Source organism: Lolium rigidum, chromosome 6 (assembly GCF_022539505.1).
Source record: "Lolium rigidum isolate FL_2022 chromosome 6, APGP_CSIRO_Lrig_0.1, whole genome shotgun sequence".
Lineage (NCBI taxonomy): Eukaryota > Viridiplantae > Streptophyta > Magnoliopsida > Poales > Poaceae > Lolium > Lolium rigidum.
Window position 1 is genome coordinate 211,791,451 of NC_061513.1, and position 69,998 is coordinate 211,861,448.

General features: G+C 43.5%; 1 protein-coding gene across 1 annotated transcript; it reads left to right on the forward strand.

Moving 5' to 3' along the window:
- The first annotated feature begins 30,350 nt into the window (after positions 1 to 30,350).
- On the forward strand, positions 30,351 to 34,653 carry LOC124660526 (CBL-interacting protein kinase 1-like). Its single transcript, XM_047198346.1, has 13 exons — positions 30,351 to 30,674; positions 30,777 to 30,839; positions 32,245 to 32,316; positions 32,415 to 32,522; positions 32,668 to 32,748; positions 32,847 to 32,900; positions 32,976 to 33,101; positions 33,209 to 33,421; positions 33,510 to 33,611; positions 33,885 to 34,001; positions 34,090 to 34,158; positions 34,241 to 34,315; positions 34,403 to 34,653. Exons 1-13 carry the CDS (start codon positions 30,486 to 30,488, stop codon positions 34,511 to 34,513), a joined length of 1,380 nt encoding a protein of 459 aa, XP_047054302.1. The 5' UTR covers positions 30,351 to 30,485; the 3' UTR covers positions 34,514 to 34,653.
- The last annotated feature ends 35,345 nt before the right edge of the window (positions 34,654 to 69,998 follow it).

Here is a 69,998-nt window from a genome sequence, read left to right on the forward strand (position 1 = left end):
ATATGAACATTGAATTGTGGAGCTTGTTAACTCCGGCATTGAGGGTTCGTGTAATCCTACGCAATGTGTTCATCATCCAACAAGAGAGTGTAGAGTATGCATTTATCTATTCTGTTATGTGATCAATGTTGAGAGTGTCCACTAGTGAAAGTCTAATCCCTAGGCCTTGTTCCTAAATACTGCTATAGCTGCTTGTTTACCTGTTTCTACTGCGTTACTACTGCATGCGTTACTACTGCTTGTTTACTCGTCCTGGGCAAAGCACTTTTCTGGTGCCGTTGCTACTACTTATTCATACCACCTGTATTTCACTATCTCTTCGCCGAACTAGTGCACCTATTAGGTGTGTTGGGGACACAAGAGACTTCTTGCTTTGTGGTTGCGGGGTTGCTTGAGAGGGATATCTTTGACCTCTTCCTCCCCGAGTTCGATAAACCTTGGGTGATCCACTTAAGGGAAACTTGCTGCTGTTCTACAAACCTCTCGCTCTTGGAGGCCCAACACTGTCTACAAGAATAGAAGCTCCCGTAGACATCAAGCACTTTTCTGGCGCCGTTGCCGGGGAGGAAAGGTAAAAAGACACTCATACTTCGGTTCCAGGTAACAGTACTTTTCTCGCGCCATTGTGTTTGTGCTCGAAGCTATTTCCTTTAGATCCTGCAATTGCATCTTTTTGTTTCTTGTTTACACTAGTTTGGCATAATGGACAACAATGAGCTTCTTATTCTATTTCCTGATTTAAAACATGGATTGTTTGATGCGAAAATTAAAAAACCTATGGAATCTTATTTGCATGTCTGGTAGTAATATTAGTATGAACGCTTTGAACACCATTGTTGATAATAATGTAGAAAGTTCTAAGCTTGGGGAAGCTGGTTTTCATGATCTTTTTAGTCCCCCAAGCATTGAGGAGAAAATTTTCTTTGATGATACTTTGCCTCCTATTTATGATGATTATAATAGTGGTCTTTTGGTACAACCTACTATGGAGAGTAAATTTTATTGTGATTATACTATGCCTCCTACACTTGATGAGAATAATAATGATAGCTACTTTGTTGAATTTGCTCCCACTATTACTAATAAAATTGACTATGCCTATGTGGAGAGTAATAATTTTATGCATGAGACTCATGATAAGAATGCTTTATGTGATAGTTATATTGTTGAGTTTGCTCATGATGCTACTGAAAGTTGTTATGAGAGAGGAAAATATGGTTGTAGAAATTTTCATGTTACTAAAATGCCTCTCTATGTGCTGAAATTTTTGAAGCTACACTTGTTTTATCTTCCTATGCTTGTTACTTTGCTCTTCATGAACTTGTTTATTTACAAGATTCCTATGCATAGGAAGCATGTTAGACTTAAATGTGTTTTGAATTTGCCTCTTGATGCTCTCTTTTGCTTCAAATACTATTTCTTGCGAGTGCATCATTAAAACTGCTGAGCCCATCTTAACGGCTATAAAGAAAGAACTTCTTGGGAGATAACCCATGTGTTATTTTGCTACAGTACTTTGTTTTATATTTGTGTCTTGGAAGTTGTTTACTACTGTAGCAACCTCTCCTTATCTTAGTTTTGAGTTTTGTTGTGCCAAGTAAAGTCTTTGATAGTAAAGTAAGTACTAGATTTGGATTACTGCGCAGTTCCAGATTTCTTTGCTGTCACGAATCTGGGTCTACCTCCCTGTAGGTAGCTCAGAAAATTAAGCCAATTTACGTGCATGATCCTCAGATAAGTACGCAACTTTCATTCAATTTGGGCATTTTAATTTGAGCAAGTCTGGTGGCCTAATAAAATCCATCTTTACGGACTGTTCTGTTTTGACAGATTCTGCCTTTTATTTCGCATTGCCTCTTTTGCTATGTTGGATGAATTTCTTTGATCCATTAATGTCCAGTAGCTTTATGCAATGTCCAGAAGTGTTAAGAATGATTGTTTCAGCTCTAAACATGTTAATTTTTATTGTGCACTAACCCTCTAATAAGTTGTTTCGAGTTTGTTGTGGAGGAAGTTTTCAAGGATCAAGAGAGGAGTATGATGCAATATGATCAAGGAGAGTGAAAGCTCTAAGCTTGGGGATGCCCCGGTGGTTCACCCCTGCATATTCTAAGAAGACTCAAGCGTCTAGCTAGGGGATGCCCAAGGCATCCCCTTCTTCATCGACAACATTATCGAGTTCCTCCCTCGAAACTATATTTTTATTCCGTCACATCTTATGCACTTTGCTTGGAGCGTCGATTTGTTTTTGTTTTTGTTTTGTTTGAATAAAATGGATCCTAGCATTCACTTTGTGGGAGAGAGACACGCTCCGCTGTAGCATATGGACAAGTATGTCCTTAGGCTCTACTCATAGTATTCATGGCGAAGTTTCTTCTTCGTTAAATTGTTATATGGTTGGAATTGGAAAATACTACATGTAGTAATTCTAAAATGTCTTGGATAATTTGATACTTGGCAATTGTTGTGCTCATGTTTAAGCTCTTGCATCATATGCTTTGCACCCATTAATGAAGAAACACTTAGAGCTTGCTAATTTGGTTTGCATAATTGGTTTCTCTAGAGTCTAGATAACATCTAGTATTGAGTTTTGAACAACAAGGAAGACGGTGTAGAGTCTTATAATGTTTACAATATGTCTTTTATGTGAGTTTTGATGTACCGTTCATCCTTGTGTTTGTTTCAAATAACCTTGCTAGCCTAAACCTTGTATCGAGAGGGAATACTTCTCATGCATCCCAAATCCTTGAGCCAACCACTATGCCATTTGTGTCCACCATACCTACCTACTACATGGTATTTATCCGCCATTCCAAAGTAAATTGCTTGAGTGCTACCTTTAAAATTCCATCATTCAACTTTGCAATATATAGCTCATTGGACAAATAGCTTAAAAACTATTGTGGTATTGAATATGTACTTATGCACTTTATCTCTTATTAAGTTGCTTGTTGTGCGATAACCATGCTTCTGGGGACGCCATCAACTATTCTTTGTTGAATATCATGTGAGTTGCTATGCATGTCCGTCTTGTCCGAAGTAAGAGAGATCTACCACCTTTATGGTTGGAGCATGCATATTGTTAGAGAAGAACATTGGGCCGCTAACTAAAGCCATGATTCATGGTGGAAGTTTCAGTTTTGGACACATATCCTCAATCTCATATGAGAATAATAATTGTTGCCACATGCTTATGCATTAAAGAGGAGTCCATTATCTGTTGTCCATGTTGTCCCGGTATGGATGTCTAAGTTGAGAATAATCAAAAGCGAGAAATCCAAAATGCGAGCTTTCTCCTTAGACCTTTGTACAGAGCGGCATGGAGGTACCCCATTGTGACACTTGGTTAAAACATGTGCATTGCAAAGATCCGGTAGTCCAAGCTAATTAGGACAAGGTGCGGGCACTATTAGTATACTATGCATGAGGCTTGCAACTTGTAAGATATAATTTACATAACTCATATGCTTTATTACTACCGTTGACAAAAATTGTTTCATGTTTTCAAAATAAAAGCTCTAGCACAAATATAGCAATCGATGCTTTCCTCTTTGAAGGACCATTCTTTTTACTTTTATGTTGAGTCAGTTCACCTATTTCTCTCCACCTCAAGAAGCAAACACTTGTGTGAACTGTGCATTGATTCCTACATACTTGCATATTGCACTTGTTATATTACTCTATGTTGACAATTATCCATGAGATATACATGTTACAAGTTGAAAGCAACCGCTGAAACTTAATCTTCCTTTGTGTTGCTTCAATACCTTTACTTTGATTTATTGCTTTATGAGTTAACTCTTATGCAAGACTTATTGATGCTTGTCTTGAAGTACTATTCATGAAAAGTCTTTGCTTTATGATTCACTTGTTTACTCATGTCATTACCATTGTTTTGATCGCTGCATTCATTACATATGTTTACAAATAGTATGATCAAGGTTATGATGGCATGTCACTTCAGAAATTATCTTTGTTATCGTTTTACCTCGCTCGGGACGAGCAGTAACTAAGCTTGGGGATGCTGATACGTCTCCGACGTATCGATAATTTCTTATGTTCTATGCCATATTATTGATGATACCTACATGTTTTATGCACACTTTATGTCATATTCGTGCATTTTCTGGAACTAACCTATTAACAAGATGCCGAAGTGCCAGTTCCTGTTTTCTGCTGTTTTTGGTTTCAGAAATCCTAGTAATGAAATATTCTCGGAATCGGACGAAATCAAGACCCAGGTTCCTATTTTTCCCGGAACCATCCAGAACACCCGAGAGCCGCCAGAGGGAAGCCCTGGGGGGCCACACCACACCCGGCGCGGCCGGAGGGTGGGCCGCGCCGCCCTATGGTGTGGTGGCCCCGGGCCCCCTCCGAGGCTGCCCTTCCGCCTACTTAAAGCCTCCGTCGCGAAAACCCCGATACGAAGAACCACGATACGGAAAACCTTCCGGAGCCGCCGCCATCGCGAAGCCAAGATCCGGGGGACAGGAGTCTCGTTCCGGCACCCTGCCGGAGCGGGGAAGTGCCCCGGAAGGCTTCTCCATCGACACCGCTGCCATCTCCACCGCCATCTTCATCACCGCTGCTGCTCCCATGAGGAGGGAGTAGTTCTCCATCGAGGCTCGGGCTGTACCGGTAGCTATGTGGTTCATCTCTCTCCTATGTACTTCAATACAATAATCTCATGAGCTGCCTTACATGATTGAGATTCATATGATGATGCTTGTAATCTAGATGTCACTATGCTAGTCAAGTGAGTTTTACTTATGTGATCTCCGGAGACTCCTTGTCCCACGTGTGTAAAGGTGACAAGTGTGTGCACCGTGTGGGTCTCTTAGGCTATATTTCACGAATACTTACTCACCGTTATGAATGGCGTAGTGAAGTGCTTATTTATATCTCTTTATGATTGCAATGTGTTTTGTATCACAATTTATCTATGTGCTACTCTAGTGATGTTATTAAAGTAGTTTATTCCTCCCGCACGGTGTAATGGTGACAGTGTGTGCATCCGTGTTAGTACTTGGCGTATGCTATGATCATGATCTCTTGTAGATTGTGAAGTTAACTATTGCTATGATAGTATTGATGTGATCTATTCCTCCTACATAGTGTGAAGGTGACAAGTGTGCATGCTTGTGTTAGTACTTGGTTTAGTCGTGTTGATCTTTCTTGCACTCTAAGGTTATTTAAATATGAACATTGAATTGTGGAGCTTGTTAACTCCGGCATTGAGGGTTCGTGTAATCCTACGCAATGTGTTCATCATCCAACAAGAGAGTGTAGAGTATGCATTTATCTATTCTGTTATGTGATCAATGTTGAGAGTGTCCACTAGTGAAAGTCTAATCCCTAGGCCTTGTTCCTAAATACTGCTATAGCTGCTTGTTTACTGTTTTACTGCGTTACTACTGCTGCGTTACTACTGCTTGTTTACTGTCCTGGGCAAAGCACTTTTCTGGTGCCGTTGCTACTACTTATTCATACCACCTGTATTTCACTATCTCTTCGCCGAACTAGTGCACCTATTAGGTGTGTTGGGGACACAAGAGACTTCTTGCTTTGTGGTTGCAGAGTTGCTTGAGAGGGATATCTTTGACCTCTTCCTCCCTGAGTTCGATAAACCTTGGGTGATCCACTTAAGGGAAACTTGCTGCTGTTCTACAAACCTCTGCTCTTGGAGGCCCAACACTGTCTACAAGAATAGAAGCTCCCGTAGACATCAAGCACTTTTCTGACACCATTCATTGTGTAGGGCTACAAAAGCACACCTCAAGCCGGAGTAAACAAGCTCCACAACTCCATAAAGGAATCACACACGATGCGCACACTGTCACCGTCACACCGTGGAGAGTGAATCCGGAGTTCATATTAAAGTAACCTCTAGAGTGCATAATAGACCGTTGCAATTTAGACCGAGTACTAACATAGCATACACACTGTCACCAATAGCTATGAAAGGGGGAATAGATCACATCAATACTATCATAGTAATAGTTAACTTCATAATCTACAAGAGATTACAATCATAACCTACGCCAAGTACTACATGATGCACACACTTGTCACCTTTACATCATGGAGGAGGAATAGACTACTTTAATAACATCACTAGAGTAGCACATAGATTAATAGTGATACAAAGCTCATGATCACATAAAGATCACACCATGGGAGAGAGAGATGAACCACATAGCTACCGGTAGAGCCCTCAGCCTCGGGGGAGAACTACTCCCTCCTCATCATGGGAGACAGCAACGGCGATGAAGATGGCGGTGGTGTCGATGGAGATGACTCCGGGGGCAATTCCCCGGCCCGGCGGCGTACCGGAACAGAGATTCTGTACCCCGAAACTTGTCTTCGCGGTGGCAGCGGCTACGGAACTCTTCGTGGAATATCGTCGGGTGTTATAGGGTTTTCGTAAACGGAGCTTTATATAGGCGAAAGGGCGGCGCGAGGGGAGCCAGGGGTGGCCACACCACATGGCGGCGCGTCCAGGGCTGGCCCCGCGCCCCCTATGGTGTGGGCCCCCTGCTGGCCGCCTCCGACTCTCCTTCGATGTTCTGGAAGCCTCCGTGGAAAATAAGACCGTGGGCTTTTGTTTCGTCCAATTCCGAGAATATTTCCTGTGTAGGATTTCTGAAACCAAAAACAGCAGAAAACAGAACTGGCGCTTCGGCATCTTGTTAATAGGTTAGTGCCGGAAAATGCATCAAAACGATATAAAGTATGAATAAAACATGTAGGTATTGTCATAAAACTAGCATGGAACATAAGAAATTATAGATACGTTTGAGACGTATCAGCTTCCAAGTGAGGCAACTTGCAAAAGGCACCTTCATCTCTCAAGAAAAGTATGTGAAGGACATGCTCAAGAAATTCAACATGACCAATGCAAGCCCAATGAAGACACCCATGCCCGTAAAGGGGCAACTTGGCTCATGTGACGGTGAGAAGGATGTGGATATAAAGGTATACCGTTCCATGATAAGATCCTTGCTCTACCTTTGTGCCTCTAGGCCGGATATCATGCTAAGTGTAGGGATGTGTGCTCGTTTTCAATCTGCTCCTAAGGAGATCCATTTAATGGCGGTCAAACGGATTCTAATATACCTTGTTCTCACTCCTACTCTCGGGCTATGGTATCCAAAGGGGTCAACCTTTGAACTCATTGGCTATTCGGATTCCGATTGGGCCGGTGATAAGGTTGACCGGAAGTCTACCTCCGGGGCTTGCCAATTTATTGGCCGGTCATTGGTGAGTTGGTCATCCAAGAAACAAAACTCCACCGCTTTATCCACCGCCGAAGCCGAATATATATCCGCGGCATCTTGTTGCACTCAATTGTTATGGATGAAGCAAACCTTGAAAGACTATGGTGTGTCTCTTGGTACGGTGCCTCTTCTTTGTGACAATGAAAGTGCAATAAAGATCGCCAATAACCCGGTTCAACATTGTCACACCAAACATATTGACATTCGCCATCACTTCCTACGTGACCATGTTGCCAATAAGGACTTTGATCTCACTCATGTGGGGACAACATACCAATTGGCGGATATTTTCACTAAGCCTTTGGATGAAGCCCGGTTTGTTAACTTGAGAGGAGAACTTGGTATTCTTGATCCTAAAAACTTAGATTGAATAACTTCTTGCACTATATTCTTGCATTTATCTTACTATCTAGCTTAGAGGCACAACACATATGGGGATAGTCATCTTACCATGTCTTGGTATGATGCATACGTATGTGTGCAACATAAATAGACCCAATGTCATTATATCGACCCAAGCATGTCTCTTCGAGGTCTCATGACATGTGCGCTTTGACATAGGGGGAGTATTCCCCCGCCCCTCATTAAGCCTCAATTGCAACTTGATTTGACTATATAAGGCTAAATGATCTTATTGCAAAAATCACTTCAAAATGACTTATGATTCTTGATATATATTTCGAATCATGCCCATTGTTGCTATTTACATCTTGTTTGGAGTTCACTCCAATGGGTATGCCTAGAGAACTTTGTGTTTCCAGCCCCATGTCTATGCTCATCTCATCATCGTCTATCTATCTATATGTACATCTCATCATCTGAGCATTCATACACATTTACCCAAAGATTAGGGGCAAAGCGAGGCAAAACAAGACAAAACTGGGCAGAATAACTCTGGCCGGTCTCTGGCCCGGTTGGACCGGCCTCTACGCTGGACCAGCCGGCGCCTGGCCGGGTCAACCGGGCGGCAAACCGGCCATGCGGCTGGTTAAGTGGGAGGAGGTTACCCCTTGGGGGATCTTCTTCCTCACTTCCCCCTTCCACCATACACACCATTGCCGCCGCCCAATTCATCCCCACCTCTTCCTAGGGCCTTCCCACCACTAGAAACCTCTCAAACTTCACCAAATCATAGATCGGGACCCTTGCATCATCTTCACCAAGGGATTTTGTCCCTCTCAGGCTACTTTGGGAGATCTTGGGGATTTGGCTCTCAAGCCCTACCTAGGTGTTCTTCTTGTTCCCTTGAGCAAGGAGGACCATGTCTTCGGGTAAATTGTTCTCCCTTTCCCTCTTTCTCTAAGTCCTCCTCACACATTGCATTTTTCTTGGGGAAAAGTTGAGAAACCTAGGGTTAGGGTTAGGGTTTGTAAGTCCTCATGCCATTAGAGTGTCTCACACCACTATGCACCTATTCCACTCTATTTCTATAGTCTATGTTCAAGTTTAAGAGTTTTTGCATGATTTTGTGGTGGAATTTCTGGGCAACATCTCACAATTCGACAGTACCCGGTCTCTGGCCCGGTCCACCGGCCGCTCAACCGGCCGGTCCGGCGCGTGGCCTGGTCGACCGGATGGGAAACCGGACAGCCCGGTCTCTCGTCCGGTTTGACCGGACCATACGCCGGGTCGCCCAGTTTTCGCACAACTCCGTCAAAACACTTGAATATATACTATGCTTTTTGGCTTCCCTATTTACCGATGACATGTACACTTACCCCACTTCTATCCTCGCTCTATTTGCTCATTCACAGATGATTGGAGTGGTGAAGACCGTGGCAATCTTGCCAAGAGAGGGAGGCCTACGGTGCCTCCAGGACGCCGTTCTAGCGGCCGCGTGCCTTCTAAAGCACCTCAGACTACTGGCACTGGCAGCTCCACTCAGGGAACAAGCAAGACAGTTGTCACTAAGAGGAAAGACAAACACGCAGCCCAAGATGATGATGTAATAGTGCCAGACTACAATGTGGGCGCAACACATCTTGGTGATTGGAAAAGTGTGAGGGAGGAAAATCCGTATCGCTTTGTGCAACGGACTTACACAGGTGGGGACAGGTTCTTCTGGACCAAGACTCAAGCAAGCCTATGGGAAGATTTCTACAACACTAGAGAGTGTATGAAGAATGGTGCTATTGTGATGCCCAAGGCCATCAACACGGAAGAGCTTGCCTTGTATGAAGCCACCAAGTACCGCTTTGTGGTTGATACCTTGAGAAGTTTGGGACTGTATGATCTTGTGTGCCTGAAGCCGATGATGACCAAAGAGAAGGCACCTATTGTCCCCTTCTTGTCCGTCAATTCCATTGCACCGTATTCTTCCATAATGATGATGATCGCACTATGACTTGGATGACTGGCAAAGAGAAGTACTCATGCACCTATACTCAGTTCTGTGAGGCCTTGGGTTTTGGTGGTGGCCGTGCTCATGGGTTCAGGATTCATTCTCGGCCTAGGCTCGTTAAAGGTGACATTTCCTTTTGCTATCCCTCGAACCCTACAGCTGGTCCTCCCACTATCTCTGGGATGTATTAATCCTATCTTGTACTTGCCAAGATGTTCCGTGAGAGTCTCATCAGCAAGTCAGGCGACTCCAGTGAAGTCAGGAACTACCACCTGAATCTGATGTACTATTGCCATCCTGACAACATAAGGCAAATTGATGGATGTGATCTCCTTTACTGTGAACTGAAGTGTTTTGTTCTGGGCCGCATGACTCCCAACTATGCTCAGTACGTTCAGCGGCTCATCAACAAGATGGTACCTCCTCCCAACAGCACGCTAGATCAAAGAATTAAGATGGAACCATTCAAGTTCCCCACTCAGGACAATCGTCCGGAAGTCCCTGACATGATGCCCTCTGAGCGCCGTTCCAAGGAACGACATGATCATGCAGCTAGCTCCAGCTACTCTAGGCGCCCCAAGCGCGGTGCCTCTCGCTTCTTCTCCAGCTTGTGGCAAATGTGCAATCAAAATCTTGCTTTGAACCAGGAGACCCGGAGGCGACAGAATGAGTTCATGGCTGCAATGCCCCTGTTCCCCCTTCTGGACCTGAGATGGAGCCTGTGGTTGCACCTGCTTGGGAGATGCCTCCCATTACTGATGAGATGTTCCAGAACTTCGACCTCTCCATGTATGCTCATGGTGGTCTTCCTCCTAGGACTGCTCGTGCCCCTGCTGATGCTGATGATGATGCTGAAGAGCATGAAAGTGATGAGGATGAGGATGATGATGGTGAGGGCTCATATTCCCCTGGGCATGAGTTCTACTAATGGGAGCGCTAGCATCTCTCCTCTTTTCTTCGCCTTTTTGGTGTTCTGATGCCAAAGGGGGAGAAGAGAGTAGATTCTAGGACCACGGGGTTCTTTGGTTGTCACAAGCCATGGTTGTTGCTTTATTTGCTTCTTATATGGCTTGTGCTTATTTGCTTTGATTTCTCAAGAACCATTTGCTACTTTGAATAATTCGTGTATGGATGACTATTTGTATGCTTAATCACTCTATTAGGATGATCATGCTTTATGCTTATATATCTTGATATACATGTCCATACCATGCTTGTTTCCTAAAGATATTGGGGGAGCTTCTCATATTCCACAAATGGTGCACTTTGCATTCAAACGCAAATTCTCCAAGTGCACACATTATGGGGGAGCTGTCGTAATATCTTATATGGAATCAAGGTTTAGAGCTTATCATAATATCTATATGTGACTCTAGCTCGGGTTTGTCATCGTATACCAAAAAGGGGGAGATTGTAAGGGTATTTTACCCTTATCCATTATTTTGGTAACAATGACACCGTGCTAGAGTATTTGGCCTAATACATGTTTGAAAGGATAATCCCAGGTACTGGCCAAGGAGGCATAAATGGTGTATCAAAGGAACAAGAAGGCTAAAGGAGACCCCCCACTTCGACAACAATCAAAAAAGGGGTCTACAACATCCAGCCGGTCAGAGGCCCGGATGGACTGGCCCGCGCGCCGGCCGGTTCCGGTCTGCCGCCTGGTCGATCGGGCGCACGGCCGGGCGCTCCGGCGCCAACCGGCCCCTGCGCTGATGCCTTCCGGGAGACGTACTGGAAGACATGGAGTTGCCCCCGGTCGGGGTCCGGTCTTCCGCTCGGTTTGGACCGGCTGCTCCGGTCCCTGGCCCGGTCGGACCGGACGCTCGACCGGGCGCCCCGGCGCCAACCGAGCTTGGCGCTGATGCCAACCGAAGGGAGTACTGCACGACACTTCAAGGATCCGGTCTGGGTCCGGTCTGCCGCCCGGTTTGGACCGGCGGGTCCGGTCCCTAGCCCGGTCAAACCGAGCCCTGCACCGGACGCTCCGGTCTGTGGTCCGGTTGACCGGGATTCTCGGGAGAAAGCTGAGTTGGCAAGTTGACAACGACCATATTTCAAGTGACACTATATATACCCCTTCTCCTACCTCTGAAGGGGTAGGCATTACACTATAAGCTGTTCTTGAGCTCTCTCTCTCATACTCCATTGCTAGAAACACTTAAAGCCTCAGATCTCCCTCCTCCTCCACCCAAACTCAAATCCCTCCGGGGAAACGATAGAGGAGGACCCGATCTACTGTTCTACCAAGCCAAATCTCATTCCCCCTTGTATTCATCAAGAAGCTTGCTCTCTAGGGTTCCTTGGAAACCCTAGGTGGGCAAGAGTGGTCCGGAAGCATCCGGGCTGTGGATTTGGTCCTGACAAGATTGTGAAGGTTTGGAGGCTACCTCAAAGTCTACCACAAGTGAGAGAGCTATTCCTTCGTGGGATAGGCTCCGGAGAATAGGGTGAGCCTTCGTGGCATGGGGAATCCTTCTTGGGACCTACACCCCTCCAAACGTGACGTACCTTCTTGCAAAGGAAGGGAACACGGGAATACATCCTCGTCTCCGCGTGCTATCGGTTATCTCTAACCGAACTCCTTACTTGTGATATAACTGCATGTGAGAGCCTTCGTGCTTGAGTTACTTGTATCCTCATATAGGTTGTTTCACCTAGTTTGCATTAGGCTCATCTTTATATTCCGCAAAGCCTAATATTGCAAAGAAAGAATTAAAATCTGTAGAAACCTATTCACTCCCCCCTCTAAGTTTACCATCTCTGAACTTTCACCCTGACTCCGTTAAAATGGCTATGTGCCATGAAATCCAAGATAGGTGAATACTTTTTGAAAGTAAATGGATCTATAAAATTGATGGACTTGGATGGAATATCCTTGAAGAAGCTTGACTTGTCGAAAATTTGTTTACGACAAAGTTCAAAGAGTTGACTACGATAAGATTAGATCTTCCGTAGCAATGCTTATAGTCTATGTGGATTATTCTAGTAATCGCTACATATTCTTTTATGAGATATGCTAGTAGGATGGAAAAATACATTACTTAATAGAAGTGTGTATTAAAGGTGTATACATGATACAACCAAGAGTTTTTTCCTGGTCCATGGAATACTAGATAGGTATACGAACTTCAATTGGATGAAGTGAGTATCGCGGAGTTGGAATCTTCACCGGATTAAATAGTCAAAGAGTTTTTGATTTCATCAGAAACGATGAAGAAGCTTGCATTTGCAAGAAATTAAGTGGGAGCACTGAGACATATTTATAATACTTTATGTAGATGACATATAGTTGGTCATAAATGATGTAATTATATACTTGATTAAAAAGGTTTCATTGAGAATTAAATTCAATGAAAGGATATGAACTGAAACATATTTAGTGTCAAGATCTATGAAGATAGGAAACACGTAATAAGTTTAAGTTAAATTACATAGAATGAATATTGAAGTATTTCAATATAAAAATATTAAGAAGGTGTTCTTTTCATGTGAAGGTTTAACAAGACTTGAGTGTATTTGACACTCGATGAGTAAAAACACATGAGTGATTTTAGATCACGAATAATATGTACAAAATCAGATGTCCTGTGCTAAAGTGTTATGAGCATATACCAGAATGATTCATGTGATGATCATTGGACGACAGTAAGAATATCCTTGAGTACTTTAGAAGAACCAAGGATATAAATATAGTTTTTGTATGGGTTAATGACAAACAAATCGCTGTAAGGTGTTGCACCGATATTAGTTTGGTCACATATAAAAATGAATTTCAAATCTCAATTAGGCTAAGTGTTGTTTAAAAGGTAGTACAATGAGCTAGAAGAAGTCTATGCTAGATTTAGATGAGTTCTAAATATTGTGATGGATTCTACAAACGAAGGCAGAGTATGTCATTGTTTTGACAATGACTGAGGATGTTAAGTCAAGAAGTTCTTTGAGAACTTGGTGTAGTTCCGATAGTGTCAGAACTTTGAAGCTATATTGTGTGTGACAATATTAGTGACATATTTCAGACCGCGGAATTAAGTTTCCACCAGAAGACCGAACATATAAGATTAATGCCGACTCATTTGGAAAATGAGTGATGCGTTGAGATGCAAATGAATTGCAAAATACATACATTTCTGAGCGTGTCAGATCCGTTGACTGAAACCTCTCCCGTGAGCAAAACATGATAAGCACCATAAGGCCAAGGTGTTATATCTTTACAAATGTAAACTAGATTATTGACTCTAGTGCAAGTGGGAGACTGTTGGAGATATGCCCAAGAAGCAATAATAAAGTGGTTATTATAATATATCTTTGTGTTTATGATAAATGTTTGCATACCATGCTATAATTGTATTAACCGAAACATTGATACATGTGTGTTATGTAAACAACAAGGAGTCCCTAGTAAGCCTCTTGTATAACTAGCTCGTTGATTAATAGATGATCATAGTTTCGTGATCATGAACATTGGATGTTATTAATAACAAGGTTATATCATTAGATGAATGATATAATGGACACACCCAAATAAGCGTAGCATCAGATCACGTCATTAAGTTCAATTTGCTATAAGCTTTCGAAACATAGTTACCTAGTCCTTCGACCATGAGATCATGTAAATCACTTATACCGGAAGGGTACTTTGATTACATCAAATGCCACTGCGTAAATGGGTGGTTATAAAGGTGGGATTAAGTATACGGAAAGTGTGAGTTGAGGCATATGGATCAAGAGTGGGATTTGTCCATCCCGATGACGGATAGATATACTCTGGGCCCTCTCGGTGGAATATCGTCTGATTAGCTTGCAAGCATGTGACTTGTCAGAGAGATGACATGCCATGGTACGAGTAAAGAGTACTTGTCAGAGACGAGGTTGAACAAGGTATGGAGATACCGATGATCAAACCTCAGACAAGTAAAATATCGCGAGACAAAGGGAATCGATATCGTATGTAAATGGTTCTATCGATCACTAAGTTATCGTTGAATATGTGGGAGCCATTATGGATCTCTAGATCCCGCTATTGGTTATTGGTCAGGGAGGAGTCTCGACCATGTCTCCATAGTTTGTGAACCGTAGGGTGACACACTTAAGGTTTGATGTCGTTTTAAGTAGATATGGAATATGGAATGGAGTTCGAATTTTGTTTGGAGTCTCGGATGGCATCTAGGACATCACGAGGAGGTCCGGAATGGTCCGGAGAATAAGATTCATATATAGGAAGTCACTTTTCAAGTTTGGAAATGATCCAGTGCATTTATGGAAGGCGCTAGAATGTTCTAGAACCTTCCGAAAGAAATCACCATGGAAGGTGGAGTCCCGGTTGGACTCCACCAACCCCAACCAGCCAACCAAGTGGGAGGGTGGAGTCCATGGTGGACTCCACCTCCTTGGCCGGCCAACAAGGGGGGAAGGGGAGAGTCCCTGTCCCCCTAGGTTTCGTCCATATGGCAGTTTTTGAATAGGGGTCTTATTCACATCTTTGGGCAAACCCTTGGGTGTTCCACCTATATAAAGAGGAGGAGAGGGGGCTGGCCGGCTACATCAAGGCTGCCCTTGGCCGCACCCTTCCCTCTCTCCCAAACCCTAGCACCACTCCCTCCTCCACCTCTCTCCTGTAGCGCTTAGGCGAAGCCATGCCGGAGATATCCATCACCACCGCCACCACACCGTCGTGCTGTCGGGATTCCGAGGAGGATCTACTACTTCCGCTGCCCGCTGGAACGGGGAGAAGGACGTCGTCATCAACACCGTACGTGTGACCGAGTACGGAGGTGCTGCCCGACTGTAGCACCGTCAAGATCTTCTACGCACTTTTGAAAGCGGCAAATGATCGACTACATCAACAACAAGATCTAATCTCGTAGGCTTTGAAAATCTTCGAGGGTTAGTCTCATGATCTTCTCGTTGCTACCTGATACGTCTCCAACGTATCTATAATTTCTGATGTTCCATGCTTGTTTTATGACAATACCTACATGTTTTGCTTGCACTTTATATCATATTATGGCATTTATTGGACTAACCTATTAACAAGATGCAACAGTGCCAGTTTCTGTTTATTATGTCCGTTTATTGCGGAAAAGGCCCAAAAACCAAAGTGCTCGGAAAAATCCGGAAAAATTACAGAAATTCTATTTCGCCGGAAGACTCACGGAGCCGAAGGGCAAGCCGGGGGAGGCCCGGGGCCTCCTCCCCATAGGCCGGCGCGGCCCGGAGGGTGGTCACCCCACCCTATTGTGTGGGCCCCTCGGGACTCTTCCGACTCCGACTCTTCGCCTATTTAAGCCGTCGTGACCTAAAACTTCGACACCTCTTGACGAAACTCCGGAAAGACTCCGTGGGCGCCGCCACATCGCGAAACTCTCGGGGGACGAAGTCTCCGTTCCGCACCTCGTCGGGACGGGGAATTGCCCCCGGAGTCATCTCCACCGCCGTCTCCACCGCCATCTTCACCGCCATCGCTGTCTCCATGATGAGGAGGGAGTAATTCACCCCTGAGCTGAGGGCTCCGCCGTAGCTATGTGGTTCATCTCTCTCTTTATGTGATCTAGTTGAATATCATCTATGTGCTACTCTAGTGATGTTATTAAAGTAGTCTATTCCTCCTGCACGGTGTAATGGTGACAAGTGTGTGCATCGTGTAGTACTTGGCGTGGGTTATGATTGTAATCTCTTGTAGATTATGAAGTTAACTATTGCTATGATAAGTATTGATGTGATCTATGCCTCCTTCATAGTGTGATGGTGACAGTGGTGCATGCTATGTTAGTTCTTGGTGTGATTGTGTTGATCTATCTTGCACTCTAAGGTTATTTAAACATGAATATCGAATACTCGTGGAGCTTGTTAACTCCGGCATTGAGGATTCGTGTAATCCTACACGCTTAGTGGTGTTCATCATCCAACAAGAGGGTGTAGAGTAGTCCTATTATGTGATCATTGTTGAGAGTGTCCACTAGTGAAAGCGGGATCCCTAGGCCTTGCTTCCAAGCATCGAATCTCCGTTTGTTTACTGTTTTGTTGCATGTTTACTCGCTGCCATATTTTATTCAGATTGCTATTACCACTCATACTCATCCATATTACTTGCATCTCACTATCTCTTCGCCGAACTAGTGCACCTTTACATCCGACAAGTGTATTAGGTGTGTTGGGGACACAAGAGACTTCTTGCTTTGTGGTTGCAGGGTTGCTTGAGAGGGATATCTTTGACCTCTTCCTCCCCGAGATCGATAAACCTTGGGTGATCCACTTAAGGGAAACTTGCTGCTGTTCTACAAACCTCTGCTCTTGGAGGCCCAACACTGTCTACAAGAATAGAAGCTCCCGTAGACATCACTACCATCTTCTAGATTGGATCTTGGCTTGTTATTCGTTCTTGCGGTAGGAAACTTTTTGTTTTCTATGTTCTGAATCCTATCAGGGATGCCCAAGGCATCCCCAAGCTTTGACGCTTGTACCTCTTGAATATGTCTTGGGTTGCAGGGGCATCCCCAAGCTTGATCTTTTGTCCATTCTTCATCTCATCACATCATTCTTCTTTCCCTACACTTGAAAACTTCCTTCATACAAAAATTTCACACAATTGTTCATTAGCAGCATTAGTACAATCAAAATAAACAAATCCACTTGTGTTCAGTACTAACATATAATAAACATATATTAAAGCATAATCTATTATAGCAACCTTTCAAAAAGCTCTTTGATAAAAAAACTCAAAAAGGAAGAGATTTAAGAAGCAAATGCAAATAGTGCAGAAATTTAGATAATAAATTTAGATAATAAATTTAGATAATAACCTGAGGCATATGCATAAAAAATTATAGCTCAAAATTCTGCTCAGGCTAATTTTATGGTAACAGCACACAATGTGTTTTCAGGACAGCAACTTTCTCAAACATTACTTTCTTCCTATTAGAGGCTATTCTTGGCACAAAAACGAAATAAAAATGATAAGGATAGGTCATTACAGTAGTAATAATTTCCAAGAATGAAAAAAAGAAAAATTACTGTAAATAAAACATGCGTTATCTCCCATAAACGTTGTTCTTTAACGTCTTTCAGCTAGGCGCAGTAAAAATGCGAACATCAAGTATTATCAAGTGAAGAAGCATCAACATCATAATATGTTCTAATAATAGAGTTATAAGATGAATTATTTCTGTTTGTAGGGAAGTGTTCCATACCTTTCTTGAGTGGGAATTGATATTTAATAATCCCATCTCTCATATCAATAGCAACACCAACAGTTCTAAGAAACGGTCTTTCCAAAATAATTGGACAATAAGCATTGCATTCAATATCCGAAACAACAAAATCAATGGAGAACAGGTTATTGTGAACCATAATAAGAACATTATCAACTTTCCCCAAAGATTTTTTTGCAGTAATATCAACAAGATAAACATCCAAATAAGATTTTTCCAACGGTGACAATTCAAGCATATCATAGATTTTTCTAGGCATAACAGAAATACTTGCTCCAAGATCACATAAAGCATTGCAATCAAAACCATCTATTTTCATTTTAATGATGGGCTCCCAGCCATCTTCTAACTTTTTAGGAATAGAGGCTTCGCGTTTTAATTTTTCCTCTCTTATTTGCATAAGAGCATTTGTAATGTGCTTTGTAAAAGCCATATTTATAGCACTAGCATTAGGACTTCAAGCAATATTTTGTAAGAACTTAATTACTTCAGAGATATTGCAATCATCAAAATCAAACTCATTATTATCAAAGGTAAAAGGAATCTTGTCTCCCGTAGTCCGAAAAATTTCAGCACACTTATCAGGAGCAGTTTCAGTGATTTCAGACAATTTTGTAGAAAGGGCGGGGACTTTTCCTTCACCATTTACTTTACCATTAATAGTAGGATAGTGGCTAGCATTTGAAACTTCATTACTACTGGTGGTGGTGATGGTATAAACTTTAGTCAAATTATTATTTCTAGCAAGTTCATCTTCTCTTTCCCACCTAGCATGCAATTCCGCCAATATCCTAACATTTTCATTAATTCTAACTTGAATGGCATTTGTAGTAGCAAAGGGATTTTCATCCATAGTTATAGGTTTAGCAGCCATTTTATTAATCAAAGAAGTTTGTGCTTCTGACAAAGAGGAAATACTAGTTTCAACATTTGAAATTTTGACTTGCAAACCAGAAATTTCCCTATTTAAATTCTCAAGTTGATGACTAATATTTTTCAACATACCAGATAGTTCTTCCATGGTTTTATTAAATACTTTATTTTTCTCATATTGCATTTGCATAAAGTTCTTAGTGGCTTTTTCAACTTCTAAAATCTTTTCCTCACTAGGCATCGATCTACCATAATAACCATTGCCACTACTAGAAGGATATGGCATATAATTGTTGCTTTCAAAATTATTCCTATAAGCATTGTTGTTGAAATTGTTGTTCTTAATGAAATTCACATCAACATGCTCTTCTTGAGCAACCAAAGAAGCTAGCGAAACATTATTTGGATCAACATGTGCTATACCATTAACAAGCATAGACATAATAGTATCAATTTTATCACTGATCAAAGAGGAGGGTTCTTCGATAGAATTTATCTTCTTACCTTGTGGACCTCTCTCGGTATGCCATTCAGAATAATTTATCATCATGTCATCAAGTAATTTTGTTGCAGCAAGTAATGGACATAAAGGTACCTCCAGCAGCTGAATCCAGGAGATTTCTTGAAGAAAATTTAGTCCTGCATAAAAAGTTTGGATGATCATCCAATTAGTCAGTCCATGAGTGGGAGAATTATTTACCAAAGATTTTATTCTTTCCCAAGATTGAGCAACATGTTCATTATCAAATTGTGTAAATTTCATTATGTCACTTCTCAAAGATAAAATCTTAGCAAGAGGATAATATTTTTCAATAAAAGCATCTTTGCATTTAACCCAAGAATCAATACTATTTTTAGGCAAAGATACAACCAATCTTTAGCTCTACCTCTCAAAGAGAAACGAAACAATTTTAGTTTTATAATATCACTATCTATATCCTTATATTTTTGCATCTCACAAAGTTGAACAAAGTTATTAAGGTGAGAAGTGGCATCGTCATTACTAACACCAGAAAATTGCTCTTTCATAACCAGATTTAATAAAGCAGGTTTAATTTCATAGAAGGATGCTTCGGGAGCTGGTGGAGCAATAGGTGTACAAATAAAATCATTATTGTTGGTGCTAATAAAGTCACACAACTTAGTATTTTCAGCGGAACCCATTTTAGCAAAATTAAAACTAAGCAACAGAAATAACAGCTATAATAGAAACTAATTTTTTTGTGTTTTTGATATAAAGACAACTATAAAAGTAAACTATTTTTTGTTTTTTTAATATAATAAAGCAAACACAACAAAATAAAGTAAAGTAAGAAATCTATAACAAAGTAAAAAAGATTGGAGATGAGAGACTCCCCTTGCAGAAATCCTCTTTCTCCCCGGCAACGGCGCCAGAGAAATTCTTGATGGTGCTTATCGTTATGCCGACTTCACACTGTTGGGGAACCCCAAGAGGAAGGTGTGATGAGTACAGCAGCAAGTTTTTCCTCAGTACAAAACCAAGGTTTAATCAACCAGTAGGAGAAATGCGTGACTTCTAAGGTTTTGCTGGCTGACTAGTGGCACGGCACACTACCGGCGTCAGCAACAACGTGGAACCTGCACACAACACAACCAAAGAACTTTGCCCCAACTTACAGTGAGATTGTCAATCTCATCGGTTTGCTGAACACAAAGGATTAGACGTATCAAATGGAAGGTGATTTTTGCAGAAAGTAAATAAAACGAGATTGCAGTTGAATTTATCAGTAAAGGAAATAGGACCGGGGTCCACAGGTCACTAGAGGTGTCTCTCCATAAAGAAATAGCATGTTGGGTGAACGAATTACAGCTGGGAAATTGAAAGAATATCGATCAATACATGATAAGATGATTACTATGAGATTTGATCTGAGCATTACAACATAATACATAGACCGTAGTCCAACTGCGTCTATGACTGATAATCCACCTTCAGGTTAGCGTCCACATCCCTTCCAGTATAAAGTTGCAAGTAACAGACTATCGCATTAAGCAATGTGTGTAAAGTAAACAATAGAATTACCCTCAGATAAAACATTGTTGTTTTGTCCCTAGTAGCAACAACATATCTACAATCTTAGAAGTTATAAAGTCACTCTCCCAGAAAACTAAAGGCATGAACCTATTATCGAGCATAAATACCACCTCTTGGAGTCACAAGTGTCCACTTAACCAGAGTTTCTACTAGCAATGGAGAGCATGCAATATCACTAATAACATATGACATGAGTATATAATCAATCTCAATATAGTACACAATATTCATCGGATTCCAGCAAACCAAACATATAGGATTACATAAAGATGATCTTGATCATGTAGGGAAGCTCACATGACCGATATATGAAGCACAAAGTGGAGAAGACAACCATCTAGCTACTGCTATGGATCCATAGTCCAGGGATGAACTACTCACGCGTCACTTTAGAGGCAGGCATGGCGATGTAGATGCCTCCGGCGATGATTTTCCCCTCCGGCAGGGTGCCGGGAAGAGCTTCAGAACCCCCCGAGATGGGTTCTGCGATGGCCGCCGCGATGGAACTTTTTGTGGATGGAGGCTCGGGTATCCAGGGTTTTCCCGAGAAGATATATAAATAGGCGGAGGATTTAGGTCGGTGGGGTGCCTGGTGGGCCCAGACCCCCCTAAGCGCGGGCTAGTCCTAGGCCGCGCCATGGGGTGGTCTGGCCGCCCTGTGGCGCCTCTTCGACCCCCCCTCTGGACTTCGTATTCGTTTCGGTAAAATATTGTCTTCGGCTTTTGTTTCGTCCAATTCCGATAATATTTCTTGTATAACTTTTCTGAAATACAAAAACAGCAGAAAACAAGGAACTGGCACTGTCGCATCTTGTTAATAGTTTAGTGCCGGAAATCATGTAAAAGTGCAACAAAGTGTAAGAAAAACATATATGAATTGATGTAAAACAATCATGGAGCATCAAAAATTATAGATATGTTTGAGACGTATCATGGTCCTCTCCAACGATGTTAAGTGCCGCAGGTGCAACAACTCGTAGTTTCGCACACGTAAGATGCTCAACGAGGCTCCCAGCTCCATTCCAGCGAATTTGCAGAAGTAGATTTCCTGGACACGGATCCCCGCAGCGCTGCTGTGTACTAGGTGGAGTTATCTCCCTCCGCGCGCAGTTCTTCGAGGAACCACGCGGAGAAGAAAACTAGAGAGAGGGATTTTCCTAATTTATTGTATATTTATATCCCTCCACCTGGCCTCTTTATATAGGGGGAAAGGGGGGACGTGGGCACTTTGCTAGGCAATGTGGAAAAAAATAGGATGGAGAGGTGGGATGGCCGCCGGCCAGCCCTAGGGCTACCGCGCGCCCTTCCCCCATGGGCCCTTTTGTAATATGGGACCCAATCAAGGTAAGGAGGCCTTTTTAATATATTGAATATAGTTTTATATATTAATTCATATAATTAACATATTAGACATATCTCTTAATTGCTAATACTTCGGGATACCTCTCGGACTTCTCCGAACACCCTTCGGATAACCCCGAAACACTTTTTCGGCTTTCCCTCTCAATTCTGATGAATCCAAAACTATCTTTTGTTTTGTTGAACCCTTAAGTGTGTTAACCTACGATCCAGGAATAATGTTGACATGATCGAGATGGCTCTCCGATCAATGATCATGCGGGGGTCTGGAGAACCATAATGATCCCTATGTATTCCAGGAAAATATGATTGTTGTTTGAACCATTACGTTGAGTCATATTCCCTTTGTTCCTCGATACCGGCACTTGTTGGAGACATGATCATCGGTATCGTTATACATAGTTCGATCTCGTTACCGACAAGGCTTATTCAACTTGTTCTGTGCGATTCCATTCCCATGACCTAGTCACGCGGATGTAATCTCACCGAGTGGGCCCTATGTATCTCTCCGTCACGCGGATGAACAAATCCCGCTATTGATACATATGCCTCAACCCATCCCATTGAAATACCGAGCAACACTTTATGAACCATGTTACGTAGTAGCGATTGATGATGTCAAAGCAGTCGCCGGTGATATTGATTCTAATATGATCTCACGGTTTAATGATTAGATTACTACACTTTCATAAACATCGTAACATTGAACTTAACACGACTTTGATCGCATTACGATACTTATATATTGGGTATGTCCACCATATCCCCATTGTGAGTGACGTTGGTGTCCATGACGGGAAAACGTTGATCAACGATTGACCACAATAAGCTAGCTCGTACATGTGTACTTTGCCAGGTACCCATGTTCGTTTACAATACCACACATGTATTAATGTTTGCGCTTAATACAGTTATAGCATGGCAAGAAACTTTCACGAACATTTAAGATATAAATGATAAATACTTATTATTATTTGCCTCTAGAGCACTATCTCCAACAGATCATGCGACTATGTTGGGTCCATGGAATCGAGAGTTAAATTGATCCTAACCTTTTGGGGCTAAGGCTGGTCATAGTGGGGAGTAACTTAGACTATTAACATATGCCATGTTACTACTCTAGGTTACTACCTTCATATAGTGGGTAGTAACTTATATGTGATGTCATGCATTATATTATTTATTATGTTGTAGACTAATCTTGCCTTGAGGTGTGTGATATTATGGTGATATAGCTAGTTACCACCTCAATCTCTTTCTTCATTTATTAACATGCCATGTCACCAAAATGCCTTGAGATGTGATGTTACTCCCAATATGAGCAGTCTAAAGCATTCACCATAGGTGACCAAAAGAGATCCATGCCATGTGAACGTGGACACTCATTGCAAATTTGTAGTGTGTCAAATGGATATACAAATAATACTACCTCCATTTTAACGAATAAGACGTACACATATTTTAATATGAATTTTGATCACAAAAATTGAGCAACAAAATTATGAATATATTATATATAATTAGTACCCGAGGTTGGGTGGTTAGGAGGGTGGTTGTACCCCAACCCACCAGAGTTCAAACATCAGGTTTGACATCTGTGTGTCTCATAAAAGCGGAATATTTATTTAGTACGAAGCGACATTCCCGTCGACAGCGAGGCGCTTGTGGTGACTTCGTCAATTTCAAGATCCAATCCGCCGGCTCAGTCTTCCGGAGGTGCTCATAGGGGTAGGGTGTGCGTGTGTGCGTTTATAGGGGTGAGTGTATGCGTGCGTATGTGAGCGCATGCGTTTGTACTGTGTTTCTCAGACAAATAGTATCGTTGGATTCATATTGAAAATCGCTTTTGCTAATTTTATACAAAGATTTTTATATATTTAAAGTAAATCTTGGTCACACAGAAAACACGAAAAATAGCGGGCGCCTTATTCTTTGAGATGGATGGAGTACGATGTTTGGACATGATGTAGTTCTTCGCGAGTTGGATTGTGAGATGCTTGTAACCCTGTCTTCTTGATAAGATCCTTTACCAGCAAAAAAAAGGATAAACAAATAAGTCATCAGCCCTTTACGTTAGGAAACCATTTGAAATTCATTCGTTGGGACCCGATAGTGAGCAAGGGAGGAAAAACATGTGACAAATTCATGGGCGAAATCTAGCGCGCGCGTAGCGATCACACGCTAGCGTGTGGAGCAGGCGTGTGTACACCAACTAAAAATGTGTCGAGCTGCTAAAATGGACCGGGCTACGCAACGAGCCCCACGAGCCGCTAGCTGGACCACAGAAAAGTGCGTCCGCGCGGCCGCGGCCGCGGCGCGGCGCAAGGACGAAGGACACGACGACGCTAGACAGGTGTATCGTTTCGTTTTGTCGGACTTGTACGTCCTGAGCCCTGACTGTTTGTTTCTCCGGAAGCTTCTGTCGGGATAAACATGGCCGGTAGGAGGACCGTGATTTATGTTTTACCTAGTTGGCATGGAAATGTATCGTGCATGCACGTGCCGGTGGGTGGTGCATGCGGCGGAGATGAGCTCGAGCTTGGGTGGGCAGTGTCAATGCCCGCATAAGTCTCCGAGGGTGTGCAACAGCAAAATAAAAAAACGGGGGCGTAAACCACGAGATGAGGACCGGACCGTCGCCATTGGCTGGGTGGCCCCGCTGTCCTTGTAAGGTTGTGGCCAGCCAGATCTCGCCGGTAGCACTCTACTCCTGTCTACTCAGACGAGAAGGAGAGTCGGAGATACTTGGGCGGCCAATGCCATGTACTGATGTACTCCGAGCAGGGAGGAAGAAGCCAAGGAGAGCGACGTACGGGATCAACTTGTGGCGATGGCTGGCCGGGCTGGCCAACATCGCGCCGGGCTACGAGAGCGAGGCGAGACAGGTCAGCGTCGCCGCACGAGGACGAGGCATCGGAATGGTCCGTTTCACCGTACGCATGATTGGAAGCCTCCTGACTCATCGCAAGGAGGAGGCGTTTCCCGGGGGCGGTGTAGCCCGGGGGAGGGCCGGAGCCGGAGCAAGTCCGGCCGGGCTGCCGGAAATGCGGTGAACTGCCGCCGCCAAGGCACGCTGAGTCATCTGATTTGGCATGTTTCGGCAGAACAGATGATTTCGACAAACCAAGCAAACTACCCTGACATACATACATACATGGCACTTGTTTCTGGATCGATCCACGGCTCGTGCGTGCTGACGATCTTCACACGTTCAGACATTTTAGATTGCACATGCCGTCTCACGGTTTTCGCGGCGCTAGCTGCGTGCGCCCTGGCTTGTTTCGCAGCAACAGATCTGGTGTGCCTGGTTTGTGTATCCATCTTCTTCTATTTTCGGAAGAAAATGTATGCATCAAGCAAAATAGGGCGTCAGGTCCACACAAACCATGCATCAGGTCCACACTCAAGATCAACATGATGTACGCAGATTAAACACTATCCACGCAACATTCAGGGCCCAGACTCGAGAAGCAGTGGTGTGACAGTGCCGACCCTCCTTGTTTCGACGCCTTTTGCTGTGCCTGGAAACGAACGCAACACACAGCCGCGGCGGCTAGCTCGCGCGCCCGCCCGTTCGATGCAGCGACAAGCCGCAGAGTACGTGGTGCATGTATTGTACGCGCGCGGCCCAACGGGATCGGTCGCCGGTTGCCGCAGCGCCGATCGGGCGTACACGGCCACATGCGTGTCCCAATAATTTGTGTCACTGGATAGGCCCGACCCCAGACTGCGACCGGCACGTGCACAGTGAGCTGGTAGCTGCACCAGCCCCAGCGGTGACTTCTTTCAACTAAATATCAGTTTAAACCAATTACTATGTTTTTTCGATTTTTTTTCTTAGTTGTGTCATACTGAATGATTTAACTGAAGCACATAACACGCCGTTTATGATGGCTAAACTGAAATGACTTAGCAGCTTGTTTGGCAATTAAAGGGAAATGGAATGGGAGTTAACGTGAATTCCCAATCCCCCATCTCAATTACCTACCCTCCCCCAGGTAAGAGTTTTGTGGGAGTTTACCACGTGAATTCCCTCTCCAATTCCCTAGCTAAGTCCCATTCCATCCAAACAATCGGTGGATTAAAACTCCATATACCTTCAACTCCCATTCCCTACCTCCAACTCCTCCCAACCAAACATGCTATAGTAGTTTCTTGTCTTAAATCAGCTAGGTCATGCTATTTAGATTGGCTATTTTGACCTAAATGTGGCTCTCCCTAAATTTTAAACAACTTTTTATTTCTTCGAAAACCTTAGTGTTTCCGTTGCGATGGCTAACCTAAAATGATTTAGCCTTTTTGGGGCCCAAAACAGCTAGAACACGTTACTTGTGTTGGCTAGTTTCCAAGCATTTTGGACACACTAGGTAAAAAAACACGTAGGCCACTCCATTAGATATGATTATGTTCAAATGAGTTTGTCATTTTCAGCATGTATTTTGAAGAAACTTGCCAACCAAAATAGGTGTGACCTCCATTTCAAGTTTAGAAAAGGGTCATTTAGGAATTAGGATAAAGAGCACGGCCCCGATAAATATCACCGCTAACTAGTCACGCTAACAACTCAGGAAAGTTGGGGCACACGTTTTTTTAGGTGAGGCTGAAGTAAATTTATTTTTAGAAGCATGTACCTCGTTTAAATAAAATGGAAAATGCCATTCTAAAGTTTCCAACAAATCCTAAAACTACCTCTACATGTTGGCAATGTTCACTTCTACCAACGTCCAAACTTTCAGCACGGAATAACTAATATTCAAGGCCGCTAAAGAAAAGAAAAACTCGCATGTCTGAGGTAGTATCAGATTGTGTCATTTTTGTGCAGGAGGCCGATCAGGAGTGGGCAAATTTCATCAAGGCCGCGTAGATACCCTGCGAGCTATAATTAGATCAAGGGTTTTAGCCAATTATTTACTTCTCTATACCAGTCTGCATATATGCTTTTGTATTATGTGCTCACAGAAATCGTGGCGCCAGATGTTTTTTTAAATTATGCTATATAGCCATGTAGGTGGCAGAGCAACCGCAAATCACTTATGCGGTAGGAGACTTTAATAGTACATCCGCTAGAAATGCTCTAACCAGTTTATTAGGATCTCTGTGTAGCTCGACACACACAAAAAAATGAGAGAACGTGGGCTTTGCGCATCTGTGACCAGCCAGAATTGACACGACCTTGAACTACCGCGGGACCTGCAAATCACCAAAGTATCATGAGTATACTACTAAACAAAGAAAAACGACAGCTAAGGAATCTGTTTTCTTCTAAATGAGGAAGCCAAAACGTGTCCCACAAAAAAGAAAGTCAAACACAAAACATGATACGAAATAGGATGCTGCATCCCTTCACAGCAAAGCCAAGTCGCATGGGGCTCACGATCGAACTACTAGTTAATTACAGAAATGCTCATCAACTGATCGATGTGATCTCCATGTATATATAGAGTACGACTGATCCTTCCATTATTATGATGATGATAAGGACTTGTAGTTCCCGACTAGTGGGTTCCAATGGGGTTGGAGATCCAATCCGAGATCTCATCCCAATCCGCTCGCCCCAAGTCGTGGGCACCTCGCTCGCCATATAGATAATCTCCATCAATCCAATTTATTAATTATGATATGGTAAGGATATTACAACTGTATATGCAACGAAAGCTTGGGTCGTGTTTGACCTCTCGCCAAGTGATATCTAGCATATGGCTGGGTGAATTTTCAGAGTTTAAATGACCATATGTTTCGGCACGCGTTGCACGGTTCTCAAAATAGGCCAAGATTTTAACCCTCGAGGAGCGTGTTATCGGAAGCAGGCGAAGATAGCTCTCGATAAGCTCTCAAACACTCTAGTTCTATGTTTATCCATAACATACACGTTAGATGCTAACTACAGAGTTAATTTTCCGTCAGTATAAGCAATTATCTTCTTACTTGTTCGCTAGGTCAACTTTTTCTCTTTTGGGAGAACACACTGCTTTATTAAGTCATAATAACACTGTTACAATCAGCCTCTAGGCTATGGCCAAGAAAATCTGGATAAACATCTACCAAAACTGCATCTACAACACTCTCACAAGCATAGCGTGCACACTCATGAGCTACCATATTAGCATTTCTACCAGCAAAACTAAACTCAAAAAAATCAAAAGAAGAGCTAAGCTCATCTATCTCACTTAAGAGGTCTATTTGTAGGTGTCAACATGTGCATATCTTCCTTACGTTGCTTCGATTTAGTGTTATGTTTTGCCCGGCCTGATGCGTTTCTTCGGCTTCGATGTTGCAACATTTGGGGATTTTTTGCACTAATTTAGTTGTTAATGTAAGGCCGATGATTTATGCAAAGGGGATGATTAGTATGTATCCATTTATTGGTTATTCATATGAGGCTGGTTGTTTGAATTATTTGGCGGATGATTTAAACATGGATAGTTTGCATTTAGCATGTGTTGTGTACAACCGCACTAGTTGTCCACGATTGTTTCTAAATGTCCGATTATATCAGTGACTAGAGGTTTCAGCAAATGTCTCTACAATACATAGTAGTGCACAATAGTTTAGATGTGCTTTCTCCCTGATATCATAGGGACATCTGTTAGAACATTAATTTAGGTATCGTAATGATGATGTCCGTAATTATGATGTGTAAAGCCAATCTTGGATACTTCTGCCAATGATTATAATCTGTGGCACTACTATGTGCTCGGGAGGTGTTTTTGCAATACCTTGTGTTGTGCACTAACCTAGTGTGTGGTTATCTCTTCGATTTTTGTGTGCACCAAGTATGATGCTCCCCAATATGTTAATTTTTGTTGTATCTGCCGATGATTAAAATGTGTGGCACTGTGTGTTTTTCATTTTATTTATATGATTGTAAAAAAGAGTCTACAAGATAAAATAGTTGCTTGAGAGGAGCAACAACAACCAAAAAGCAAGAGGCTCCAGGCCAAAAGAAAAGAAGAAAGCTATCTAAAATTTTCCACCCAAAAAACTATGCCATGATAAGACTTCTTCTTTGCTTTGTGAACTAGAAGGAAAAAAGCTCATCTTTAAACTTATTCCGACATCTGTAGACACTAGGAGGAGCAACCTTGAAGATAAAGTCATTGCGTGTGATCCATATGGACCAGGTGACCAGCATAATAATCTCCATAAAAAACGGTTTGGATATAGACAGTTTAAGGCTAGACAAAACCTCTTGAAGATCAAATTGTCCAGGCGGAGGGGGAACCCAGAGAGAACAGAGAGATTGCCAGCATAAAGCAACAAAGGGGCATTAGAAGAATAGATGATCCCTTGTCTCCAGATGCTGCTGATTGCACATGACACAAGAATAATCATCCATCACAAAATTCTTCCTTTGTAGAAGAGCTCTAGTGTCAAGTCTATTGTGAAGAAGATAGTATTTGTGAGTTATGTGTGCTATTTCCTTGAATGGGCCGACCATTGAAATGTGGCGGACACCATGAAATGTTTGAAGGCGGGACGAACTTACCATTCCAATCCGGGCGTGTCCATCTTCCGCATCGCGTATCGGTCCTCCCCCTATGATGATGTTATTGTTGTCGCGTGCATCCTTGGACCGTGAGGCGTACCGTTTAATTCTACTATGTTTATGTTTGCTGTTGCGTTTACGGATGTGTTGGGTTCTGTATGTAAGCTGACTCAGCACTTGACATCTTCCTCCTTTGTGATAAGGCCTTTGTGTTTTCAAAACACCCCTCATGCGTACAGAAGAATCGCACCCCGTAATTATAATTCTATTCGTCGCTCCTATGCTCTTATCATTTGATTGATTGATGGTTTCGTATGGACTGGTTCGTAGTCCAAGCTAGGCCTCGAATGTTACTGAAATGTTGGTCACCGTGGTTCTCCAACACGTTACAGATAGGCGCGCGTGGACCAATGAAACAAGTATGGTTTTGCTCTTGTTCAGAAAAAAAAAGTGTGGTTTTGCTGGGTGGAGGTGGACACGGGCATTTAGGACCGGAAGCCCGGTTGTCGATTTTCCTGGAGTATTTTTTTTATTAGTTCTCCTAGAGCTACCAGTTGTTTGCGTGTGCGCTTGCTTGTTGGCGTCTCACGGAACCACACGGGTCACGGGGGCAGCCAGACAGCCAGCCGGAGAGAAGAAGAAGACAGAGAGCAACGCAACAGCAAACCAACCATACCCAAGGGAAGGAAGACGAGGGAGCAGAGTAGGAGGGAGCTATAAGTAGCCGGCCATCTGACTCTTCCCTCTGCCTACCCGCCTCATCCATTCCATTCCATTTCTCGCCCAATCCACCAAAGAAGAAAACACGCAGAGAGAGTCAGGAAACACAGATTAGCCGGGCGGTTGTCGGCTTTGGATCTCGCGAGGGAGGAGGCGTTTGTGAATGGTGAAGAGCGGCGAGGAGGATCAGTGCACCCGGTCGTCGCTGTTGGGGAGGTATGAGATCGGGCGGACCCTCGGGGAGGGCAACTTCGGCAAGGTCAAGTACGCGCGCCACCTCGCCACCGGCGCCCACTTCGCCGTCAAGATCCTCGATCGCAGCAAGATCCTCTCCCTCCGATTCGACGACCAGGTAGGATCTCGGGGATTCCCCTGTCCGTTTCCAGCGATTTTTCTCTTGGTCGCTGCCGTTCGGGCTGGGTTACTGATTCGTATTTTCTGAATCGCTGAGCAGATCAGGAGGGAGATCGGGACATTGAAGCTTCTCAAGCACCCCAATGTCGTCTGCTTGCATGAGGTGCGTGCTCATCCGGCCACCGAATCTAGACTTGGTTTTAATTACCTTCCACTGCTTCTTGTCTCGGCACTTAGCAGCAGAATTATTTTAGTGTTTTCTAGAGCTTCTAGAGTAGTGGTTTCCGGTTAAGATTGCGTAGCGGCTCTGGTTCTTGGCTTGCTTGCTCCATCTCCTTTTGGACAAAAAAACGGAGGGGGTTTAGTACTACGCTACTGGCAGGCTTAGTAAATAAATTAATAAAAACGGAAATGAGCTTTCGTGGTATCCTGTACGAGACGCAAATTAAGGAATACTACTATACGCAACGCAACCGCCGCCGCACGGCACGTCGCCGCCGGTTTCGCTCGCGCCACCGTGACACGCGCCGTCGAACCAGCCTAGTACCCTGGTTGGGAAAATTAACTTGCACTGAAACTCCATTGAAGAATTAGAATTTCCTCTAGTCCTCAACTACAGTACTACAGTAGTATATTTAGAAATGGCCCGATTAAGTCCACGTCAGCGGATGCCACGAGGCTGGGTCCCCACCCAACTCCCTCTACAGAAGCATGAGAAGCATGAGGCCCACCCAGCACGTTCTGCCACCAAGGTAAGCCGTCACGTCAGCCATGTGGCTGCCTTCCCAGGTCGGCCCGTCCCGCTGACAGCTGGGCCACCGTGTGATGAGCGAGCCTAAATCCTCATTATCCATGCAATTAAAAGCTTCGGGTCCCGCACACGTCTGTCCTATATCCTCGAGCGGGACCCGCGTTTCGTTCCTTGCAGTTGTGGCCACCTACTCTCTCCCGCCTGTTGCGCGGCGCCCTCAACTCTCCACTCTCTCTCTCTCTCTCTCTCTCTCTCTCTCTCTCTCTCTCTCTCTCTCTCTCTCTCTCTCTCTCTTCCCTGATGAGATGAGATGAACGCTATTCTATGGTGATTGACCCCAAGCATCATCAACAGCTGCCTGCCAACCCAACGCCCCGTTTGGTTCGTCTGCTACCCAAACCACCAGCCTCTCAAACAACAAACACTGCACATAAGTATATCAGTAGTTGTACACAGTACGTGGGCTAGCTAGATCGGCTAATCACAACTTGTCCAAGTAAAGGCCAAGGTGTGTATTTGTCTAACATGATGTCCTGCTAAACGTTATCTAAACATCAATCTACTCACACTTCCCCAAAGAAACAAGTCTTCTTGTCATTGCCTTACCGCATAATCGCAATCATGATGCGCTGCCAACTTTATCCGGCTTATCGCAATTATGTGCAAGCCGGCTTGTCCTATACAGACTATAATTGCAGACAACTCTTCTCTTTGCACACATATGTAGTTAGGGGAATGTATGGAAATTTACTAGGATTCATACTATGTGCATTTGAAAAGAAATACAGTTGGTGATACCGTGATCTATCTCGTTCAGGTTGCGGCTAGCAAAACAAAGATTTACATGGTGCTAGAGTTCGTGAATGGGGGCGAGCTCTTTGACAAGATCGTAAGCCACGAAAACCCTGTTCAAAACGTTGTCTTCTCCTTACAAAACTGGTGCTAGATCTTCTGACGCTCTTTTTGTTTCACTTGTAACTATTAAAGGCCATCAAAGGAAAACTTTCGGAACAAGAAGGAAGAAGGCTGTTTCAGCAGCTAATTGATGGTTTGGCCTACTGCCACGATAAAGGTGTCTACCACAGAGACCTTAAGGTACTTATCAAATGGTTTACTTTATTTGCTATTTTAAGTCACAGATACCACGATGGCATGCTTCCTCAGTCGCATGTTTATTATTTTTTTACTCTTAACATCAGCAATACAAAATCTTAAGTATGGTTTCATTCTCCTGTTACAGCCGGAAAATGTTCTTGTCGACCGAAAAGGCAACATAAAGATCTCCGACTTTGGTCTCAGTGCTTTGCCTCAACATCTTGGGGTACGCTGATCTGGATACTCGGTTGAATATGGGTTTTTCTATACAAAATCAATCCAATCTATGCACGGATTACTAATTATGTGCACTTCATCTTTCAGACTGATGGATTGTTGCATACAACATGTGGCAGCCCTAATTACATTGCTCCAGAGGTAAGAAAGTTACAGCAAGAAAGTAACCTAAAAATTAGTTCCTCTAGGTGCTGATTTGGTACCAAATTTCTGCAGGTTTTGCAAAATAGAGGTTATGATGGCTCCTTGTCAGATATCTGGTCTTGCGGAGTAATTCTTTACGTAATGCTGGTTGGATACCTTCCATTCGATGACCGGAATCTTGTTGTCCTTTATCAAAAGGTAGGCTTCCAGATAAAACATCCTTTTATTTTGCACTGTCGGTCTATCACGTGTTCAAAGTTCAAATCATCCTGATGATGGCGTTTTATATTGTTTTGTTGGTCTAGATTTTCAAGGGAGATATGCAGATCCCCAAGTGGCTGTCGCCGGCTGCACAGGATCTTCTTCGTAAGATTCTTGAACCAAACCCGTTGAAGAGGATTACCATTGCAGGGATCAAAGAACATGCATGGTTTCGGAAGAACTATGTTCCTGCTGCTCCATACGATGATGATGATGATGATGATATAAATCTCGGTCCAGTTCTCTCAAAGAAAGAGGTATAACCATTTTCTAGACTGTTAGATCTGAAGTACTTCCAAAAAGTAGTATTTCTTAAAGCTGACTGGTGGTATCTTTATCCTGAAGCAAATTGATGAAGCCGGACAGGAAAAGCCTACTCATATCAACGCTTTTCAGTTGATCGGGATGGCGTCTTCCCTTGATCTATCAGGTTTCTTTGAGGAAGAGGTTCGTCCAGCCCCTTCTCTTTTCAGCCCCTTCTTTGTGAAGTCACTCATCCTGTCAAAAGAAGGTTTTGAGCTGTGTTATTAGCATCATAAGACATTGTAGCTGTCATCACGTAATCTTGCAATACTTATTACAACACTCAGTTAATCCTAATAGCGTATACATTTTTTCTTCTGAATCTAGGATGAGTACGATGACCAACTAACAATGAATGTGGACGTCAAGGAATGAATATTACTCATCTCACCTTACCATTTTCTGCATCCATTGCAGGATGTGTCTCAAAGAAAGATACGATTCACATCCATACATTCACCCAAGGATTTGTTTGACAAGATCGAGAATGTCGTGACAGTGATGGGATTCCAAGCTCAGAGGGGGCATAATAAGGTAAATATTCAGATCTTTTCTCATCACATCACAATGGTTGAAGTAAGTGATTGAACAGCAAAAAGTTGATAATCGTGTTATTTTGCAGCTCAAAGTCACGAAGTGTAAAAATCCAAAGAACGCAAGAGATCCATCATCATTCCTTGCCTGTGCTGAGGTAATTGCAGGATAGTTCAGTATGTACACAATGTAATACGGATAACACATCAGCTATACTAACAGTTCCTTCTGATCTTCAGGTGTTTGAACTGGGGCCGTCACTGTATGTTGTTGAGCTGAAGAAATCCCATGGAGATCGTACACTGTATAGAGAGGTAACAGCGAACACCATCTCACCAACAAATTTGACTTATGATGAAACAACAAAAAACTTGCATGATACTGATGAGAATGTATTGCAGCTGTGCGAGAAGCTATCTGATGAGCTGGGGGTGTGCAAGGAGCAGATAACGCAATCTCTGGACTCTGATCTAGCGAGCTTCAACGGAGGATCACCTCTCTCGGGTTTCTGAGAAACGGGGAATGAGGAAAATTCTCATTTCCTGAAAATTCTTGCTATAGGCGTAGCTTAGGATCATGCAGATAGTGTACAAAGAAAGTGGTGCAAATTATCTAACGAGTTGAAATATAAAGAAGTGATTCAATTCTTGTCCATCTGTTGCCCCCATTCGCTTTTATGATATGAAACGAAAATATCAGCAGTAGACAGCGATTCAGAAAACTAGCTGATGTGTCTGGAAAAAAAAACTAGTTGATCACATGTTACTGACCATGACCATATACTGATACATGCAATATACCTCACTGCCACTATGTGCAAAAAAGAAACTAATCATACACGATCAGATCAATGAACTAGATTTTGGACTGAAAAATGCATAATAAGTGTAGGAACTTCGGAGATGGCTGGTGCAGAATGAAAACCGAGCTGCACGGGATGAATTAATTATATGTGTAGGAACAGGGTAACATGTCATCAACTAGAAATTCAGCCAGAACCAAGAACCGGATTATGACTCTTTTTTTAGAAAGTTACAGGATTACGCCACACTGTTAGGAAAAAAAATATCAATACTACAAATTTAAGTCTTGCAGTGTAGAATTCGACTGAATTTTTCAAGCTGGCGCATGATCGACTGATGGAGCATACTTACTCGATTACTCCTATTCTTCTTTCTCCTCCGCCTCATCATTGTCCTTCCAGAACAGCTCTAGAGTCCTCGGACTATCGCCGAGCTTCTTACCAGGGAGGAGGAAGAAAGTGTTGAAATGTATTACTCTTCTTAAGTTTGGACTTATGGGTATGCACCAACTCAATATGCTACTATCTCAGTGGCGAACCTTCGGCTCAATATGCTACTACCTCAGTGACGGACCTTGGGCCGTATTACTGGGGAGCAAGTGGGCTGGGGGGTCATCAATACACATTCGTCCTTTTGTGTCACCAACAGAAGCTTGGGGTCATCTCAACGTTTAGTTCATGGGCAATGGAAGCACCGAGTTTTATATTGTCCAAACTATAGTCGGTGAGTTGGTGATGAATGACAGAGCGCCGCCTGAAAAACTATATCGAAGACTCGTGACGCTTCCGGTCTCCATGCATGAAGGATCACAAAAGTAAGGATGTGGATTAGATCAAGCGAAAGTTCTCAAGCCATCATGCCTTTTGATGGAAACATATCTTGGGAGACCGTATTTCCACATCTTGCAATCAAATGCCGAGTGAGTTTGTCTCCATGTTGATATTGAAGAAGATTGCCGAGGATGCTCTTTCTTATGCTCGAGTAAGAAACCAAATCCACCTTTAAAGTCGAAGGTGGATCAGTATGACGGTAAAAAGAAGAAGAAGATGGAGATGAATGTTGCCTTGAGGACACAAAGTATGTTTTCAATGAGCATATGGCTCTAGCGGACACGACTTCCTCGGAATAGTGGGACATTGTCTTGGTGAATCTCCTCCATGTTCTGTAAAATCTCTTATTATGCCTTAGAATATGAAAGAACATTGCTACTTGCTCTTCCATATAGGCGTGGATGCTATATTGAAGCAACCTCTAACACTAAATGTGACCACTACCTGTTCGCAACCTCAACATCCTTTGAGTTGTAGATGTACGTCAGATTGTCATCCTCTTCTATCACATTCAAGCATGCGAGCATATCTGACCACGTCCCTGAAATTGCGACCAACTGCTCTCCTATGGACCAAAAGGATCCAAGTCTGAATCACAGCTATGAGGGCTGCTTCCTAAATGATAAGATCCATTTGTTCATTCTAGTTAAATCGACGATGCATAAGTAACAACAAAATCAGGCATAAGGCTAAACTAACGAGCTAACAGTGGGGCCGAGAGAGGGTTATATGGTCTTACAACCGCGAGAGAAAATAAGGATGGCCTACCATAGGCGGAGACTGCGGGGAGACCCTGCGAACGAAGATGAAGAGGACAAGCCAGTTCCTGAGATGCGATGCCACACAACTGCTGGAGACAGCGGTGGGGGAAGAGGATGACAAAGTCGGTTCCGAAGATCTACGAACTTGAAAGTGTCGTTGCTGCAAATCTAAATTGCCGCTGCCCGAGACGAATAATGTTCTTCTACTACACATGTGACCGACTAAGAAGGAAGTGACCCTAGATTTCGTTCGAAAGTGCGTAACCAACGTTCTTTTTTTCTTTTTTAAGAGTGGCGTGAATTCCCTCAATGTGTGACCTATCATAGGATTTGGTATGTAAATAAGTATATGCCCTTTCCATTATGAATCGTGATTATATGACCAACCATTGTGAGTAAAATGCTAGATGCCGGGGATCACGTTACTATTGTTTTTTCTCCTCATTTATACATTTTTCTATTTTTACCAATAAATGATGAGTTACGAAAGGATTCATTGGCCATTTCGCTGCCGATTCGTTTCAATCGGTGTACTTTACCATGGAGTGCGAAACGAGCATTTTCTGCCGCTTGCCTGCCAAAAAGTGTCTTGGGCACATGAGCACAAGCGCCCTTTATTTTTGAAAAGAGGTAATTACAGTATCATGTAATGATTTGGTCCTACATCTTGCAAACTGGGAAACTTCCTACAACTTGTAATCATGTGAAGATTTGGGCCTCAATCAACCGGACGCTGACATGTGGCGTTATAGTTTTCGCAAAAAAGCTCCTAATATTTTTATCTGGCACATGTGGCCTTTGATACCATTTTACATGTGTGTCCCATCCGTCAGTGCGAAACAAATAAGCCCTATAGCCTACGAACCGCTTTTTTTGCGTGGAAATTCAGGGTTTATTCAGAATCAGAAAGAAAAGCTCTAGCAGTATCAGATCAGCCTGAAGGCTGGTCGTGAGGAAGCTGGGTACCAGATCCATCCAACAGCTTGTTTCCTCCTGTGTACAACCAAACTTAGCACACAGGTAAGCCGGCACATTGGCTGCTCTTATTACATGATGAATAACAAAATGAACAAAATATGAGGCTAGCCCTTCAATTTCTAGGAGAATTGGCGCTACCACTGAGCGAGAAACTGCGCGATAGTCCCAGAGGTTGACAACCTCTAAGCAAAACTACTCGCGAAAAACCTCAAAGCTTAGCAAAGATCACACTATTCCTAAGAGATAAAGCCTCCGCTATCAAAGGATTTGTGATACCCGGGTATGGTTTACTCCAAGCTCCAGTGAAGCCAAAAGGAGATCTCGCGGTACCTCCTGCTCCACTCTTCAAAGCATCCATTGAGATGCCAGTATTAATTTTCACACAGTTAATATCCGGAGGCCTTCATCCATGACCTCTGGCAAGATCCTAGCACGCTGGATCAGAATATCGAGGAGTGCTAATGCATCTCGCGTCATTTTTATCGAATAACCAGGATCAAGGCTTCCTTTACCATGCACAAAATTATTCCGGGACGTCCAAATAGCCCACATAATTGTTTACGTTTATGTTCTATACCTGAGGACGTTGTACTATTATACATTTTTTTTTTGGGTTTTACTTACCATATCTGATTTGTCCCGTGGCCTGGTACCACGGTGTTGCCTAGTCATTCGTGCCTATACTAAAAGTTCAGACAAAATCACCAGATGCCTATGTTAAACAGCTGTATATGTATATACTAGCTGTAGACGTGTATATCTCTTGTATTATACCCCCTCGCATATACACGAGGTGGGCGTTATATGTCTGACTATATATAAGCATCGCGGACCCAGGTTTAGGGTTACGCTTTCCAATTACTTTCACAGCCTAGCCAGCTCGGAGTTACCTTCCTCGCAAATGTTAAAATTAATGTCCATGAAACTGCATGATTGAGGATTTTTCAACTCTGCTCACCTTTCTCAGTTTCAGGTTAGTGGGATATCACTATTTTGCTTCAGATCAAAATCATGACAGGTTCTTTTGACCCAATTAATGAAAGACTAAAAAATCGTACTGTAATGCAAAATACTAAAAAACTGTATGCATGCACGGAAATTGTCAATCCAAGCCTGATTCATTTAGAAAGTACGCCATGTAATGCAAAATGTTTCAAGTATACTTAGGAGTTTGATTAATGAAAAATATTCAGGTTATTGGCATGCACCTTGCTAAAAAAATAAATACATTTTCATTAAATTTCAGAAATATTACGCAAGTCAAAGAATTTTCAAAAATAATACAACATAGGCTAAAAGTTCGCCGACAAGGACCTTTCGGCCAACCGTATGCCAATTAGTACTTATGGGCGTACTTATTAGCTAACAGTTAGCCAATAAGTATTAATTGACATCTTGTTGGCCGAAAGGTCCTTGTCGGTGAACTATTGGCCTAGGCCGTATAATTTTTAAAAATCCTCTGATTTAAGTAATATTCATGAAATTTAATAAAATAAACATATTATTTTAAAAAAATTCATGCCAAATAAATCCAAGATACTAAAAGGTCATTTGGTTTCTTCCTGTTAGAGTATGTTTCCCCATATTTAACTTGAGATTATATAAATCTTTCAAAGGAAAAGGCATCCATTCTCGCCTGTACAAGCCCCTCCCCCCCCCCCCACATCGCCCTCCTCTAGCGACCAAGGGGGAACCCTAGCCGTCGCCGCCTCGAGGCCCTCACCTCCTCCCTCTCTTGCCTCGCCGCCACCGGAGGGGGCCGACAAAGCCGCGCGCACCCCGAGGAAGGTGGCGACGGGGCGCTTCTTCCCCTCCCGCATCCCCTGGCGAGAAGGAGCTCGCTCGGGCGGCGGGCGCGACGGCGTGCTGCGGGCGTGGCGGCGTGCGGAGGGCGCGGCGACGCTTTTGGCTGTAGGCAGCGCGTGGGGGACGTGCGGCTGCGGCCGGCCGGACCGGTCGGGCTATCTCGGGGCGCGGGTGGTCTGGGCGTTTCGGCGGCGTTTCGGCAGGCCAGCGCGGGGCCCCTGGCCGTGGAGGTGCTGCATGTTTGCAGCGGCTGCTAGGTGGTGGTGGTGTGCTAGGGCGGAGACCCCGGCAGCGGCGGCGTCATGGTGGGCGAGGTGGTCGATGGTGATGGCGCACATGATGGCGTGCTCCGGCTTCCCTGCCGATGAAGGAAGCCTCGGTGGGAGGGTGCTTGCTCCCGGTGAAAGCTCTGCGCCGTTCCCCTTCTTGGAGGCATCGTCGTGGAGCTCCTACCTCTCCTGCCTTCGAGGATTCGTGCCCTCAGGGTGAAAACCCAAGCTCTTGCCTCGGCCAGAGCGGGCGTTGGCGGCGGTCTCATTGCTTCCCTTCTTAGAGGTGTCGTCTTTGGAGGGCATAAACCTCACTCGGCGAGGGTGGTTTGTTTGCCGGGCTGCGTTGCCTTACCGTCTGCGTTGGAGGATGCCGAGGCGGCGGCCTCGAGTAGGTGGCTGTGAGCCGAGGCGGCGGCCCCGGAAGGCGGTGCGGCTACATCTCTATGGCGCAGGGATGCGGCTTGTCACGGCTTGGGTGGCGACCCTGGCCGTTGTTGGAGATATTCCCAAGAGGCAATAATAAAGTGGTTATTATAATATATCTTTGTGTTTGTGATAAATGTTTGCATACCATGATATAATTGTATTGACCGAAACATTGATACATGTGTGTTATGTAAACAACAAGGAGTCCCTAGTAAGCCTCTTGTATAACTAGCTTCTTGATTAATAGATGATCATAGTTTCGTGATCATGAACATTGGATGTTATTAATAACAAGGTTATATCATTAGATGAATGATATAATGGACACACCCAAATAAGCGTAGCATAAGATCACGTCATTAAGTTCAATTTTCTATAAGCTTTTGATACATAGTTACCTAGTCCTTCGACCATGAGATCATGTAAATCACTCATACCGGAAGGGTACTTTGATTACATCAAACGCCACTGCGTAAATGGGTGGTTATAAAGTGGGATTAAGTATTCGGAAAGTGTGAGTTGAGGCATATGGATCAAGAGTGGGATTTGTCCATCCCGATGACGGATAGATATACTCTGGGCCCTCTCGGTGGAATATCGTCTGATTAGCTTGCAAGCATGTGACTAGGTCACAAGAGATGACATGCCACGGTACGAGTAAAGAGTACTTGTCGGTGAAGAGGTTGAACAAGGTATGGAGATACCGATGATCGAACCTCGGACAAGTAGAGTATCGCGTGACAAAGGGAATCAGTATCGTATGTAAATGGTTCAATCGATCACTAAGTTATCGTTGAATATGTGGGAGCCATTATGGATCTCCAGATCCTGCTATTGGTTATTGGTCGGAGAGGAGTCTCGACCATGTCTACATAGTTCACGAACCGTAAGGTGACACACTTAAGGTTTGATGTCGTTTTAAGTAGATATGGAATATGGAATGGAGTTCGAATTTTGTTCGGAGTCTCGGATGGGATCCAGGACATCACGAGGAGGTCCGGAATGGTCCGGAGAATAAGATTCATATATAGGAAGTCACTTTCCAAGTTATTTGGAAATGATCCGGTGCATTTATGGAAGGCCCTAGAATGTTCTAGAACCTTCCGGAAGAAATCACCATGGAAGGTGGATTCTCGGTTGGACTCCACCAACCCTAACCAGCCAACCAAGTGGGAGGGTGGAGTCCATGGTGGACTCCACCACCTTGGCCGGCCAAGAAAGGGGGGAAAGGGAGAGTCCTTGATAAAGGCTAAGCCCAAGGATGTGCCCGATCTTCACGGATTTGGGTGGAATTCGTGGGGGAGGTGGATGAACGCGATGAACACGAAGGGGAATCGCGGGATACAACACACACACGCACACAAACCGGTTTTCCCTCGTTGGCCCGAACCACCAACTCGATAGAGGTTGCGAGAAAAGACCTTCCGGTAGAAGTCCCGCAAAGAGATCGACAAGTCGAATCCCGAGAGATCTAGAAGGGCGAAAAGACCGGAAGGTTGATAGAAGTGCAAGCAAAAGACCAAATAGGTAGAAGTGCAAGCAAAAGATCAACAATCGATAGAAGTCGCCAAAGAGATCTTCACGAGTCGACAAGGACCCCGGGTGGGTAAGTACAAGATCTAAGATCTAGGTTTTCCCACAAGGATGAGCAAAGCTCAGGTTTAATTTCACATCAAGTCTAATCCCAGATCTGAGCCAACAAGGCTATTTATAGTGGTGGGGCGAAGGGGTAAGTTACACGCTGAAAAGTGCTGTTGTGCTGAAGTTCGATAGGGCGGAAGTTCCGGTCATCCTGGGCGGAAGTTCCGGTCACGGGCGGAAGTTCCGGTCTTGTGGGCCGGAAGTTCCGGTCGGGCCGGAAGTTCCGACCAAGTTCCGGCCTAGTTCCGGAAATGGCCAATTTCCTTGCAGTAACATCCAGGGGAGTTTTGGCGCAATTTCGGAACTTGGGCGGAACTTGGGCGGAAGTTCCGGTGGGGCGGAAGTTCCGGTCCCTCGGGGCGGAAGTTCCGGCTGGCTCCCTTTCTCTGGGCGCTGGAAGGCATCTGGAAGGCATCTGGCCGGAAGTTCCGGTCCTGGGGGGCGGAAGTTCCGGCCTGGGCGCTGTAGCTCCATCTTCATCATTTCCAGCTCTCTCTTCATTGGCTTGGTCTCCATGGCTTGCATCTTGGTCGATGTACCTGATTGAACATAGGGTATTTGCATGAAGTAGCACGCCATCCAAAGGGGTGTCAAAGGCATACGTAGAAAGGAGCGAATTCACCTCTTGGTGTAGAGCTTTGGCTCGAGCTCGTGTCATTGGACCACGAGGAGGGCTTGTCGGTCTTGATGTAGTGTCGACCTTGGGTAGGGCTACATCATCTCCCCTCCCTTGGGAAAGAGTCGTCCTCGACTCTATGGTCTCTTCATCTTCATGATATGGTGAGAGGTCGGACACATTGAATGTGTTGCTCACCAAGTACTTGGATGTCGGTATGTCGATGACGTAGGCGTTGTCGTTGATGCGCTTGAGGACCTTGAAGGGACCATCGCCTCGGGGCTTGAGCTTGGAGTTTCTTTCTGAGGGAAACGCTCCTTGCGAAGGTGTATCCACACTAGGTCTCCTTCATTGAAGATCCGAGCCTTTTTCTTCATGTTGAGTCTAGTGGCTTGACGAAGAACTTGTTGCTCGATTGTTGCCCTTGTATCTTCATGTAGCTTCTTCATGTATTGTGCTCGCTTGTCGATGTTCATGTTTACTTGCTCATGTAGCAGGAGAGGAAGGAGGTCAATCGCCGTAGGTGGTTCAAACCCGTAGACGACCATGAATGGACTTCTCATTGTTGTAGAATGCTTGGCGCGGTTGTAGGCAAACTCCGCATGCGGGATGCAATCTTCCCATGACTTCAAATTCTTCTTGACAAGCACTCGTAGTAGTGTGACGAGGCTTCGGTTCACCACTTCGGTTTGCCCATCGGTTTGTGGATGTGAGGAAGAGGAGAACAAAAGCTTGACGTTGAACTTGGCCATTAGTGTCTTCCAAAGGTAGCTCATGAATTTGACATCTCGGTCCGAAACAATGCTTCTTGGTACGCCGTGGAGTCTCACAATTTCCCTAAAAAACAAGGAGGCAATATGTGAAGCATCATCCGTTCGGGAGCATGGTATGAAATGAGCCATTTTAAAGAATCGATCAACCACTACAAAAATTGAATCATGTCCATATTTGGTTCTAGGCAATCCTAGTATGAAATCCATGCTTATATCGGACCAAGGAACATAAGGAATAGGCAACGGTGTGTAAAGACCATAAGAGTTTGATGTAGACTTAGCTTGTAAGTATGTCGTGCAACGGTTGCATAGGCACTCCACGTCTCGCTTCATTCTTGGCCAATAGTAATGGGTAGATAGCATGGAGAGCGTCTTGTCTCGCCCAAAGTGTCCCATAATACCACCGCCATGTGACTCTTGCAAAAGCAACTTACGAAGGGAAGACTCGGGTATACAAAGTTTGTTAGCTTTAAACAAGAATCCTTGGTGCAAATAGAAATCATCGACGCCCTTAACACTAGAACACTTTGCAAAAATTGGGCCAAAGAAAGTATCGGAAGCATATAGGTCTTTGATTTTCATCAAGACCCAAAACATGGAAATCCAAGCGAGTGAGTAATAGGGTGAGTTTGCGGGAAAGAGCATCCGCAACTACATTGTCCTTGCCCTTCTTGTATTTGATTACATATGGAAAGGACTCAATGAACTCAACCCATTTTGCATGTCTTTTGTTCAAATTGTGTTGACTTTTCAAATACTTCAAAAACTCATGGTCGGAGTGAATGACAAACTCTTTTGGCCAAAGATAATGTTGCCAAACTTCAAGAACACGAACCAAAGCATAAAGTTCCTTGTCATATATAGGATAGTTGAGGCGTGCGCCATCCAACTTCTCACTATAGTATGCCACGGGTTTTCCATTTTGCATAAGAACACCACCAATTCCAAGTCCACTTGCATCACATTCTATCTCAAAAGTTTTTGTAAAATCGGGAAGGACGAGGAGTGGTGCCTCGGTGAGTTTCTTTTTCAATTCATCAAAAGCGTGTTGTTGTGCTTTGCCCCAAACAAACGGAACATTCTTTTTTGTAAGCTCATTCAAAGGGCAAGCAATGGTGCTAAAATCTTTCACAAAGCATCTATAGAACCCGGCAAGTCCATGAAAACTTCGAACTTGACCAACATTTGTAGGAGTGGGCCAATTGTGGATGGCCTCAACCTTGGAGGAATCAACTTCAATCCCATTGGCGGACACCACAGATCCTAGAAAAACCAACTTGCTTTGTGCAAAGGTGCACTTGGGAAGATTTGCAAAAAGCTTTTCACGGCGCAAGATGCATAAGACGTCTCTCACATGTTGTACATGGTCCTCGAGATTTTTGCTATAAATGAGAATATCATCGAAATAGACAACCACACTCTTGCCAATGAGAGGTCGCAAGATGTGATTCATGAGACGCATGAACGTAGATGGAGAATTTGAAAGACCAAATGGCATGACAAGCCATTCATAGAGACCAAGTTTGGTCTTGAATGCCGTCTTCCATTCATCGTCAATTGCCATGCGGATTTGGTGGTAGCCACTACGCAAATCAATCTTAGAGAAAATCATGGCACCACACAATTCATCAAGCATGTCATCTAAACGCGGAATGGGATGGCGATATCGAACGGTAATGGCATTGATGGGGCGACAATCCATACACATTCGTTGCGACTCATCCGGTTTAGGAACGAGAATCACGGGAACCGCACAAGGGCTTAAGCTTTCTCGAACATACCCTTTTTCGAGGAGGTCTTGTATTTGGCGTTGAATCTCCTTTGTGTCTTCGGGGTTGGTGCGGTAGGCGGCACGGTTTGGTAGAGGTGCGCCGGGTATGAGGTCGATGCGGTGCTCGATTCCTCTAAGCGGTGGGAGTCCATGAGGAAGCTCGTCGGGGAAGACATCTTGGAACTCCTTAAAAAGAGACAACAAAGACGAAGGAAGTGTTGTTAAGTTGTTAGTCTCCGAGGATGGCCCCTTGCAAATGAGCACATAGTGCAATTTGGTGGATGGGTTGTGGTGCACTTCTCTCATCTCACTCTTGGTAGCTATGAGGACACTCTTCATCTCACTCACATATGGCTTGTGGCGCTCACTTTCTTTTTGGTGGGTCACTCTCTCACCGCTCATCTCACTAGTGATAGTAGCTTCCTTAGCCCTCGCTAAAGCCTTTGCATTGTCCGCAATTACTTGGCTAGGAGTCATTGGGCGTAGGATGAATGTCTTGTCGCCGACCTTGAAGCTATAGGCATTTGTGTAGCCATCATGGTTTGCTCTTTTGTCATATTGCCAAGGGCGACCAAGTAGCATGTGGCACACCGTCATGGGCACGACATCACAATCAACGGTGTCTTCATAAGCGCCAATCTTGAAGGATATGGTGACGGTGTGTTGTATCTTGACGTTTCCATTGTCACTTAGCCATTGCACATGGTAAGGGTGGGGGTGTTTCCGGAGTGTGAGGTTGAGCTTGGAGCATAGTTCGGTGCTTGCAAGATTGTGGCAACTCCCTCCATCGATGATAACCTTTATTGACTTGCCATTGATTTCGGCTCTTGTTTGGAAGATGTTGCACCTTTGATCTTCATTGGGGAGGACATGGGTTGTCAACACTTTGGTCACCACAAGTGATGGGCTTGCATCATGCGCACATAGGACTTGCTCGTGGTCTTCCAAGTCATCATCTTCATGAGTGGTTGCGGCTTGTACCAAGGCTTCATATTCACCTTCACTCAAGTACTCCACACATCATCTCGAGTTATCATAACTCTTGTGTTCTTGCATTCAAAGGATTTATGTCCTTGAGCACCACACTTGAAGCAAGTGATGTTACTAGATCCGGTGGAAGCCTTGGAGGACATAGTTGATTGCTCCGGCTTGAAGCTTGTAGTCTTGATAGCACTTCTTGTTTGCTTGGGAGGATCCTTGGATGCACTAGCACTTGTATTCTTGAGGCTTGAAGAGGTAGTTGTTGCATTTCTTGCGGCAAAGAAGGTCTTGGTCTTGGCACTTGCTAAGTCTTCTCGCACTTGGCGCTCGACCCTTGTAGCTTGATGAAGTAACTCAACCATGTTGGTGTAAGGCAAGAACTCCACTATCCTCTTGACGGGAATGTTCAATCCATTCAAGAATCTTGCCATAGTTTGCTCTTCTCGCTCATCCACATTGGCACTCATCATGGTCATGTGCATCTCCTTGTAGTACTCGTCAACGGACTTGAAGCTTTGCTTGAGTTGAGTAAGCTTGTTGAAGAGGTCACGTTTGTGGTGGGTGGGCACAAAGCGTTTGTGCATGACTTCTTGCATCTCTTCCCATGTGTCAATGGGCTCTAAGTCTTCCTTGTCACGCTTCTTGTTCACTTCTTCCCACCAAACATTTGCATATCCCTCAAACTCGAGTGATGCCATGGCCACTTTCTTTGCTTCGGAGAAGTTGTGTATGCGGAAGATTTTGTCAACCTTGAGTACCCAAGACAAGTATGCATCGGGGTCTTCCTCTCCTTGGAACTTGGGCATGATGAACTTGAGCTTCCCAAAGATTTCTTCCTCATTACGTTCATTGCGTCTAGGAGGTGGTCTTTGTTCACCAAAGTCTTGACGTTGTTGAGGTAGATGTTGTGGACCTTGAGCATCTCTATTGTTGTTGCTATGTTGTTGACGAGGAGGTGGTCTTCCATGACTCTCTGATGGCGTGTATTTCACACGTTCGTTGGGCAACCCCAAGAGGAAGGTATGATGCGCACAGCAGCAAGTTTTCCCTCAGAAAGAAACCAAGGTTTATCGAACCAGGAGGAGCCAAGAAGCACGTTGAAGGTTGATGGCGGCGGGATGTAGTGCGGCGCAACACCGGGGATTCCGGCGCCAACGTGGAACCTGCACAACACAACCAAAGTACTTTGCCCCAACGAAACAGTGAGGTTGTCAATCTCACCGGCTTGCTGTAACAAAGGATTAACCGTATTGTGTGGAAGATGATTGTTTGCAGAGAAAATAGTAAAACAAGTATTGCAGCAAATTTGTATTTCAGTATTAAAAGAATGAACCGGGGTCCACTGTTCACTAGAGGTGTCTCTCCCATAAGATAAAAGCATGTTGGGTGAACAAATTACAGTCGGGCAATTGACAAATAGAGAGGGCATAACAATGCACATACATGTCATGATAAGTACAAGTGAGATTTAATTGGGCATTACGACAAAGTACATAGACCGCCATCCAACTGCATCTATGCCTAAAAAGTCCACCTTCAGGTTATCGTCCGAACCCCTTCCAAGTATTAAGTTGCAAAGCAACAGACAATTGCATTAAGTATGGTGCGTAATGTAATCAACAACTACATCCTCGAACATAGCGCCAATGTTTTATCCCTAGTGGCAACAAGCACAACACAACCTTAGAACTTTCTCATCACTCGTCCCGTGTGTCAATGCGAGGCATGAACCCACTATCGAGCATAAATACTCCCTCTTGGAGTTAAGAGAAAAAACTTGGCCAGAGCCTCTACTAATAACGGAGAGCATGCAAGATCATAAACAACACATATGTAATAACTTGATAATTAACATAACATGGTATTCTCTATCCATCGGATCCCGACAAACACAACATAGAGTATTACAGATAGATGATCTTGATCATGTTAGGCAGCTCACAAGATCCAACAATGAAGCAGAATGAGGAGAAGACAACCATCTAGCTACTGCTATGGACCCATAGTCCAGGGGTGAACTACTCACTCATCACTCCGGAGGCGACCATGGCGGTGTAGAGTCCTCCGGGAGATGAATCCCCTCTCCGGCAGGGTGCCGGAGGAGATCTCCGAATCCCCCGAGATGGGATTGGCGGCGGCGGCGTCTCCGGAAGGTTTTCCGTATCGTGGTTTTTCGCCTCGGGGGTTTCGCAACGGAGGCTTTAAGTAGGCGGAAGGGCGGAGTCGGGGGCCCGACGAGGGCCCACACCACAGGGCGGCGCGGGCCCCCCTTGGCCGCGCCGCCATGTGGTTTGGCCACCTCGTGGCCCCACTTCGTATGCTCTTCGGTCTTCCGGAAGGTTCGTGGCGAAATAGGCCCCCGGGTCTTCGTTTCGTCCAATTCCGAGAATATTTCGTTACTAGGATTTCGAAACCAAAAACAGCGAAAACAAAGAATCGGCACTTCGGCATCTTTTTAATAGGTTAGTTCCGGAAAATGCACGAATATGACATAAAGTGTGCATAAAACATGTAGGTATCATCAATAATATGGCATAGAACATAAGAAATTATCGATACGTCTGAGACGTATCAAACATCCCCAAGCTTAGTTTCGCTCGTCCCGAGCAGGTAAAACGATAACAAAGATAATTTCTGAAGTGATATGCCATCATAACCTTGATCATACTATTTGTAAACATATGTAGTGGATGCAGCGATCAAAACAATGGTAATGACATGAGTAAACAACTGAATCATAAAGCAAAGACTTTTCATGAATAGTACTTCAAGACAAGTATTAATAAGTCTTGCATAAGAGTTAACTCATAAAGCAATAAATCAAAGTAAAGGCATTGAAGCAACACAAAGGAAGATTAAGTTTCAGCGGTTGCTTTCAACTTATAACATGTATATCTCATGGATAATTGTCAACATAGAGTAATATAACAAGTACAATATGCAAGTATGTAGGAATCAATGCATAGTTCACACAAGTGTTTGCTTCTTGAGGTGGAGAGAGATAGGTGAACTGACTCAACATAAAAGTAAAAGAATGGTCCTTCAAAGAGGAAAGCATCGATTGCTATATTTGTGCTAGAGCTTTTATTTTGAAAACATGAAACAATTTTGTCAACGGTAGTAATAAAGCATATGAGTTATGTAAGTTATATCTTACAAGTTGCAAGCCTCATGCGTAGTATACTAATAGTGCCCGCACCTTGTCCTAATTAGCTTGGACTACCGGATCTTTGCAATGCACATGTTTTAACCAAGTGTCACAATGGGGTACCTCCATGCCGCCTATACAAAGGTCTAAGGAGAAAGCTCGCATTTTGGATTTCTCGCTTTTGATTATTCTCAACTTAGACATCCATACCGGGACAACATGGACGACAGATAATGGACTCCTCTTTAATGCATAAGCATGTGGCAACAATTATTATTCTCATATGAGATTGAGGATATGTGTCCAAAACTGAAACTTCCACCATGAATCATGGCTTTAGTTAGCGGCCCAGTGTTCTTCTCTAACAATATGCATGCTCCAACCATAAAGGTGGTAGATCTCTCTTACTTCAGACAAGACGGACATGCATAGCAACTCTCATGATATTCAACAAAGAATAGTTGGTGGCGTCCCAGAAGCATGGTTATCGCACAACAAGCAACTTAATAAGAGATAAAGTGCATAAGTACATATTCAATACCACAATAGTTTTTAAAGCTATTTGTCCCATGAGCTATATATTGCAAAGGTGAATGATGGAATTTTAAAGGTAGCACTCAAGCAATTTACTTTGAAATGGCGGATAAATACCATGTAGTAGGTAGGTATGGTGGACACAAATGGCATAGTGGTTGGCTCAAGGATTTTGGATGCATGAGAAGTATTCCCTCTCGATACAAGGTTTAGGCTAGCAAGGTTATTTGAAACAAACACAAGGATGAACGGTGCAGCAAAACTCACATAAAATACATATTGTAAACATTATAAGACTCTACACCGTCTTCCTTGTTGTTCAAAACTCAATACTAGATATTATCTAGACTCTAGAGAAACCAAATATGCAAACCAAATTAGCAAGCTCTAAGTATTTCTTCATTAATGGGTGCAAAGTGTATGATGCAAGAGCTTAAACATGAGCACAACAATTGCCAAGTATCAAATTATCCAAGACATTTTAGAATTACTACATGTAGCATTTTCCAATTCCAACCATATAACAATTTAACGAAGAAGAAACTTCGCCATGAATACTATGAGTAGAGCCTAAGGACATATTTGTCCATATGATACAGCGGAGCGTGTCTCTCTCCCATAAAGTGAATGCTAGGATCCATTTTATTCAAACAAAACAAAAAACAAAAACAAACAGACGCTCCAAGCAAAGTGCATAAGATGTGACGGAATAAAAATATAGTTTCAGGGGAGGAACCTGATAATGTTGTCGATGAAGAAGGGGATGCCTTGGGCAATCCCCAAGCTTAGACGCTTGAGTCTTCTTATAATATGCAGGGGTGAACCACCGGGGCATCCCCAAGCTTAGAGCTTTCACTCTCCTTGATCATATTGCATCATACTCCTCTCTTGATCCTTGAAAACTTCCTCCACACCAAACTCGAAACAACTCATTAGAGGGTTAGTGCATAATAAAAAATTCACATGTTCAGAGGTGACACAATCATTCTTAACACTTCTGGACATTGCATAAAGCTACTGGACATTAATGGATCAAAGAAATTCATCCAACATAGCAAAAGAGGCAATGCGAAATAAAAGGCAGAATCTGTCAAAACAGAACAGTCCGTAAAGATGGATTTTATTAGGCCACCAGACTTGCTCAAATGAAAATGCTCAAATTGAATGAAAGTTGCGTACATATCTGAGGATCATGCACGTAAATTGGCTTAATTTTCTGAGCTACCTACAGGGAGGTAGACCCAGATTCGTGACAGCAAAGAAATCTGGAACTGCGCAGTAATCCAAATCTAGTACTTACTTTACTATCAAAGACTTTACTTGGCACAACAAAACTCAAAACTAAGATAAGGAGAGGTTGCTACAGTAGTAAACAACTTCCAAGACACAAATATAAAACAAAAATACTGTAGTAAAAACATGGGTTGTCTCCCATAAGCGCTTTTCTTTAACGCCTTTCAGCTTAGGCGCAGAAAGTGTAACTCAAGTAACATCAAAAGATGAAGCATCAACATCATAATTTGTTCTAATAATAGAATCATAAGGTAACTTCATTCTCTTTCTAGGGAAGTGTTCCATACCTTTCTTGAGAGGAAATTGATATTTAATATTACCTTCCTTCATATCAATAGTAGCACCAACGGTTCGAAGAAAAGGTCTTCCCAATATAATGGGGCAAGATGCATTGCATTCAATATCCAAGACAAAAAAATCAACGGGGACAAGGTTATTGTTAACCATAATATGAACATTATCAACTTTCCCCAAAGGTTTCTTTTTAGCATTATCAGCGAGATTAACATCCAGATAACAGTTTTTCAATGGTGGCAAGTCAAGCATATCGTAGACTTTTTTAGGCATAACGAAATACTTGCACCAAGATCACATAAAGCATTACAATCAAAATCTTTGACTCTCATTTTAATGATGGGCTCCCAACCATCCTCTAGCTTTCTAGGAATAGAAGTTTCAAGTTTTAGTTTCTCTTCTCTAGCTTTTATGAGAGCATTTGTAATATGTTTTGTGAAAGCCAAGTTTACGAGCGCTAGCATTGGGACTCTTAGCAAGTTTTTGCAAGAACTTTATAACTTCAGAGATGTGGTAATCATCAAAATATAAATCATTACAATCTAAAGCAATGGGATTATCATCCCCAAGGTTGGAAAAAATTTCAGCAGCTTTATCACGAAGCAGTTTCAGTAGCTTTAGCAGTTTCAGGTAATTTTGCGCGCTTTGCACTAGGAGTAGAAGCATTGCCAACACCAATTATTTTACCATTGATAGTAGGAGGTGCAACAACATGTGAAGAATTAGCATTGCTAGTGGTGGTAACAGTACAAATTTTAGCTACATTTTCCTCTTTAGCTAGTTTTTCATTTTCTTCTCTATCCCACCTAGCACGCAGTTCAGCCATTAATCTTATATTCTCATTAATTCTAACTTGAATGGCATTTGCTGTAGTAACAATTTTATTTTCAATATCCCTATTAGGCATAACTTTCGATTTCAAAAGATCAACATCGGAGGCAAGACTATCAACTCTAGAAGCAAGAATATCAATTTTATTGAGCTTTTCCTCAACAGATTTGTTAAAGGCAGTTTGTGTACTAATAAATTCTTTAAGCATAGCTTCAAGTCCAGGGGGTGTATTCCTATTATTGTTGTAAGAATCCATAAGAATTAGCATAACCGTTACCATTATTGTAAGGATATGGCCTATAGTTATTACTAGAATTGTTCCGATAAGCATTGTTGTTGAAATTATTATTTTTAATGAAGTTTACATCAACATGTTCTTCTTGAGCAACCAATGAAGCTAATGGAACATTATTAGGATCAACATTAGTCCTATCATTCGCAAGCATAGACATAATAGCATCAACCTTATCATTCAAGGAAGAGGATTCTTCAACAGAATTTACCTTCTTACCTTGTGGAGCTCTTTCCGTGTGCCATTCGGAGTAATTAACCATCATATTGTCAAGAAGCTTTGTTGCTTCACCAAGAGTGATGGACATAAAGGTACCTCCAGCAGCTGAATCCAATAAATTCCGCGAAGAAAAATTTAGTCCCGCATAGAAGGTTTGGATGATCATCCAAGTAGTCGATCCATGGGTTGGGCAATTTTTAACCAGGGATTTCATTCTTTCCCAAGCTTGAGCAACATGTTCATTATCCAATTGTTTAAAATTCATTATGCTACTCCTCAAAGATATAATTTTAGCAGGGGGATAATATCTACCAATAAAAGCATCCTTGCATTTAGTCCAGGAATCAATACTATTCTTAGGCAGAGATAGCAACCAGTCTTTAGCTCTTCCTCTTAATGAGAAAGGGAACAATTTTAATTTTATAATGTCACCATCTACATCTTTATACTTTTGCATTTCACATAGTTCAACAAAATTGTTGAGATGGGCAGCAGCATCATCAGAACTAACACCAGAAAATTGCTCTCTCATAACAAGATTCAAGAAAGCAGGTTTAATTTCAAAGAATTCTGCTTGTAGTAGCGAGGTGGAGCAATAGGTGTGCATAGGAAATCATTATTATTTGTGCTAGTGAAGTCACACAACTTAGTATTTTCAGGGTTGGCCATTTTAGCAGTAGTAAATAAAGCAAACTAGATAAAGTAAATGCAAGTAAACTAATTTTTTTGTGTTTTTGATATAGCAAACAAGACAGTAAATAAAGTAAAACTAGCAACTAATTTTTTTTGTGTTTTGATATAATGCAGCAAACAAAATAGTAAATAAAATAAAGCAAGACAAAAACAAAGTAAAGAGATTGGGAAGTGGAGACTCCCCTTGCAGCGTGTCTTGATCTCCCCGGCAACGGCGCCGTGAAAAAGAGCTTGATGGCGTGTATTTCACACGTTCGTTGGGCAACCCCAAGAGGAAGGTATGATGCGCACAGCAGCAAGTTTTCCCTCGAAAGAAACCAAGGTTTATCGAACCGGGAGGAGCCAAGAAGCACGTTGAAGGTTGATGGCGGCGGGATGTAGTGCGGCGCAACACCAGGGATTCCGGCGCCAACGTGGAACCCGCACAACACAACCAAAGTACTTTGCCCCAACGAAACAGGTGAGGTTGTCAATCTCACCGGCTTGCTGTAACAAAGGATTAACCGTATTGTGTGGAAGATGATTGTTTGCAGAGAAAATAGTAAAACAAGTATTGCGGAAGATTTGTATTTCGAGTATTAAAAGAATGGACCGGGGTCCACAGTTCACTAGAGGTGTCTCTCCCATAAGATAAAAGCATGTTGGGTGAACAAATTACGGTCGGGCAATTGACAAATAGAGAGGGCATAACAATGCACATACATGTCATGATAAGTACAGGTGAGATTTAATTGGGCATTACGACAAAGTACATAGACCGCCATCCAACCGCATCTATGCCTAAAAAGTCCACCTTCGAGGTTATCGTCCGAACCCCTTCCGGTATTAAGTTGCAAAGCAACGGACAATTGCATTAAGTATGGTGCGTAATGTAATAAACAACTACATCCTCGGACATAGCGCCAATGTTTTATCCCTAGTGGCAACAGCACAACACAACCTTAGAACTTTCTGTCACTGTCCTGGTGTCAATGCGTGCATGAACCCACTATCGAGCATAAATACTCCCTCTTGGAGTTAAGAGCAAAAACTTGGCCGAGCCTCTACTAATAACGGAGAGCATGCAAGATCATAAACAACACATATGTAATAACTTGATAATTAACATAACATGGTATTCTCTATCCATCGGATCCCGACAAACACAACATAGAGTATTACGGATAGATGATCTTGATCATGTTAGGCAGCTCACAAGATCCAACAATGAAGCACAATGAGGAGAAGACAACCATCTAGCTACTGCTATGGACCCATAGTCCAGGGGTGAACTACTCACTCATCACTCCGGAGGCGACCATGGCGGTGTAGAGTCCTCCGGGAGATGAATCCCCTCTCCGGCAGGGTGCCGGAGGAGATCTCCGAATCCCCCGAGATGGGATTGGCGGCGGCGGCGTCTCCGGAAGGTTTTCCGTATCGTGGTTTTTCGCCTCGGGGGTTTCGCGACGGAGGCTTTAAGTAGGCGGAAGGGCGAGTCGGGGCCCGACGAGGGGCCCACACCACGAGGCGGCGCGGCCCCCTTGGCCGCGCCGCCATGTGGTTTGGCCACCTCGTGGCCCCACTACGTATGCTCTTCGGTCTTCCGGAAGGTTCGTGGCGAAATAGGCCCCGGGTCTTCGTTTCGTCCAATTCCGAGAATATTTCGTTACTAGGATTTCGAAACCAAAAACAGCGAGAAAACAGCAATCGGCACTTCGGCATCTTGTTAATAGGTTAGTTCCAGAAAATGCACGAATATGACATAAAGTGTGCATAAAACATGTAGGTATCATCAATAATATGGCATAGAACATAAGAAATTATCGATACGTCGGAGACGTTTCACTCTCCTCTTGATCATCATTGTTGCGGCGTTGTCGAGGCATCACACTTTCTTCACTTGATGCTTGGTGTTGACTTGAGTCCTCATTTCTTGCCCTTGGAGGTGGTCTTCTAGCATGAGGTCGATCATCATGATGGCGGCGATTATCTTGACCTTGAGGGCGTTGTGGTTGAACAACATTGACGATTTGGCGCTCTTGGCGCGCTTGCCTTTGTTCCTCTTCATGAAGGTGTTGCCTTCTAGCTTGAGCTTCTTGTACTTGTCGTTTCCGTTCTTGTTCTTCAAGTGCTTGTTGTTCATTGCGGATACGCTCTTGTTCCCTTGCACGAACTAGCTTGATCATGTCGAAGGCGTTCTTGCTCTTGTTGGAATTGAGCATGGAGATTCTCTTGTTGAAGGCGCTCTTCTTCAAGGCGTTGACGTTCTTGGACAAGTCGAAGTCGAGCTTGCTCCGCTTCTTGAGCTTGTTGGTGAAGCACTTGAACATCCACATTATGGTGGCGTGGGTCTTCATTGGAATCATGGTGAGACGGTGTAGGAGCTCGTGACCTCGAACTATGAGAGCGCGAAGACCTTGAGTGGTGTCTTCTATTTTCTTGACGGTTGAGTGTATGAAGGATATTGTCCAACGCCGTCTTCATTTCTCTTGTCTCTTGACCTTGTATGGCGAGTGTTGCCTTCAACTCGTTGCCTTGATCTTCAATCTTCTCATTGAGGTCTTGAACTTGGTTGTTGAGGTCTATCCTTTGCACTTGAGCTCTTTCTTCATAGCGGACGTTGGTATCCTTGATCATTGCTTCAAATTGATTGAGCTTGGCGTGGACGGCTTGAGTAGCTATCCAATGTTGGTGCCGCGTCATCGGTAGTTGGTTCCCTTCTCCACTAGACATGGTTACAACTAAAACAAGAACTATGTGGTGGGTGGTTAGGAAAGACTACCAAAAGTGTCAAAACTTGCAAACCAAAATCGAAAAGGTGTTTCAAGGCGGAGGACAATCGATATGTATGCACACAGACAAAACAAAAACTCTATATGGTGTTAGGTATGGATGTGGAAAGCCAAATGGAAGAACCAAACGAAAAGTCTATTGTCAAAAGTGGGTAAGATCCAAAAGTCACAAGTCAAAGGCGGTGATCACAAAAGGCATACACAAGGTGGAACACACGCGTGGGACAAAATGGGGTTAGCGCGACTTGGAAAATGAGCACGAACAAAATTGGTCCTAGCGAAGACTACTAGCTCGGTGTCACGCTAACGCAAGAGAGACCGTGGCTTGGTTGCAAAATTGAGAAGCAACTAGATTTGCGCAAGACGCCTCTCTTCTCTTTTCTCTCTTTTGCTTATAAGCTTTGGACTCTTGTGTGTATAGGTAACTCACACTCTTTTTTTTTTCTCTTTTTGTATTTTTTTCTTTCTTTTTCTCACTATGCAAGGATACCACTATCTATGTAAGTATGTCACACTTCTTTTGCTTATCTTTTCACACGAGCTTTCTTCGTAGCTTTGCTCAACACACGCACACCCTCACGGTCGGGACGCTTGCGCAATGCTTCGCAACACTAGAAAGCCACTCTCGATAGGAAAGGTACGCAAAAGAGGCTAGGGCTATAAGTTAGGGGGAAAGTTATACCACTTGATGATGGTGGCCGACGACCTTGAACTTGCTATGGTGGAGGTGTCAAATGAACCGCTTGGATCCTCGGGGTGCCGTCGTCGTTGTCGATGTTGCGGAAGCTTTGTGGTAGCTGAAATGGCACGCAAACCGAAGTCCAAACACAAGGAGTTAGTGCCAAAACAAAAAACGAAGGTTGCTGTCAAAAATTCGGCCAGCCGGAACTTCCGGTCCTGAGGGGCGGTACTTCCGGTCCCGGGCGGAACTTCCGGTCGCAATCAGATCTGCGGGCTGTTCTTCGATTTGGGCGGAAATCCGGGCCAAAAATCTTCGAATTCGAGGAAAATTTGGCACTAGAAACTGTGGGAAGGTGGGGGAATTGCAGATCAACACCAAAGACAAGTTTCTATTGGACCAAAACCACCAAAAACTCAACAAATCGCGAGATCCAACCAAGGCCAATTTGGGGCTATTTTTTGGGAAAAAAATTTGGGAAATTTTTTGGGCGAAATTGGTGGAATTGGGGGTTGTGGGGGTCAAATCCGTGGCAACCAAAGAGCTTCTGATACCATATGATACGGGCTAAGCCCAAGGATGTGCCCGATCTTCACGGATTTGGGTGGAATTCGTGGGGGAGGTGGATGAACGCGATGAACACGAAGGGGAATCGCGGGATACAACACACACACACACACAAATCGATTTTCCCTCGTTGGCCCGAACCACCAACTCGATAGAGGTTACGAGAAAAGACCTTCCGGTAGAAGTCCCGCAAAGAGATCGACAAGTCGAATCCCGAGAGATCTAGAAGGGCGAAAAGACCGGAAGGTTGATAGAAGTGCAAGCAAAAGACCAAATAGGTAGAAGTGCAAGCAAAAGATCAACAATCGATAGAAGTCGCCAAAGAGATCTTCACGAGTCGACAAGGAGCCCGGGTGGGTAAGTACAAGATCTAAGATCTAGGTTTTCCCACAAGGGTGAGCAAACCTCAGGTTTAATTTCACATCAAGTCTAATCCAAGATCTGAGCCAACAAGGCTATTTATAGTGGTGGGGCGAAGGGGTAAGTTACACGCTGAAAAGTGTTGTTGTGCTGAAGTTCGATAGGGCGGAAGTTCCGGTCGTCCTGGGCGGAAGTTCCGGTCACGGGCGGAAGTTCCGGTCTTGTGGGCCGGAAGTTCTGGTCGGGCCAGAAGTTCCGGCCAAGTTTCGGCCTAGTTCTAGAAATGGCCAATTTCCTTGCAGTAACATTCAGGGGAGTTTTGGCGCAATTTTGGAACTTGGGCGGAACTTGGGCGGAAGTTCCGGTGGGGTGGAAGTTCCGGCTGGCTCCCTTTCTCTGGGCGTTGGAAGACATCTGGAAGGCATCTGGAAGGCATCTGGCCGGAAGTTCCGGTCCTGGGAGGTGGAAGTTCCGGCCTGGGCGCTGTAGCTCCATCTTCATCATTTCCAGCTCTCTCTTCATTGGCTTGGTCTCCATGGCTTGCGTCTTGGTCGAATTACCTGATTGAACATAGGGTATTTGCATGAAGTAGCACGCCATCCAAAGGGGTGTCAAAGGCATACATAGAAAGGAGCGAATTCACCTCTTGGTGTAGAGCTTTGGCTCGAGCTCGTGTCATTGGACCACGAGGAGGGCTTGTCGGTCTTGATGTAGTGTCGACCTTGGGTAGGGCTACATCAGTCCTTGTCCCTCTAGGTTTCGTCCATATGGAAGTTTTTGAATTGGGGTCTTATTCGAACACTTTGGGCAAACCCTAGGGATTCCACCTATATGAAGAGGAGGAGAGGAAGGGGGGCCGACCACACCAATCCAGCCGCACCCCCCAGGGCTCCCAGGCCGGCGCCCCCCTCTCCCAAACCCTAGCCGCCTCCCTCCTCCCACCTCTTCCGTAGAGCTTAGGCGAAGCCCTACCGGAGATCTCCACCGCCACCGACACCACGCCGTCGTGCTGTCAGGATTCCGAGGAGGATCTACTACTTCCGCTGCCCGCTGGAACGGGGAGAAGGACGTCGTCATCAACACCGAACATGTGACCGAGTACGGAGGTGTTGCCCGACTGTGGCACCGTCAAGATCTTCTACGCGCTTTTGAAAGCGGCAAGTGATCATCTTCAGCAACAACGAGATCTAATCTCATAGGCTTTAGAAATCTTCGAGGGTTAGTCTCATGATCTTCTCGTTGCTACCATCTTCTAGATTGGATCTTGGCTTGTTATTCATTCTTGCGGTAGGAATTTTTTGTTTTCTATGCTTCGAATCCCTTCAGTGGTATCAGAGCCGTGTCTATGCATAGATTGGTTGCACGAGTAGAACACAATGGTTTTGTGGGCGTTGACGCTTTTGTTATCTTTAGTTCGTGTACTTTGCATCTTGCGGGATGGTGGGATGAAGCGGCTCGGGCTAACTTTACATGACCGCGTTCATGAGATTTACTCCACGCTTGACATGCAACTTGTATTGCATAAGTGGCTTTGCGGGTGTCTGTCTCTCTCCCACCATAGTGAAGATTCAATCTACTCTTTCTATTGACAACACTAGTATCACCGTTGTGGTTCATGTTCGTAGGTAGATTGGATCTTACTCGAAAACCCTAAACCACGTAAAATATGCAAACCAAATTAGAGGCGTCTAACTTGTTTTTGCAGGCTGTCTTTGTAGGTTTTGGCCGGTTTTCTCCAAAAAACCGGGTACCTTCTGCTTAATTAATGGATGAGGCAAAGCTTTTTGCCTCCGTTTCAATTTTTTTTTGAGATTATATCTTAATTTTCTCGCTACTTCCAACTACCCTAACTTTGAATTGTGATATAGATGTAGCTTAATATTTCTTTGGTTGCATGTCAATAATATGTCCTAATTATTTTATTTTATTTTACCAACACGAATAGAGGTTTGTTTATCCGCTGCACACCATCTATTTCAACCACTACATAATGTTTATTTTTTTAACCAATATTTGTGCTGTAACGGGTGATGAATCATCTAGTTAAGATTTAATTATTTCGCGGCCAATGACAGTAACAAGTATAATAAGACAACGTCCTGAAGCGCCTCTAATCAGCACCATGGTTTGCTCATGGGCGTTTTCGTTCCAGCACGTCAAAACAACTTTACGCTGCATGTTCCCCGTCTCTCCTCTAAGCCGCCGCTTCAACCCTAGCCGCCTCCAGTTCATCTTTATCCATAGATTGGTTTCCCCTCCTTCGATCGGCTTCGCTAGAGTCGGGAGGAGTGGGGAACCCAATCTATGCGTGGAGTTTCGAATAAAAATATTGTTTTTATTAGATTATTTAGGATTTTGGTAGGAGCCTTCTTGTTGGTTTCCCCTCAATGGAGATGACATCGTCTGCAATAAGTGATCTTCGGCCTTTCGTTCGGCGACGAGATCTTCTTCCCGGCGTCAATGGTGGTGTTGAACAATCACAATTTTCTAGGTATGGGTCTTCGGATCTTGCTTCGCCAGATCGATTTTGGATCTTTTGTCGTTGTTGCCGCGAGGAGGATTATCCTCGCAGTTTTTATCCCGACTGCTACGTCCTCGACAATGGTGATTCGTACTCTCGGCTCTCCATCGACGACAACAAAGCTAGTCGGTTATTATTCCCTGATATACTGGTGTTGGTACTCTTGCCGATGTTGTATGACTGCTTTAATGGTTGCGTGCGTGCACGCAGCCGTGTCATTGCGGCTCAAAAAATTATGGGAGAACTTTCATCGGTATCTACAGGTTTATGGTTCGTTATCTATCTTTGGCTACCTTCAGAAAAGTACAAGATTGTGTTTTGGAAGAAGAAAAAAATTGAAGACCTTGAAGATTTGTTAATATCTTTTAGACTTTATTTTGTAATCGTTGGAGTCAGTTCATGTATCTCTACCATGTACTATTTGTTGCTCTCAATATATGTGGTATTGATTGTCAAAAAGACAACGTCCTAAAGCAGAACTGTGTATTCGCTCTGGTGGCAGTCGTCTGTAAGCTATAGCACTGTGTTGTGAGTTCGAGCATGTAAGCACCATCAAAAGGTCACATGTGCCTAATATAAATATTAGGAGCTTTTTCGCAAAAACTATAATAACACATGTCAGCTTATGGTTGATTGAGGACCAAATTTTCACATGATTATAGTTGATAAGGGGGGCCCGATCTTCTCAGTAAGCAACGATGGTGATGATGATCACGGGGTGATGGCAGCGGAGAAACACGACGATGAAGTGAATGATAACTTGTATGACGCAACGAGATCTCTCGATTGGTCCCTGTCGCCAATGCAACAGCTCTCAACCCTGCAAGATATTCGCAACTCCACACACTTGCGCACGTAGCCGCCGACCACGAAGCGGTAAGTTGCAACCGTCTAATTCCCAATGGAACAACGAGATCACACAAGACTTTTTTCAGGATCTACACAATATCAAGCAATATGGTGTAGGGATTCAATAGTTTTGCTAGAGCAAACAACTAAGAACTAGGGTTTATCTTAAACGTGGTCTAAAGCAGCTAGGGGGCGTCCTGGGCACTTATATAGGCGTCCGGGACGACTTCTGGTCGAAAAGATACAAGAATAATCGACTCAGAATAGATCTGGTCGAGACAGACTCGGACGAATCCGGTCTGGAATCCGGTCAACCGGGCCAGGGACCGGGTCGGTCGGTCTGGCATCCGGTCAACCGGCCGGCAACCGGAAACTTCGCAACTTTCCGGTTTTTGCCCGGTACGATGCATCCCATCCGGTTGGCGGCCGGTCAACCGGGCCAGGGACCGGGCTGGCCGGCTCCGGAGGCCGGTCTAACCGGGTGCCGGACCGGCCCGGACGTCGTCTTCTCCTCTCGCGCATGCCTCCCGCTCCTCCCTCGCGCGACCATGAGATATCTTCATGTCCAGCTCCATGTCCAGCTTCACGTCCATCTTGACGTCCGTCTTCATGTCCGAACCTGCTCCTCTACTCCTCGTGCGACGCTCGTCTCCTCTTGATACCCGATGATACATAAGTAATAGGACTTAGGCAGTATAAAGTTCTCATCAATCAAAGTATCGTTTAGAAACAAGTTCACCTCGTTGTTTAAGTAGCTTCGCACGAGCCCTTGTAATTGGTCCAATCCGAACTTCATTGGACTTGAGCTTCACAGCAGGTTCATTTTCATTTATCAATGACGGAGGTAGTAGTGTAGTAGGGATGTCCTCATCATCTCCCCCCCCCCCTCAAAAGGCGTCGACCTCGACGCTCCAAGGTCTTCTCCGTCATATGGTGTCTAATCAGCAACATTGAAAGAATTACTGCACCAAACTCATCAAGTGGAAGATCTATCGAGTATGCATTATCATTGATCTTGGAAAGCACTTTGTAAGGACCAGCACCACGAGGCTTCAACTTAGATTTCCGTAGCTTCGGGAACCTATCCTTGCGAAAATGTACCCAGACCATATCACCAGGCTTGAACAACATCTCATTGCGCTTCTTGTTCATCCTTGCAGCATTGCTCTTGCCTTTCTTCTCTATCAACTCTTTAGTCTTCACATGGATCTTACGCACAAAATCTGCCCTCTTGGATGCCTCCATATTAACTCTCTCATGTATGGGCAAAGGCAACAAGTCAAGTGGAGTAATGGGTTTGAAACCATACACCACCTCAAAAGGACACAACTCCGTGGTAGAATGTACCGCCCTGTTGTAAGCAAACTCTACATGCGGCAAACACTCTTCCCACTCCTTCAGGTTCTTCTTGATCATGGATCTCAGCAGTTGTGACAAGGTTCGATTCACCACCTCGGCTTGACCATCGGCTTGGGGATGACAAGTAGTACCGAATAGTAGCTTTGTCCCCAGCTTTCCCCAAAGTGTCTTCCAGAAGTAGCTCATGAACTTCACATCACGATCAGAAACAATAGTCTTCGGGACTCCATGTAGTCGAACAATCTCCCTGAAAAACAGGTTAGCAATATGCGACGCATCGTCGCTTTTGTGGAGGCAATAAAGTGTGACATTTTAGAAAATCTGTCCACTACCACAAATATAGAATCATGGCCTCTTTTAGTACGCGGCAAACCCAACACAAAATCCATACTAATATCTTCCCAAGGTGTAGTAGGTGCCGGTAACGGAGTATACAAACCGTGAGGCTTCAGCTTGGACTTGGACTTGTTGCAAGTAATGCACCGCTTCACATACCTGTCCACATCCCGCCTCATCTTTGGCCAATAAAAATGATCAGCGAGCATGAGTAGCGTTGACAAGGGATTAACTTGTCAATGCCTATGGATTGTAGGCTAGGGTTTAGTTAGAAGTAGAGGGCAAGTAGATCTCGAAGGTTTCAGCCGAAAAGTACTCGACGAATATGAAAACTAGGGTTTGCAAACAATGATTCGATGATCTTCTCGTCCCTCGACCCCCCTTTATATAGGTGGAGCCGAGGGATTCGTGCTATACAAGGATTACAGAGTCCGGGACGGTTTCTAACTCATCCCGCCGGATTACAAATAACACTTCCTATTACAACTCTATCTTTTCCTTAAATACATCTTGGGCTCTCGAGTCTTCTTATTCTTCGGGTAGTGGGCCTTCAATAAACCCCGGGTACTATATTAGGCAGGCCCATTTGGGATGCCTATGTCAAGCGTCTTCTCACGCCCAAAGTGACCCATCAAACCTCCAGCATGTGATTCCTGCAATAAGAGCAAACGCACAGACGATTCTGGAACACATAGTTTGTTAGCTCGAAACAAGAACCCATCATGTATGTGATATTTATCTCATGCTTTACCAAGAGCACATAAGCGATATGGTTCAGCAAAATCATGATCCGTAGCATACAAATCACATAGAACTTCTAATCCAGGAATTTTAACATCAAGTTGAGTTAATAGCATATTCTTCCTAGATAGAGCATCAGCAACAATATTATCTTTTCCTTTCTTATGCTTAATAATGTATGGAAAAGACTCAATGAACTCAACCCACTTAGCAAGACGCCTATGCAAAGTAGATTGGGCTTTCAGATATTTCAAAGCTTCATGATCAGAATGTATGATAAATTCTTTTGGCCACAAATAATGTTGCCAAACCTCAAGAATTCTAATTAAAGCATACAATTCTTTATCATATATTGGATAATTCAACTTAGCACCAGAAAGTTTCTCAGAAAAATATGCAATTGGGCGACCCTCTTGCATCAACATACCACCAATTCCAATACCACTAGCATCACATTCAATCTCAAATTGCTTATTGAAATCAGGAAGTGCAAGCAACGGTGCAGAAGTTAACAATCGTTTCAGTTCATCAAAAGCATGATCTTGGGCAACGCCCCACTCAAAGACAACACCCTTTTTAGTCAATTCATTCAAAGGTGCAGCAATAGTAAAAAAATTGGGCACAAAACAGCGATAAAACCCAGCTAAACCATGAAAATTTCTTACTTGACTCACATTCATGGGAGTAGGCCAATTTTAAATAGCTTCAATTTTAGACACATCTACTTCTACTCCATGCTTAGAGACAACATAACCCAGAAATATGACCTTATCTTTGCAAAATGTGCACTTCTCAAGATTACCATAGAGTTTACTATCACGCAACACTTGCAAAACATGTCTAATATGTATAGTATGATCAGATTCATTGCGGCTGTAGATTAATATGTCATCAAAATACACAACCACAAACTTGCCAATAAAATCACGCAAAACATGGTTCATCAGTCTCATGAAAGTGTTAGGGGCATTAGTCAAACCAAAAGGCATTACTAACCACTCATATAAACTAAATTTTGTTTTAAAGGCGGTTTTCCACTCATCCCCTTCTTTCATCCTAATTTGATGATAACCACTACGCAAATCAATTTTAGTGAAAACAGCAGCACCACTCACTTCATCTAGCATATCCTCTAAACGGGGAATAGGATGACGATATCGAATAGTAATGTTATTTATCGCTCTACAATCTACACACATACGCCATGTACCATCTTTCTTAGGAACAAGAATAACAGGAACAGCACAAGGACTAAGGCTTATGCGGATATAACCTTTGTCGAGTAGCGCTTGTACTTTCTTCTGTATCTCCTTCGTCTCTTCGAGGTTCGTTCTATATGGTGCCCGATTGGGTAGCGAAGCTCCGGGAATCAAGTCGATTTGATGCTCAATACCTCGCAATGGTGGAAGTCCTGCGGGTACCTCATCCGGAAACACGTCGCCAAATTCCTGCAAAACATTAGAAACACCAAGAGGAAGAGGAGTCATGTCGTTAGAAAACAAAACCGTACCCCTGTACAAGAGCACAAGAGGCATAGTTGTAGGATCCTCACTAAATTCTCTCATGTCTTCCTTGGTGGCTAATGAGACTAAGGAATTCACTCTCTCACTTTTCGTTATATCACTCACAACATTACAATTCTCTCGCCTATCTAATGAAGCATCCTCCAAGTTGACTTCAACTTTCTGACGAGACTCACTGAAAATTTGTTGTGGTGTCATAGGCTGTAAATTAATTTTCTTGCCCTTGAACTCTGATGGCGTGTAACTCACACGTTCGTTGGGAACCCCAAGAGGAAGGTATGATGCGCACAGCAGCAAGTTTTCCCTCAGAAAGAAACCAAGGTTTATCGAACCAGGAGGAGCCAAGAAGCACGTTGAAGGTTGATGGCGGCGGGATGTAGTGCGGCTCAACACCGGAGATTCCGGCGCCAACGTGGAACCCGCACAACACAACCAAAGTACTTTGCCCCAACGAAACAGAGTGAGGTTGTCAATCTCACCGGCTTGCTGTAACAAAGGATTAGATGTATAGTGTGGATGATGATTGTTTGCGAGAGAACAAGTAAAGAACAAGTATTACAGCAGATTTGTATTTCGAGTATAAAAGAATGGACCGGGGTCCACGAGTTCACTAGAGGTGTCTCTCCCATAAGATAGCATGTTGGGTGAACAAATTACGATCGGGCAATTGACAAATAGAGAGGGCATAACAATGCACATACATGACATGATGAATATTGTGAGATTTAATTGGGCATTACGACAAAGTACATAGACCGCTATCCAAGCATGCATCTATGCCTAAAAAGTCCACCTTCAGAGTTATCATCCGAACCCCTTCCAGTATTAAGTTGCAAAACAACGAGACAATTGCATTAAGTATGGTGCGTAATGTAATCAATAACTACATCCTCGGACATAGCATCAATGTTTTATCCCTAGTGGCAACAAGTACATCCATAACCTTAGAGGTTTCTCGTCACTCCCCGCATTCACGGAGACATGAACCCACTATCGAGCATAAATACTCCCTCTTTGAGTTAAGAGTAAAAACTTGGCCAGAGCCTCTACTAATAACGGAGAGCATGCAAGATCATAAACAACACATAGGTAATAGATTGATAATCAACATAACATAGTATTCTCTATCCATCGGATCCCGACAAACACAACATATAGAATTACAGATAGATGATCTTGATCATGTTAGGCAGCTCACAAGATCCGACAATGAAACACATGAGGAGAAGACAACCATCTAGCTACCGCTATGGACCCATAGTCCAGGGGTGAACTACTCACTCATCACTCCGGAGGCGACCATGGCGGTGAAGAGTCCTCCGGGAGATGAATCCCCTCTCCGGCGGGTGCCGGAGGTGATCTCCGAATCCCCGAGATGGGATTGGCGGCGGCGGCGTCTCGGAAGGTTTTCCGTATCGTGGCTCTCGGTGCCGGGGGTTTCGCGACGAAGACTATATGTAGACGGAAGGGCAGGTCAGGGGGCCACACGAGGGCCCCACACAACAGGCCGGCGCGGCCCAGGCCCAGGCCGCGCCGCCCTAGTGTGTGGCTGCCTCGTGGCCCCACTTCGTCTCTCCTTCGGACTTTTGGAAGTTTCATGGAAAAATAGGCCCCTGGGCGTTGATTTCGTCCAATTCCGAGAATATTTCTTTACTAGGATTTCTGAAACCAAAAACAGCAGAAAACAACAACTGGCTCTTCGGCATCTCGTTAATAGGTTAGTGCCGGAAAATGCATAAATACGACATATAATGTGTGTAAAACATGTAGATATCATCAATAATGTAGCATGGAACATAAGAAATTATCGATACGTCGGAGACGTATCAGCATCCCCAAGCTTAGTTCCTGCTCGTCCCGAGCAGGAAAACGATAACAAAGATAATTTCTGGAGTGACATGCCATCATAACCTTGATCATACTATTGTAAACATATGTAATGAATGCAGCGATCAAAACAATGGTAATGACTTGAGTAAACAACTGAATCATAAAGCAAAGACTTTTCATTAATAGTACTTAAAGACAAGCATCAATAAGTCTTGCATAAGAGTTAACTCATAAAGCAATAAATCAAAGTAAAGGTATTGAAGCAACACAAAGGAAGATTAAGTTTCAGCGGTTGCTTTCAACTTATAACATGTATATCTCATGGATAATTGTCAACATAGAGTAATATAACAAGTGCAATATGAAAGTATGTAGGAATCAATGCACAGTTCACACAAGTGTTTGCTTCTTGAGGTGGAGAGAGATAGGTGAACTGACTCAACATAAAAGTAAAAGAAAGGTCCTTCAAAGAGGAAAGCATCGATTGCTATATTTGTGCTAGATCTTTGATTTTGAAAACAAGAAACAATTTTGTCAACGGTAGTAATAAAGCACATGTATTATGTAAATTATATCTTACAAGTTGCAAGCCTCATGCATAGTATACTAATAGTGCCCGCACCTTGTCCTAATTAGCTTGGACTACCGGATCATCGCAATACACATGTTTTAACCAAGTGTCACAAAGGGGTACCTCCATGCCGCCCGTACAAAGGTCTAAGGAGAAAGCTCGCATTTTGGATTTCTCGCATTTGATTATTCTCAACTTAGACATCCATACCGGGACAACATGGACAACAGATAATGGACTCCTCTTTAATGCATAAGCATGTAGCAACAATTAGTGTTCTCATATGAGATTGAGGATATATGTCCAAAACTGAAACTTCCACCATGATTCATGGCTTTAGTTAGCGGCCCAATGTTCTTCTCTAACAATATGCATGCTCCAACCATTAAGGTGGTAGATCTCTCTTACTTCGGACAAGACGGACATGCATAGCAACTCACATGATATTCAACAAAGAGTAGTTGATGGCGTCCCCGAGAACATGGTTATCGCACAACAAGCAACTTAATAAGAGATAAAGTGCATAAGTACATATTCAATACCACAATAGTTTTTAAGCTATTTGTCCCATGAGCTATATATTGCAAAGGTGAAGAATGGAAATTTTAAAGGTAGCACTCAAGCAATTTACTTTGGAATGGCGAAGAAATACCATGTAGTAGGTAGGTATGGTGGACACAAATGGCATAGTGGTTGGCTCAAGGATTTTGGATGCATGAGAAGTATTCCCTCTCGATACAAGGTTTAGGCTAGCAAGGTTATTTGAAACAAACACAAGGATGAACCGGTGCAGCAAAACTCACATAAAATACATATTGTAAACATTATAAGACTCTACACCGTCTTCCTTGTTGTTCAAAACTCAATACTAGATATTATCTAGACTTTAGAGAGACCAAATATGCAAACCAAATTTAGCAAGCTCTAGGTGTTTCTTCATTAATGGGTGCAAAGTATATGATGCAAGAGCTTAAACATGAGCACAACAATTGCCAAGTATCAAATTATTCAAGACATTTTAGAATTACTACATGTAGCATTTCCCGATTCCAACCATATAACAATTTAACGAAGAAGATTCAACCTTCGCCATGAATACTATGAGTAAAGCCTAAGGACATATTTGTCCATATGCAACAGCGGAGCGTGTCTCTCTCCCACACAATGAATGCGAGGATCCATTTTATTCAAACAAAACAAAAAACAAAAACAAACCGACGCTCCAAGCAAAGCACATAAGATGTGACGGAATAAAAATATAGTTTCAGTGGAGGTACCTGATAATGTTGTCGATGAAGAAGGGGATGCCTTGGGCATCCCCAAGCTTAGACGCTTGAGTCTTCTTAAAATATGCAGGGGTGAACCACCGGGGCATCCCCAAGCTTAGAGCTTTCACTCTCCTTGATCATATTGCATCATTTCCCTCTCTTGATCCTTGAAAACTTCCACCACACCAAACTCGAAACAACTCATTAGAGGGTTAGTGTACAATAAAAAGTAACATGTTCAGAGGTGACACAATCATTCTTAACACTTCTGGACATTGCATAATACATTAATGGATCAAAGAAATTCATCCAACATAGCAAAAGAGGCAATGCGAAATAAAAGGCAGAATCTGTCAAAACAGAACAGTCCGTAAAGATGGATTTTATTGAGGCACCAGACTTGCTCAAATGAAAATGCCCAAATCGAATGAAAGTGCATATATCCGAGGATCACGCACGTAAACTGGCTTAATTTTCTGAGCTACCTACGGGAGGCAGGTCGAAATTCGTGACGAGCAAAGAAATCAGTAATCGCGCGAGTAATCCAAATCTAGTATGAACTTTACTATCAAAGACTTTACTTGGCACAACAAAACACAAAACTAAGATAAGGAGAGGTTGCTACAGTAGTAAACAACTTCCAAGACTCAAATATAAAACAAAAATACTGTTGTAAAAACATGGGTTGTCTCCCATAAGCGCTTTTCTTTAACGCCTTTCAGCTAGGCGCAAAAAGTGTATATCAAGTATTATCGAGAGATGATGAATCTTCAGCGGGGTTTGGAGTTTTCTCAACCATGCATAGTATATTGGATACATAAGTTTCAGCGGCTCCCTTTTCATTAGTCTTGGGCTTGCTACTCTCATCAAACAAATTTTCGAGAACAAGCCAAGCATAGTTATTTTCTAGCGCTTCATTCATCGCTAGGAGCTTACATGGTATTGGTGCTTTGATCTCCCCACCATCATTAATGTTATTAGTGTACCTTACTCTCTCCATGTCCATCTTTTCAAGGATACTAACAAAATTGGTATAAGAACCAAGCATCTTATATTTAATAAAGACCTTTCTAGCCTCTCTTGCTATACCACCAAATTCTCTAAGAAGGGTTTCTAAAACAAAATCTTTCTTTTCCCCTTCTTCCATATCACCGAGTGTAAGAAACATGTGTTGGATTATAGGATTGAGGTTAACAAATTTAGTTTCCAACATGCGAACTAAAGCAGCAGCAGCAATTTCATAATTAGGAGCAAGTTCTACCAAGTGTCTATCTTCAAAATCTTCAACGGTAGTAACATGATTGAAAAATTCTTCTATATTGTTTCTCCCAATTATAGACCCACGTCCTACCGGTATGTCTTTTACGGTAAAATTAAAAGGAAACATGATGAAGCAAGTAAAGTAAATGCTAGTAACTAATTTTTTTGTGTTTTTGATATAGAGTGCAAGACAGTAAATAAAGTAAAGCTAGCAACTAATTTTTTTGTGTTTTGATATAATGCAGCAAACAAAGTAGTAAATAAAATAAAGCAAGACAAAAACAAAGTAAAGAGATTGGATTGTGGAGACTCCCCTTGCGGCGTGTCTTGATCTCCCGGCAACGGCGCCGTAAAAAGAGCTTGATGGCGTGTAACTCACACGTTCGTTGGGAACCCCAAG

Excerpts from the sequence above, each read along its gene's own strand:
- LOC124660526 (XM_047198346.1), top strand. The coding sequence starts at position 30,486 with ATGGTGAAGAGCGGCGAGGAGGATCAGTGCACCCGGTCGTCGCTGTTG. Across the intron at positions 32,749-32,846 it reads CTTTGCCTCAACATCTTGGG|ACTGATGGATTGTTGCATAC; the intron begins GTACGCTGATCT and ends TTCATCTTTCAG. Across the intron at positions 33,422-33,509 it reads CAGTTCTCTCAAAGAAAGAG|CAAATTGATGAAGCCGGACA; the intron begins GTATAACCATTT and ends TTTATCCTGAAG.